A 60948-nucleotide genomic window follows, 5' to 3' on the forward strand; every position below is an offset into this window, starting at 1 on the left:
GATATCTACTTTGTCCGAGAAAAGGTCGCCAAGGGTGAAGTCCGTGTTCTACATGTACCATCACGATACCAAATAGCCGACATCTTTACCAAAGGATTGCCAAAGGTTCTATTCGATGATTTTCGCACCAGTCTCAACATCTGTGATCCTCCCATTTCGAGTGCGGGGGAATATTAGAATAAAGCTAAATCATAGCAATTGATTTGTATCTCATTATTGTAAATAATTAACTAGAGCTTAATTAGAGGAAGACCATTAACTAGAGGAGACATTCTAGGAAGACCATTGACTTGTAAATGATTATATATATATCTTGTAAATAATTGAATGAATCAGACAAGAAATTACAAAGTCTAACAGGTGGGTTGCCCGAAGAAGAAATACCGAATGTTCCTTCGCCATCATTTATCATTTACCGACTCAATCTCTCGTGTTAGCTTTGTAAGTAAATCAGTGGTTAACTCACCACCATGTTGTCAGCATATTAGTTTAATGAGTAAATTACAAGTTTTGTCCTTTATGTTTGTATCAAATTGCAGGCGGTATCCTTTGCCTTTAAATTTGACGAGTTTTGTCCTTAACGTTTCAAAATCCTGCACGTTATTTCCTTTAGCCCTAACTCAGTCAGATTTTTTTTGTTAAATATGGTCATTTACCTTGCACATAAGAGCATTCTTGTCACTTCACATTTCCTACAGATTAATCTGACTGAGTTAGAGTTAAAGGAAATAACGTGCAGGATTTGAAAACGTTAAAGACAAAACTCGTCAAATTTAAAGGCAAAAGATATCGCCTGCAATTTGGTACAAACATAAAGGACAAAACTTGTAATTTACTCTAGTTTTACTGTAGTTGGGCAAAGTGCAAAATCATTGATGATAATGATAATAATAATAATAATAATAATAATAATAATAATAATAATAATAATAATAATAATAATAATAATAATAATAATAATAATAATAATAATAATAATAATAATAATAATAGTACCTACTTAGTAGTGGTGGTGGTGGTAAACCTTGACTTTTAAGGTCAAACTTACATCTTGCTACAGATTAATCATCCATGTTCTTCTAAAATACACTTACTCCATTCCTATAACAAGAGTTAGCCACATTTCCTGGTCAAATTTGTTAATCCTTAATATTCATATTCAATTGACCTCTTTTAACTAACTTAGCACCAATATTAATACATTCTGAGATCGAAATTACTCTTTCTAGCATGCAAATGTAAAATGGACACATCATGCATCAATAAGATATGAATAATGAATTTTTCAATGGAGATCTAGAAGAAGAGGTGTATATGGATATACGATTATAGAAGTCGCTCTACATGGTAAAAGAGTCACCTATAGCATGGTTCGGGAAGCTAATCAAGTAGTAAAGCAATATATGATTGTTCTTAATGTCAAACTGATCATACCACCATGTTCATAAAGAGTAACTCTACTTTCACACCTTCTAGTAACTATAGGAACCGTTCGCGTAAATAAATAAAATAAACAAATTTTTATTACAGATTACAAAACAAAGAAATAAAGAAAGCAAAATCACAGTACAATTACAACTGAAATAAAATAAAATACAAAAACATAGATGAAGAAGAAGGCTGAGGCACGTGTTCAACACGCTTCCCTTAAAACAAATTCCGAGTCTCCCAAGAGTACTCATTTTGTTTCCCAGGGTACAACAGCCAGAGCAGAACTACTGCCGGAGTTCGCCTACAACCCGAAGGTTACCTTGAGAGCAGCAAGAAAAAGATCAGAAAACTCTAGAGAGAAAGTAGAGTAGCTGTTGTGTAGCTGGTATCCGTTCGTCTTTCTGCAGTGGGTATGGAGTTGTATTTATACAGCTCCTAAGTCGAAACAGCCAAAACGGAATTAAAGAGAGGTTTAAATTGCATTAAACGTCTTCAATGCAATTTAATACGTCATTTAATTCACAGTCAAAGACCATTAACTCGTCAGTTTCGAAACTGAACTGTAACTGCCCAGTTATTCAATGCTGGAAGCCTCTGTGTGTGCGCGCGCGCAAGTATTACTGGTGCGCGCACGCCCAGGTCTTCACGCTCATGCGCGGTGCGTCCTCTTGGCTCACTACCATACGCGCATGCGCCACACTTGCTCAGGTCCACGCGCGCGTGCCCCACGTCACCTGTGAGCCTCTACGATCACGCCACACAGTCGCACCGTTTTGGCTCACTCTGGTGCGCCGCGCACGTCTCATCAGGGCCCATGCACCATGCGCAACCGCGCGCCTTCGTACCACATGTACCCGCGCGCGGACTGCCACATGACGCGCGTCGAACCCGCACGCTACTTGGTCCTTGCAGCCCCTATGATCAACCACGCGCACGTGGTCAAAAATACAAAGGCGACTCTCAAGCGGCTCGCGGCGATTCGAAGTGCAAAGTGCGCCATCAAAGCGCCACATTGCGCCTCATCGTCAACGCCACGCGAGCGCGCGCGCAAGCCTGTGGGAGTGCGAGTGCGAGTGCGAGTTAGGGTGCTCCGCACCCTTCGCGAGGACACTAGTGTGTGCTTCCATGAAACAATAAGGATGGAGAGTTCCACCTTAAATACCCATTTAAGTTCCATATCTCCTCCGATGTGGGACAAGGTGCGACTTTCCCTTTAGTTTCAGCATTGAATGTTCCAAACACCCAACTTTGAGCATCGATATTTCATTCATCTTAGATCCGTTTTGGACGTGGTGTAGTTCGTTGCGAGGCTCTTGCAACATAGAACACAAACCCATAAATAAATATATAAAACCCGCTCATTTTATTATATTTATTTCTAGTCCAAAATAGGAAAAAATCATTTTCCTATATTTGTGAAAAATGCTATTTTCACCTATTTTTCCAACAATAACTAATCTCTTCACGGACGGTTAGTAATGTATATCTCAAAAACATTACGGATACAAAGTTTACTTTTTTTTAATGATTTTATGAATCAATAATGTGACAAACGGCAAAATTCCGGTAATTCCGTACAACTTGAACAACTATTTCGACTATTATTTTCGCATATTTGACTTAATTTTAACTAATTAAAGTCTTGAGAGTCTAGGAATTACAAAAATCATAGTGAATTATGATAACAAATCTGTTGCGATTAGAAACAATATCCTAGACTAACAATAGGAACACGAATAAACGATACTTGTCAGTACTAGTGGCGATACTTGTCAGTACTAGTCGCGATACAGTCTGACACAATGAAAACAAGACATACACTTATGTCTACACAAATATTCTATAAAAAAACATTGTCCAAAAATAATATGTGCCTTATTATTTACAAAATTCCAATTAAAAACCAAATTGTCCAAGTCCGTAGAAAAATACAGCAATCCTGCGGAAATATACAACATTCCACAAAACAAAACAGTAACAGTCCGAAAACCCAAAAATAAATATTGTTTAACATAAATAATATAATGGGTATTAAAAACGACACAAAATCCGCAATCAAATCTTATCGCGTTAAGCTGCACGGCTAGTTCAGTAAACTGCCAGTCATCAAAGCCGGTACCGGAACCGTGTCAAAAATAATAAAATTTTTAGTCCAAAAAGTTGGATTAATTATTTGTATAATAAAACAAGTGCAAAAATATTTTTTTTATGTATTTATCCAAATAAAACACGGTGTCAGTATTTTACCCGGTATAGGACCCAAACCAACTTTTTCACCCGAATTACAAACTAAAAATTTTGAGGAACTAGATTTACCTAGTATCACACTACTTTAAAATATTAGATCTTAAAACCTTGTAAATATTTTTATAAAAAATGTCAAAGTTCTAAAAATGCTTAAAGATTATAAATTAAACAAGATTTTAATAAAAAAAATAAAGCAAAAATCCCCCCTTTTTGCTTACTTTCGTTCATGTAGGACCCCCCTCTAATCCCATTCATCTCAAATGGTGCGTTTTTTTTGAAAGGTAATATTTCATTCACAATAACGACGACCCAAGTCGGGCCGACGAAACAAACAAACTACAAACAAATTACATATTTACAAAAGAGTACCAGTCCTTCCAAACTATCCCTTTATATTTCGATCTTTTAGAAAACCATAAGAAACTTAAAGCCTTTATTTTACTTAAAATAGCTTCTATCTTGAACGGGACATTCAAAAACTTGAGCTTATTCCTGGCACGCCACAGACTCCAACATGAAACGATAATAATACCTTGAACCGCCTCCTTCTTTTTCTCCAATACATCCAAACCGGAATAAATATTGAGCAGATATTGGAGAGAAAACGCGAAAATTTGTGGAATCTTACACCACAAACTGACTCCATTCCATACCGTAGACGCAATATAACAAGCGATGAACAAGTGGTCCGCAGACTCTGCTTCAGAACTGCATAGCGGACATGACGGATCATTTATAGCAATATTGTGGAACATCAGAGCCTCAGCCGTAGGAATCTTATTCAATTCCATCCTCTAAACATGGATATTAACTTTGGAAGGAAGCCATTTACTCCATTTCACTACATGCCTACTATTCGCAGCGGTATCCATCTTCAGCAGCCTTTTAACGCTTTTCACCGAAAAACATCCATCCGTTTCAGCAGTCCACTTCCAAACATCCTTACCAGTTGTGATCTGAATACCTGAAATCGCGCCTAACAACCAATTAAAACTGTTGTCCAGGCCTTCCACTGAAAGATCCGAATTCCAGCTCCAATTAAACGAGATTTCGCCCTGAAACACTTTAATTATGTCAGCAACATAACATCTCTTATCAGATTCAAATCTAAAGAGATCCGGGAAAACAGTTTTAAGAGGTTCGTTCATCAACCAGCAGTCGAGCCAGAAAGCTGTGTCTTCACCATTACCAACGTTTCCTTTCAAATAATTTCTAATAGGATGAGTAGCCACCTTGGTGTTGATAAAATTCTTTGCTATGTTATTCCAAACTCCGGATAGAGATTTTTTAAAAGAAATGCATTCCCATCCCTTCCTATTAAAGTTAATCGATCCTATGACTTTTTTTCCAAAGGTTAATGCCTTCCGATTTGAATCTCCATCCTCATTTAGATAAAAGAGCCGTATTCACCAATTCAAGCTTATTTAAACCCAAACCACCATCTTTTATATGACGAGTTACCGTATCCCATGCAAACCAATGCATCTTTTTTTCTTCCGATGACCCTCCCCACAAAAATCTTTTTATCATCGATTCCAAATCTAAGATAATCTTCTTAGGAGCTTTATATAGAGAAAAGTAATACGTGGGAAGGCTCTCCAATACGGACTTAATTAGGGCCACCCTTCCCCCAATAGAGAGAAGATGCGACTTCCATTTAGACAACCGCGCCCAGAAGATCTCTAACACCGGTTGCCAATTAAAAATCCGATTCATATTAGCTCCGACTTTAAGACCAAGATATTTGAAAGGAAAACTATCCGGCTTACATCCAATCACATTAGCCATATCCCCAGTTTCTTCCAGTCCAACCCCAATACCATAAATATTTGACTTATCAAGATTAATTTTAAGACCTGAGCAGATATGGAAAACACGCAAAATTATCACTATGTTAGATAATTCAGCTCTAGACCATTCTCCCATGTCACACCCCTATCTCCACGTGTATCACCGGTGGGCCCGGTGGGGGTTACCGTGACGTAGTTGGCAACAATATAGTCAAACCACAATGAATGCACAGCGGAAGCATAAAGATAATCATATTCCAACCATTGTTTGTAATATCAAATGTATTACGAATAGTCGAAAGGTATCCACAGGGGATCAAAAATATTAAAAGTATTGTTCAACAGACAAAAGGCATCGTAAGCTTGCGAGACTCTTTAAGATGCTAAGGAGCTATAGCCAGCCGATTACGTTTAGTACCTGAATTTAATCTTTTTGGGAAAATACATCAGTTTACACTGGTAAATACATTCAACCAACACTTTTGAAAAATGTTTAATAAAATTGATTTGGATGCACAAGGCATAAACTCTTTTATAACTTGGGAGAATTATTTAAATATATAATTTTGTGAACGAATTACATGTTACTTGTGCGTTCAGTAGCCCGGATCTTGTCCGGGTTAAAGATCAATAGACACACCACAATATAGAGTTATACACTGACAGGTGTACGCCCACACCCCGTGCTCAGGTCGTGGCCATCTCATAAGATGATGCCAACGATATCCGGGACATGGTCATTAACCCCCCAAAGGCTTTAAGTAAACAAGACTGTTTAAACGAGCCGATCAAATTATTCAACTACCCACTCAACGATGGAGATTTGATGCTCGATCAAGCGGTACGCTATGTACCGTAACCCAAGCCCGTATAACGGAAAATAAGTTAAAAGTATTTACCTTTGCAAGTATAATTCCTTAATTCGAAATAAATTGCAGATAGTTTTTACTGGTCTCCTATTCTGGAATGGTGGTTTAAAAATAACCTATTAGAATCCTAACGGGTCTTTAATTTAGCCGTAGCTTAGACCGGTCAGTTTCAAAGGATAGTTACGGTTTAATCGCGTGAAAGGCGAAAACCGTGAATGGAATGTGATTGTGACCCAACAAGTTTGAAGACTTGTTTTATATGGGTATAATAATCACACTCTGGAAATTTGGGGTCAAAACAATATGGTTTGACCCGTTTCGGCTAACTTATGTAAACTAGTTACATAAGTCGTACCGTGCGCGCAAAAGGCGTAACGGGTAACCGTAAGAGTCTTACACAGGTTTCCTAAGTCAATATGCTTTAAAGAGGTTGTGTTATCAGTAGGATACCTTCCATGATGCCCGTAACGAGTTTAAATCCATTTTATGCCCCGTAGGGGTTTTTTGGTCGTTTTAAAGATTTATAAAGAGGTTTCTGAGTTCTACAGGAAATCTGAGTTTCCCGAACAGTTTATAAAGTCCAAAATACTTTATTTATTATTTAAAATTAGTAGCAACTGGAATCGGGTCAAAAGACCTTGTAGAACTCAAGTTATGGCCGAAAAAGGTATATTCGGTATTTACCGAACAGTTGCCATAACCGTAGGTTATGAGCAGGTTAAAAATAATTAAAAATCTTTAAAAGTTCCAAAATATTATTTTACATCAGCGTGTCAAAGGTTTGGTGTCGAAATCTTGGGTTAGGTAGGCGTTACGCTAATTGCGCCATTTAATTACTAAAGTTTCCGTAATTTGTGCTATTTAGCATAACTCCTATTCTAGACCTCGGATTGACGTGAAATTTTAGGGACATGCTTAGAAATCAGTAACTAAGGTTATGGTTCTCTCACATGTCCAAAATTCTCGTTTTAATTTAGAAAGGGCGTTACGGTCAACTTTTAGGCATTTAACGGAAATGTGTAAAAGACTCGGACAAACGACGAACCGGTCACAGAGGGTTATACCATCATGTAACCTGGTCCTAAGAGAGTCCTAAGGCATAACTAAATCATACTTTAACGGGTCAGAACTAAAGTCAATGCACAAGTCAAAGCTTTTGCGACTTTCGGCTCCGAACCGGGTCAAAACGGTAAATGGTCGGATCAAACAAGCTTAGACTTGTTAATATACTTATTATCATGTTTTATAGGTGTTTAAACAGGTTACATATCAACTACATTACTGATTATGCAAGAAACCGCAAAATGGCACTTCTGTTGACTTTTTCTAAGCACGTTTGACTCGACATTCGGACTAGTTAGAGTGGGAATCAGAGGGAGCCCTTTTAGGGGTTTAAAGCCCACATGATTACCAACATATAACTATCTTTGATTCGACAAACCACTGGACCATTTGTGATTTATCGCAAAGTCAATCGTTAATTACGACGGATTGACTTTTAAGCTAAACTAAGCATAAACTAAGCCACAAAAGGGTAGACACACTTACAGAAGCTTGGTGCACGACTAAGGATGTTAGAAGAGTGCTTGAGAGCTCCAGAGATGATCAAGAGAGCAGGTTTTGAGGTGTGTTTCACTTATGCACAATGCCTTGCCTTTTATAGTGAAAAATGGGGCTTAGGATCATTACACATCAACCTACAAGGCATCATGGATGTTCAGAAGGTGGCCCTGGGTGCTAGGGGGCATGTAGAGGGCGCCCATGCTTCATTAATTGCTCAAATGATCGTTCACAAGCTCAAACAGCAAGTCTGTCCAAGAATTCTGCATCTGGGAGTCCCACGAGGCCCGCATGAGAGATCATGCAACTTGTACGCGGGCCGCCTGAATCTTCATGTCAGGAAACGGATTAACAGGTGGCTCGCGGCCCGCATAAACTTGCTTGTTGCCTTCACGCGGCCCGCCTGAGGGCTGGTTTCAAAGATTTTCAAATCTTTTGTAATGATTAACCTGACCTTTCGGTTTCGAATGGGTAACTTTGCGATTTGGCCCTCGATTATTTACCGATAAGGGCCTCGAGGCTTTTACCCGCGTTGTTAAGCCCCCCGGTTAGTTTAATTACTATCCGAAAAGCCTTAACTTTTATGATTGACGCTTTTAACCCCTCGCCTACGAATTTGATCATAACTTTCTCGTTTTAAAACGGTACTTCGCGGAATTTATATAGTATATTCTAGTGAGCGTATTTTACTGTTACAAAGCCTCGGGTTCGTCGAAGGGTCACTCAGAGGTATAAATTAAACATGTTGACACAATTAACCCCTGTAGCTCGTAATCCCTAACTTTCTCCCGCGTTTCGCTCCGTACTATCCATGATTTATTCGTAATGAGGTACGAGCATCATTTCGGGTTACTATACAGTATATTTACCCTTCGTTGCCATTTATAACCCTCGAATTTACATACCTTCAAGGTTTGTCAACTTTAGTCCTTTATTTAGTATTTAATACCACGTGTAAACTCATGACACGTGTCAACACATTATTGGACACAAAATTTCGAGGTGTTACATCCTCACCCCCTTAAAATAAATCTCGACCCGAGATTTACTGAAATAAATAAGGGTATTTCTATTTCATCGTGGATTCAACCTCCCACGTGAATTCGGGACCTCTACGGGCATCCCACTTGACCTTTACTATAGGCACATGCTTCCTTCGAAGCTTCTTTACCTGTCGATCTTCAATCGACAAAGGTTTTTCCACAAATTTTAAGCTTTCATCTATATGCACATCCGTATGTGGTATCACCAATGCTTCATCAGCGAAGCACTTCTTTAGATTGCAGATGTGGAACACATTGTGAATTCCGCTGAGCTCCTCCGGTAAGTTTAACTTGTAGGCAACCGATCCGACACGTTCGATAACCTCGAAAGGTCCTATGTATCTCGGGCTTAGTTTGCCTTTCTTACCGAAACGCATCACCCCATTCCAGGGTGATACTTTAAGTAACACTTTATCACCTACTTCGAAGTGAAAATCTTTACGCTTCGGATCTGCGTAACTTTTCTGCCTATCTCGGGCAGGTTTGAGACGGTCTCGGATCTGGACAATCTTGTCCGTCGTTTCGAAGACTATCTCCGGTCCTGATAATTGGACATCTCCAACTTCCGCCCAACAAACAGGCGATCTACACTTTCTACCGTATAATGCCTCAAAAGGCGCAGCCTTAATGCTGGTATGGTAGCTATTGTTGTAGGAGAATTCGATTAGTGGTAGGTTCTTATCCCAATTACCACCCAAATCGGTCGCACATGCACGTAGCATGTCTTCCAATGTTTGAATAGTACGCTTACTCTGACCGTCTGTCTGAGGATGGTAAGCCATACTAAAATTCAAACGGGTGCCCAAAGATTGCTGGAAACTTTTCCAAAAATGCGACGTGTATCTAGTATCTCTGTCAGGGATAATAGACACAGGTATGCCATGCAAGGCTACAATCTTATCAACGTATAACTGGGCTAACATGTCAGAGCTATAAGTCTCCTTGATGGGTAAGAAATGTGCTGATTTAGTCAGCCTATTGACTATAACCCATATTGTATCATTTCCTTTCCTCGTCTTGGGTAACATGGTAATAAAATCCATAGTTACACATTCCCACTTCCACTCGGGAAGTTCAGGCTGTTGAAGCAAGCCTGACGGCTTTTGATGCTCAGCTTTGACTTGCGCACAAGTCAAGCATTTGGCTACATGAGTGGCTACAGACTTCTTCAAGCCTATCCACCAATAATTCGCCTTTAGATCCTGATACATCTTATCAGCTCCCGGGTGAACGGAATATTTGGAACTATGGGCTTCCTGGAGGATAACATCTCGTAGTCCTCCGTAAATTGGAACCCATATTCGTCCATTCAATCTTAAAATTCCATCCTTGCCAAGAGTTAACCGCTCTTCAGTTACTCCTAGCTTCTCGTTAGGATAGTTAGTTTCCAACACAGCTTCTCTCTGTGCAGCTAACAACCTTTCCATCAAATTATTCTTCACTTCAATGCTTTTGGCATTGATTCGGATGGGTTTCACCCTTTCCTTTCAACTCAAGGCATCAGCGACTACATTCGCCTTGCCGGGATGATATCTGATTTCACAATCATAATCATTTAAAGTCTCCATCCATCGGCGTTGCCTCATATTCAGCTCCTTCTGATTAAACAAATGTTGAAGGCTCTTATGATCAGAATAGATTACAAACTTGATACCATATAGATAATGCCTCCACAGTTTTAGTGCGAACACAACAGCACCCAACTCCAAGTCATGGGTGGTGTAATTCTTTTCATGCACCTTTAACTGTCTTGAAGCATAGGCAATAACTTTGCCTTTCTGCATAAGCACACATCCCATGCCGGTGTGTGATGCATCGCAGTAAACTACGAACTCTTCGGTACCTTCTGGTAGCGTTAGAACAGGAGCATTGCTCAACTTTTGCTTCAGTATATCAAAGGACTCTTGCTGCTTAGGGCCCCAGACGAATTTTTCCTTCTTCCTGGTCAAGGAAGTCAAAGGCGCAGCAATCCTTGAAAAGTTTTCAATGAAACGCCTGTAATATCCTGCTAACCCCAGGAAACTACGAATCTCAGTAGGCGTCTTTGGCTCTTGCCAATTCATGACAGCTTCTACTTTAGCGGGATCCACTTGGATACCATGTTTGCTGACAACATGTCCAAGGAATTGGACTTCTCGGAGCCAGAATTCGCACTTAGAGAATTTGGCATAGAGTTTCTCATGATGCAGGAGTTTGAGAATACAGCGAGTGTTTCTCATGGTCAGCTTGGTTCTTAGAGTAGATAAGAATGTCGTCGATGAAGACGATAACGAATTTGTCTAAGTACGGCTTGCAAACGCGATTCATGAGATCCATGAACGCAGCCGGTGCATTAGTGAGCCCAAAAGGCATCACTAGGAACTCGTAGTGACCATAACGAGTCCTAAATGCGGTTTTATGTACGTCTCCGTCTCTAACCTTCAGTTGATGGTAGCCTGACCTCAAGTTAATCTTCGAGAAATAACTTGCCCCTTGTAACTGATCGAACAAATCGTCGATCCTCGGCAAAGGATATCTATTCTTTATCGTGACTTTGTTAAGCTCGCGATAATCGATGCACAGACGCATCGATCCATCCTTCTTTTTCACAAACAGGACAGGTGCTCCCCAAGGAGACGAACTAGGTTTAATGAAACCTTTAGCTAGCAGTTCATCCAGTTGGGTCCTCAACTCCTTCATTTCGGTTGGTGCTAACCTGTAAGGTGCTCTAGCAATAGCTGCTACTCCAAGAATGATATCGATCCTGAATTCCACTTGCCTATCTGGTGGTAAACCAGGTAGATCTTCAGGGAAAACTTCTGGATATTCAGAAATGACAGGAATGTCTTCTATCTTCGGTTTAGGCTCATCGATAATCACTTGTGCCATGTAGATGACACAACCTTTCTTTAAACACTTTGACGCTTTGAGCATAGTCACATGCTCAGGCAATCCATACTGGGTATCTCCCCGAATGGTAAGCGATTCACCAGACGGAGTTTTTATCACCACTTGCTTTCGGTTGCAAACGATTTGGGCCTGGTTGTGAGATAACCAGTCCCTACCCAGAACTATGTCTAAACCAGCCAATTTAAAGGGAAGTAGAGATAGGGGAAAAGAGTGGTTCCTAATGGAGATCACACATCCATCTAATACAGTGGAGACGGTTTCTATGGTGCCATCTGCTAACTCTACCTCATAATTCACATTTAAGGTTTTGACAGGCATATTCAGCAATTTGCAAAATTTATGATCTACGAAAGACTTATCAGCGCCTGAATCAAAAAGTACTCTTGCAAAGATATCATTTACGAGAAAAGTACCGGTGATCACGTTATCGTCTAGCACTGCTTCTTTCGCATCCATTCTGAAGACTCTCGCATTGGTCTTCTTGGCCTCTTCAGGCTTCTTGGCATACTTAGGGCAATTGGTTTTAATGTGCCCCTTCTCGTTGCAACTGTAGCAAGTTGCATCCTTTATCTTCTTGCACTCCACGGTCTTGTGGTCTCTGGATTTGCATAACCCACAAGCAAATGACTTCGACTGAGTCTGCGAGTTAGATTCGAGTCTGCACTTTCCAAAGTGATATCTCTTGCAATTCTTGCACTTGGGCTTCTCACCAGATTGTTGCCCATCCTTCCTTGACTCAGACCCCTTCTTGTTGTCACCGTTTCCACGGTGCTTCTTGCCCGACTTTCGTGAAGTATCATCCTCACGCTTTCTTTTCTCAGCCTCTTTGTTCCTCAGCGATCTTTGCCTGACCGCATCTTGAGTGAGGGACAAAGATATGTCAGCTACAAATCTGAAGGTCGCTGGCCGAGAGGCCTTCACGCTTGCCTTTATTTCGGGGGCTCAACCACCGATAAAACGAGCTATTCTTTTCGGTTCCGGGGTTACCAGATACGGAACTAACCGGGACATGGTGTTGAAGCTCGTGAGGTAAGCTTGACAGTCAAGGTTCGTCATAACCAATGATAGAAAATCAGATTCTATCCTTTCAACCTCATGTTGGGGACAGTAATTCTCCTTGATGAGAGAATTGAATTCCTCCCATGTCATGCTGTATAAAACAGTCTTTCCTGAGGCCTGAACCAGAGCTCTCCACCACGCAAGGGCTTCGCCCTTGAACGATTGCGAAACAAACTTCACTATATCCTTCTCCGCGCAACCACTGATGTCCACCACGGTTTCCATCTCGTCTAGCCATGTCATACAATCTACCGCGCCTTTCTCCCTAGTGAAGTCTCGGGGTTTACAAGATACAAAATACTTGTAGGTGCAGCCCCTGGCGCGAGATGCATCCGTAAACACTTTTACTGGACGGACACTGTTCCCATTAGATGAGTGATTATCATCGTTCATTTTAGGCTCAGACGGTGGTTTGTCGTGAGATTTTGAGTGGGTTCTTGGTTTTGAGTGGGGTTTAGATGTGGTTCTGCTCCGGGATTCAGTATACTCTTCGTATTGTCGATCCAGGGCTGCCTTAACAGCACTGTCGACAAGGGCTTTTAATTCAGCGCCCGTCAAATGAACCTAGGCGTTATCGTATTCATCTTCTTTCGAGTGGCTATTCCCTCCATTTGGCTCAGCCATCATAACTTGAATCTGCTACAGAAGATAACGAAAAAGTTTTATTTAGGAGTTTATTTTAGAATTGTCTTTTATGGCAATTCATTAACCATGGTAAACAGAGACCATATCTGGTTAATTTAACACTCACTTAAAATTTAGGATTTGAGCATACTTATCCTAATTACAACAATATTGTTAGTGGCATAAAAGCCTAGTCACGAGGACGTTTTTATAATATTAGCCGGGATTACAGAGAATCAAGGCATGAAGGTTTGAACCATGGTCCTTTTACCTTTTTCTGACAGGGAGTCATAGACTACCACTGCCTTTTGTCTTATATGACAATGAGTATGGCCCGTAGGCACTACATCACTAATGGATTTTTAGAATTTGGCCCGTAGGCACTACATCGATAATGGATGTTTAATAAGTGATCATCTTTCTTGATGACTTAACCCATGATTTACAAATCATTAGTTTGGGCCTTGGAACCCTTAAAAGGATCCTTATATAAGAATGACGCGTGCGATTTTAACGAATCACATCTGTCACGAACATTAACATGTTTACAGAGGTTAACTGGAAATCTGAATCTTTTAATCAGGTCTTACCATCTTGGCCGGGTCTTATAATGACACCTGGCTAGGTTTCACTCTTTAAGATTCTTTATATATATTTGGCAGATCAATTGAAAGGGAATGTATTTCGATTTATTTCATACATAATAACAAAGATGAAATTCATAACATAACATTCCATTACTTATAGTGATGGTTACATGCTGCCCTGAACGGGACTTTTTAAACAAGTACATACCTATATAGAGGTTAATAAAAGACAAGTCCATGCAGGGACCAATACAAGATAGGTGTCCACGTAGGGACTAAAGGATAAGTCCACGCAGGGACTGAAATACGATAAATGTCCACGCAGGGACTTATTTTAAAATAGAAATTACATTAGAATATATATAGACTAATGGTTATGTTTCTTCTTCTTTCCCTTTAACAGGTTCGCTAGACCTTTGAGGAATCCTCGGTTGTTCTTATGTTCTTCCTCGAAATCTCGTTCCACACGAGTTAAACGGTGGAGGATTTCTTCTTGTTCGGGTGGAGAAAAACGTGGTTGTTGCGACGGTTGTGGAACTGGAGGTCTAGGAGGTGCTGGATACCCATGAGCTGAGTAATCTGGTATCCCAAGGTTTCCATAAGCTCCGTCGGGATAGCGGGCATTGTACTTAGCCGCTACCACATATGGGTCGCGTTCATAGTTATAATTATAGTGCGTGTGAGACGGCTGATCAAACGGGTTGTACGCTGAGGGACCCGTGTATGCCGGTATCGGGTTGTCATACCCGAATGGTGGCGAAGATGGTGCAACTGGTGCAGAGTTCGCCTCTTGTACTGGACTGGAAGGTCCTTCTTCTTGTAGTGGCGGATAGTGACTGCCACTAGAGTGTCGAGGGGTGCTGAATTGGAATTCCCCTCTCCGGGTGGACATACGTGCACCCGATCTCCTACGCCTTGGCGGATCAGGAATTACTGGTTGAACCGGTGGCGGAGGCGGTGGCGTAACTGCCACGAATCGTGGATCCTTGGAGGGATCTTGCTGCTGCTGCTGCTGGTGTTGTGATGTCTGATGGGAGGACGTAAAGTACCACTCATGTTGGTTGAACAACGCCTGGAAGCTATCTGGGCCCTGATAAGGTGTCCCATGAAAAGAAGATCCATCAGAGATCTCGATTGGGTGTGTGGGAGTACCACGTGCAGGTTCTATGGGATCTGTATCTTCGTCCATGTCTTCTGCATTATCTTCGGAGAAGTGATCTCCTGGTCCCAACGGGTTAAAGCCCGCGGGTTCTTGAATATAATCTGCCGGGTTAAATTGGCTTTGGAAATAAGGAGTAGGATCGCCAAAGGCACGGTGCGATACCGATCGCTGGAGAGGTATATAGGAAGGTTGAGGGTTATTGGGATCATTCTCAGAATTTGGTCCAAACGAGTGTCGGTATGAAGGTGTCGAGCTATGCGAAGTAGAATGTCATGCAGGCTCAAAGAGGTTCCTTCTTTGTCTTTGAGGTTCTTCGCTCCTTGTGCTAGAAGGAGTTCGCATGTTCGATGGTCCGGCCTCGTGATCATTGTGGGTAGTGACCGGCCCTTTGCCTCGTCCTCCTCTTCCTCGTCTAATTGCTGGTGGCATATTTCCTGCTTAACCAACCTTTAAATCATAATAAACAATAAAAGCCAAAATGGAATAACAATTCGAATTTTGTCTATGTTCTTGTCTAGACTCAAGTATGTGCAATTGTGTCATTGAGATTAAACACAAAAGGCTAGTGTTTAATTCACTCAACGTTGGCTCTGATACCAACCTGTCACACCCCTATCTCCACGTGTATCACCGGTGGGCCCGGTGGGGGATTACCGTGACGTAGTTGGCAACAATATAGTCAAACCACAATGAATGCACAGCGGAAGCATAAAGATAATCATATTCCAACCATTGTTTGTAATATCAAATGTATTACGAATAGTCGAAAGGTATCCACAGGGGATCAAAAATATTAAAAGTATTGTTCAACAGACAAAAGGCATCGTAAGCTTGCGAGACTCTTTAAGATGCTAAGGAGCTATAGCCAGCTGATTACGTTTAGTACCTGCATTTAATCTTTTTGGGAAAATACGTCAGTTTACACTGGTAAATACATTCAACCGACACTTTTGAAAAATGTTTAATAAAATTGATTTGGATGCACAAGGCACAAACTCTTTTATAACTTGGGAGAATTATTTAAATATATAATCTTGTGAACGAATTACATGTTACTTGTGCGTTCAGTAGCCCGGATCTTGTCCGGGTTAAAGATCAATAGACACACCACAATATAGAGTTATACACTGACAGGTGTACGCCTACACCCCGTGCTCAGGTCGTGGCCATCTCATAAGATGATGCCAAGAATATCCGGGACATGGTCATTAACCCCCCAAAGGCTTTAAGTAAACAAGACTGTTTAAACGAGCCGATCAAATTATTCAACTACCCACTCAACGATGGAGATTTGATGCTCGATCAAGCGGTACGCTATGTACCGTAACCCAAGCCCGTATAACGGAAAATAAGTTAAAAGTATTTACCTTTGCAAGTATAATTTCTTAATTCGAAATAAATTGCATATAGCTTTTACTGGTCTCCTATTCTGGAACGGAGGTTTAAAAATAACCTATTAGAATCCTAACGGGTCTTTAATTTAGCCGTAGCTTAGACCGGTCAGTTTCAAATGATAGTTACGGTTTAATCGCGTGAAAGGCGAAAACCGTGAATGGAATGTGATTGTGACCCAACAAGTTTGAAGACTTGTTTTATATGGGCATAATAATCACACTCTGGAAATTTGGGGTCAAAACAATATGGTTTGACCCGTTTCGGCTAACTTATGTAAATTAGTTACATAAGTCGTACCGTGCGCGCAAAAGGCGTAACGGGTAACCGTAAGAGTCTTACATAGGTTTCCTAAGTCAATATGCTTTAAAGTGGTTGTGGTATCAGTAGGATACCTTCCATGATGCCCGTAACGAGTTTAAATCCATTTTATGCCCCGTAGGGGTTTTTCGGTTGTTTTAAAGATTTATAAAGAGGTTTCTGAGTTCTACAGGAAATCTGAGTTTCCCGAATAGTTCATAAAGTCCAAAATACTTTATTTATTATTTAAAATTAGTAGCAACTGGAATCGGGTCAAAAGACCTTGTAGAACTCAAGTTATGACCCAAAAGGGTATATTCGGTATTTACCGAATCGTTGCCATAACCGCAGGTTATGAGCAGGTTAAAAATAATTAAAAATCTTTAGAATTTCCAAAATATTATTTTACATCAGCGTGTAAAAGGTTTGGTGTCGAAATCTTGGGTTAGATAGGCGTTACGCTAATTGCGCCATTTAATTATTAAAGTTTCCGTAATTTGCGCTATTTAGCATAACTCCTATTCTAGACCTCGGATTGACGTGAAATTTTAGGAACATGCTTAGAAATCAGTAACTAAGGTTATGGTTCTCTCACATGTCCAAAATTCTCGTTTTAATTTAGAAAGGGCGTTACGGTCAACTTTTAGGCATTTAACGGAAATGTGTAAAAGACTCGGACAAACGACGAACCGGTCACAGAGGGTTATACCATCATGTAACCTGGTCCTAAGAGAGTCCTAAGGCATAACTAAATCATACTTTAACGGGTCAGAACTAAAGTCAATGCACAAGTCAAAGCTTTTGCGACTTTCGGCTCCGAACCGGGTCAAAACGGTAAATGGTCGGATCAAACAAGCTTAGACTTGTTAATATACTTATTATCATGTTTTATAGGTGTTTAAACAGGTTACATATCAACTACATTACTGATTATGCAAGAAACCGCAAAATGGCACTTCTGTTGACTTTTTCTAAGCACGTTTGACTCGACATTCGGACTAGTTAGAGTGGGAATCAGAGGGAGCCCTTTTAGGGGTTTAAAGCCCACATGATTACCAACATATAACTATCTTTGATTCGACAAACCACTGGACCATTTGTGATTTATCGCAAAGTCAATCGTTAATTACGACGGATTGACTTTTAAGCTAAACTAAGCATAAACTAAGCCACAAAAGGGTAGACACACTTACAGAAGCTTGGTGCACGACTAAGGATGTTAGAAGAGTGCTTGAGAGCTCCAGAGATGATCAAGAGAGCAGGTTTTGAGGTGTGTTTCACTTATGCACAATGCCTTGCCTTTTATAGTGAAAAATGGGGCTTAGAACACCATTTATTATGAAAACCCATTTGTTGGAGAATACTCACAACAAACTCCCAACTTACATTGTCATATGCTTTCTCGAAGTCGAATTTTAAGAAAAACGCCTTAGGTTTCTTCTTTTTGGTCCAGGAGATTAATTCATTAATAATCAGCGGACCATCCAAAATGTATCTTCCTTTGAGAAAAGCTGACTAGGTGTCGGAAATAACTTCATCATGAACTAACCTCAAACGGTTAGCTAAGACCTTCGAAATCACCTTACTGATCGCTCCCACTAAATTTATTGGCCTGAAATTGTTTAGGGAAACCGGATCATTGACTTTAGGGATTAAGGCGATAAAAGAGGCCCCACTTCCTAAGTTATTACCACCCGAGTTATAAAACATGTCAAAAATCTTCACAAAATCCTCTTTAAAAATGTTCCAAAAGTGTTTAATGAATCAGAAATTCATCCCGTCAGGCCCCGGGGCCTTATCGTCCCCACATTCAAAAGCAGCCTCTTTTATTACACGTTCGCTAAACGACTCGATCAGGAAGTTCTTGTTTGCCTCAGAAATCCTTTTGATATTCTGACACACCAACTTCGGTCTATTGGGAACACTCTCTTTAAACTTGTCTCGGAAGAACGTGAGAACTTGTTTCTTTATTATCTAAGGTTTGGTGCACCATTCACCATTAATGGTAAGACCGTGAATCGAGTTAACGGCTTTTCTATAATTCACCATAGCATGAAAAAATTTGGAATTTTCATCCCTATCTAAAGCCCACTTCAGACGCGATCTATGTCTAAGATCGACATTCTTCCTCAAATCTACTTCTTTAATAACTTTCTTATTCTCAAATGGTGTGTTGGAACAAGAAATGCATGATTAGTGTTCATACAAAATCCAAGTAATCTTCCTTTATACTCCATCCTTTATACCATTTTCCAAAAACCATCAAAACCATCCAACTTCTTATCTCTCTCTCTCTCTCTCTAAAATCGTTCAAACCAAAACACCCTACAACACTTTCATTTCAATCTTCAAAAACTCAAGAATTCATACACTTATGGAGGTCCATGGATGAAACAAGCTACAAGGGTGTTTAGAAAAGCTATTAGGAGCCTTTTTGGTAGAACTTGAAGCTTTGGATCAACAAGATTTCTTACCATCATCTTTATATCTTGCAAAATTTGTAAGAACATCATACTAGCTTCACTTTTATTTTTTATTTCTTTTACAAGTTCATCATAAACCCACATGAAAAACAACAAGAAACAACTAAAAATCATTATTTTTAACTGTCATTTTTCTATGATTATGAGATGAACTTGGAGAAATCTAGTCTAATAAACATGAATCTTGGTTATTTTTACTCAAAAATATGATCTACATACATGCATGTAAGATCAACCAAGATTCATCAACAAAGTGATGAACATGATTTTTTGATAAACATGCATGCTAGTAAAATGTGAAAAAACATTTAAAATCAAGAAAATAAATTTTTGAAGAATTTCTTGAATAAAGTTTCCATTTCTGGAAAGAATCAAAAGCAAGAAATATGTTAGTAGTAAACATTTTGAACACATATTTATGCTTCAAATGACCTTGTAAGACATCTAAAACAAGAGTTTTTCATAAAATCTTGTTCTATAAATTTTTGACAAAAATAAGGAATAAAGTTTCCTTTTTGGGAAATTAAGAACAACATCATGTCCATGCTACTTTTGTTGACAAATTCGGATAGATATTGATACTTGATGATGTTTTGTATTGAAATAAATTGAAAACAAGTTTTGTATAACCTTGGGGAAAAATCCATATTTCAAACAAAACTATGGCAAAATTTTTATAAATTTTGTTATGTTCTAAAAGTTGTTAAACAAAGAAGTATGTAACTAAAACAACTACTTGAGCTCTTTGAACATGGTTAAACAAATTTTGGACAAGGACATAAATCCATGTTTTATAAAAAGATTTCTAAATAAAAATGACAAGTATATATTTTTGGATAAAATGTGTACTTACAAAAATATTCATCAAGTATCATAAGTATATATATATATTTTTGATGTGTACATCATATTTTATTTCAAGTAAGAACAAATGCAAAAATTGATACACATCCATAAAAATTACAAAAAAAATATATATGAAAAATGAAATAAAAAGTCCATCGTTGGACACAAAAACACAAATGGACAAATTCGGACACTAATGGACAATATGGACTCTTGGACAAACTAAAATGGCACAAACGAAACAAATGGTTAAAACGAGATGGACGACACAAACGGGACAAACAATATGAATAAATCAAACCGACAAGTAGTAAACGACTATAACAAAATACGAGCCGTCATACAAGTTTATGCACTAAAAAGATTCAACTATGGCATAAGTAATGATTTTTATAAAAATCAGATTTTTATAAAAATACAAGTATTGCTATTATTATTTTTTACTAGCCCAAAATTTCATATTTTAATAGTAGTCCATAAATTAAAATTGGGCTAATGCCCATTTCTCATAAATAAAAATTTGGGCTAGGCCCACTTTTACAAAACAATGGACTAAATATATATTTTTAGTAAAATTTGGGCTAAAGCCCACTTTACAAAATACTTGGGCTAAAAACCCAATCTTTACAAATTATCATGGAAGAGATATTTTTGTAGAAAACAATTTGTGCTAGGCCCATTCTTACACAAATTATTTGGCCTAAGTCCACAACTATAAACTAAACTGGGCTAGACCCACTTTTATAAAATGTTTTCGGGCTAAGGCCCACTCCTACAAATTAATTTGGGCTTGACCCATTTTAAACAAAGTTATTTGGGCTAAGCCCATATGCACCAAATACTAGACTTAAACTCTAAAATTTAAATTAAGCCCATTCAAACACAAATCAAATACAATAAATATATATACAAGGAAGTTATATATATACGAAAACACAAAAAATTACAAGATAAAATATTTGTATGATACACAAAAACAAACCTAAGTGTCTAACGAGATTAGAGCACTTGTAGGTCAAGAAACTAACGACGAACAAGGAATCGAATAGGGATTTGCACAGAACGCAAATCTGTGAGTTCATGTTTCCCCTTTTACTTTGATTGTTTATGGGTTTAAACTTTCGGGGATGTATACATGTTACGAATAGTATGATGATACGATAAAACAATTTTGATCACATGCGGATAGGTGTTTAAAATAAAGGGGCCATGAATGAATAAACAAGTACCGAGGAACAATCGGATAGATCTATTTGGGTTTTGGCAAGCCCCACTCTTAACGACAACGATAACCACGATCGTTAAGAGTGTCTTTGTGTCCAAACTAGTGTCGTTGACACACACGATAATTTGTCAAGGTTTGGTTGCCTCCTATTCTGGTATACATATTAGTGTCCTTGCAACACACTAATGATCATACAATTTTTTTTTATCATACTATACAAAAACGAATTTTATTACTTCAAATGTTTTGGAGACTCTTTTGATGCAAAAAACAAAATAACATGAATTCACTCAACTTTTGTTGACGTTTTCAAAATTAACATGTATTACAGGAGATTAGTGGACGGCTTTGAAAAAATATGTTCAAGTGGTTATCAAGAACGCAAGCTTTTGTGATGTCATCCGTCTTCGGTTATTACGTATTGAACTTTGAATAATGTAGTTAAAGTTGTTGTTATTTCAAATTTCAATCAAGACATATGTAATGTAAATTATGGTTTCGAATCAAATGTATGGATGAACATTGATGTGTGTAAAATGCAACATATAAATTACATCAAATAAGGCATAAAACTAACCCTTTTTAAGTACTAATGTTGGAAAAAGTGTGCTTTTGTCTTCCTTTTGTATTTTCAGGGTTAAAAGAGCTTAAATGAACAAAAGAAGCAAAAATGCAGCCAAATCCAACATAAATACAAAGAAAAGGAAGAAACGTGGCATGCCCGACTCCTCGACAGCATCTCCCAAAGCAAAAACAAGAAGAAAGCTGAGCATGGGGCTGTGCCCAGCTGAACACGGGGTGTGCCCAGCTCAGAACGGGGCGTGTCCAGCTCAACACGGGGCGTGTCCAGCTCAACACGGGGCCGTGTCAAGGATGGTCAGCCCTGGCACAAAAGAGAAAGTGGTAAACGCTTCTATTGCCCACCACGGGGCCGTGCCCAGCGGACACGGGGCCGTGGTCAGCTTCCTGCAGGCGCATGTATTGTAATTGTGAATTACAATTAATGAAGAGAGAGAGTGTCAGACGGACATGGGCCGTGCCCAGGCTTCTGTTTAGCCTATAAATAGAAGTGCTTGGAGCCATTTCAACTGATCCCTTGGCACACCACCTCTCTCACACTTTATCCACCACCCACCACCATCACAACACCATCATCCACCACCATCCATTGTCCATCATAGAGTGTGTGAGTCGTCTCGGGATCCAAGATTGATCGTAAGAGTTCTTGACAATCAAGGTCATGTTTGCCTAAGTCTCTTACATCACTTGGTGAAGACAAGTGTTTAGTATAATACTTTTTATTTTTAATCTTTTGCACTTCTTAATTGGTTTTGTATTAATGACTTTATTAACTAGTTTCTTATGTTGAAGGTGATTCTTCCTTATCGTTTGTCCGTGGTGTCTTGGCATTATTTTACTGTCTATATAAAATAAAAGATTTTCACCATTCATATCTCCACGGTCTATATGGAGGTATGTTGGCTACCTGGTCGGGGGTTAAGGGAACGGTTTGGTAAGAGTCTTGCCCTTGTTCAGCGTTTAGAGGTCCTGCAAGGGACCTGGGTCAAATTTAGTAGGACCTCCTTCAATACCCAAAGGTATTGGATGGCGGGGGTCCAAACTCTTTGATCCCCTCATAAGTTAAACTACAATTAATACTATAACCCGGCTATTTAGGACTGTATCCCTGCTGACTCAGACTACTTAGTCGAGGGTAACGTCACCTCCAAAAGAGGGGCCTACTATAATTTGCATTAATAACTTAATTAATTATCTTTCAATAATCCGACCCTTTAGGATTGTATCCTTGCTGACTCAAACTACTGGGTCGAGGGTAACGTCGCCTTCAAAAGAGGGGCCTACTACAATAACTAAGATAATCTCTTAAACAAGTGCAAAAGTGCGAAAATAATCAAAGGTTATACTAATACACGAGTCGGATCCAAGTGATTCATCTTGTCTATCTGTTTTTATTTTATTTTTATTTTTCAGCATTTAGTTAGTTTTATTTTCTTAGTTTAAAACATTTTTCTAACATTTTGATTTGATTAGACGTTGAGGATAAACCGGTACTAAAAGCTCTTGTGTCCTTGGACGACCTCGGTATCTAACCAACACTATACTACGTCCACGATGGGTGCACTTACCCATATGTGTGTTTAGTGTTAGTAAATATCGTGTTTTATAAATTTAAAATTTGGCTAAAGAAAGTGTAAAAAGGGCTTAAAATATATACCTAAAACATTTTACACTATACACGCATCAGGTTTTTGGCGCAGTTGCCTGGGACACAAGGATTTTAAGAAAGCTTAAAATCGACAGCCTAATCTATTTTTCAAAACCTTTTTAAAAATGCGCGCACATTTTTTTTGCATTTTAGTTTAGTTTGCATTTACAGTAGTCTGAACACGGGGCCGTGCTCACTGAACACGCCCCCGTGCTGCATATTTTTAGTTAGATACCCAGATACAGAGTCTGAACACAGGGCCGTGCTCACTGAACACGCCCCCATGCTCAACGAGACCAGTGACCTTAATTAAAACGCCCAGATACAGACCCTGAACACGGGGCCGTGTCCACTGAACACGGGGCCGTGTCCAGCCTCTGTTTCCGTCTTTATTTTTGTTTTCTGGTCTCGAGACTCTGTTGTGGTCTGTTGAGTGATCCCTATGGATCAATACTCAGGAGGCTACAACTACACCTATGAGGAGGATGATTACATGGGAAACTATTGCACTAATTTTGGTAACCCGCACTCGGTACAATATTGTAACTTATTTCAACCATCCACTTCATACAATTATTATGAGGAACCCAGGTACGAGCCATCGACTTCATACACGTCCTATGAAGACCAAAGGTATGAACCTTCTCCCTCATACTCATATTTTGAGGAACCAAGGTATGAGCCTTCATACTCATACTTTGTGAACTCAAGATATGAGCCACCACCTTCATATACTTATTATGAGGAACTATGGCGTGAACAACCCACCTCATATGAGTACTATGAAGAACAAAATTACGACCCTTATCCATCATATACTTACAATGAAGAACAATGGTATGAACCATCTACTTCATATGGGTACTATGAGGAGCCAATGATCGAACAACCGGATTCAAGCTTTGAGGATCCCGATCCTTACTCTATCACTGACATAGCCGATAGGATAATAGAAAAACTTAAAACTATCGAACGTTACATAAAAGAATCTCGCGCAAGGGAAGAGGAGTCCCGCGCAAGAAAAGAATTAAATAAAGAAACGATAGTTGAAGAGTTAAAAATGGAAGAACAAATAAGTGAAAAACCGACACATGAGCTAAACAACAAAAAAGGTGAGGCCGATAATGTTAAAATCCAAGAAGAGTCTAATTTTGAAGAAATTAATCTCTTGTTTAGTACCAACTCATGCTAAGTTTTTAAAAGAGCTAAACACTAACACTAAAATCGAAGAAATGGTTAGTGTTAAGTTAACTAATGATCAAACTTCGCTAATAAAAGAAGACCCTTTTGAAATTAACATTACACCGGTTCCATGTTTCTTTCAAAATTCCTTTATTAGTAATATCACCATTGATAAAGATCTTTGTGTTAACATAATGCCTAATTACATTTTCGAAAAATTAAGTATTAGTGATTTTTCTCCACTTCAAATACCCATTTTTCTATCTAATCGGAAAATAATAAAATCAATCGGTATAGTTGAGGATGTCTTGGTCCAAACAAATCAAATGGTAATCCCAACAGACTTTGTCATCCTTGATGACGCTCCTCTAGTGTCGGGACGATCTTTTGTAAAAACACACGAAGCTTTGAAAAACCGGAAGTACAATAATCTATCCATTCAATTAGGGGCCTTCAAAAGATGTGTCGACCTTGAACGATCAATGAAATACCCAATCGGCAATGACGACCCCCTAATTGAAGATGAGCCAGAACCACCCGATAAGGAGGGTCTAGCCAAGGACCCTTATAAACATGGCGCACCACGGAGGCATTCCGCGGAACTATCCTTAGTTTTAGTTTAGATTAACTTTTATGTTTTCTAGTTTAATTTAACTTTTCAAAAATAAAACACACTCGGGATGGTGAAGGATACTAAGGGAAGCTTGAACCAATACCCCATGCACAAAAACAGAGCCTCTCGACAATTTTTCTTCATTACAGCAAGTTCAGCGCGGGGCCGTGCTCACCCAACACGCCCCGTGCCCAAGGTTCTGCAGAAAATGCCCAGTTCAGGTAACTGGACACGGGGCCGTGCTCACTGAACACGTCCCCGTGCCCAGCTTTTTGTTTACTCTTGGTACTGGCAGTCTGGACACGGGGCCGTGCTCAGCCAACACCACCCCGTGTTCAGCTACCCAGTACCATAAAATCTTGTTTTTAACCCACTTTTACACATTTTAATCAACCAAAAAAACTTATTTTTGGGACACATTGAGGACAATGTGTAATTTAAGTGTGTGTGTGTGGGGGGGGGGGTTGCTAAAACCTTGAATTTTGCAAGTCCTATTAACAAGCCTTACAAAAACTCTATTGGAACCGCTAATCACCCCAAATTTTTTCAAAACTTTTCATTTTTTTTACTTGTCTTGGTTTAATTTGGGAATAACAAGTTCTAAAAAGGTTATATTTTTACAAATTTACAAACGATAGCGTCGTGATAAAAAGAACCAACATAAGAAAATTATGAAAAGGCATGACAAATCTAGTTAAAATTTAATTATATATACTTGATCACATTATAAACCCATTCCCACAATAAGTGAGTTTTGAGCCTTTATTGAGCATACAACTACACATCTTTAGATTAAATGGTCATTTTTCGTTTCTTGTGTGAATAGCCGCTTGGTTTCTTACAACTCTAGAACTTGCCACGACGATACATTCCCGGTCCTTACCAACTTAAACCCGAGTAAGTAAATGATGGAGGCATTAGGACTAACCCCTCAATTATTTTTCTTTTTTTTTACCACCTACCCAAAATCCCCTTAGTTAACCCCTTTGAGCCTAAACCTTTTCATTTCTTAACCCAAAACAAACACCCTTTTTCCCACCAAAACCCCTTTTTCATTTTAAACCCTTTATTTTAGTAACAAAGCACGGTTTTTCTTATAAAAAAAGAGAGAAAAATGATGATAATAATGAAGCCAAAAGAAATAAACAAACAAGGTTATCAAAAAGAACTTTGTTTGAAAAATTGTTTCATTAAAATAAAAAGTCAAAAAAAAAGTCTTACGAAAACCGACGCTTTTTTCGCTTTTCGCCCTTTTACTAACCACTAACCCAACCACCCGCCTTTAGCCCAAGCCTAACCCTTCACCCAAAAAAAAGTTCTCTTAAATATTTACAAAGGTATATAGTTAAAAAGGATGAGGATTGATTGCTTGGCAAGCCTATGGTAGGAGTAAGTTCCATGCTGCTCTCGAGTGATTCACTAAAAATACACCTTCGGCCGAGTGTTGAGTGATCCCCCGTGAGGTATGTGAACTTGTATATAAATGAAATTTTAAAAAAGCATGTTATGCGCTAATAAGTAATTTATCATATGAAACGTTCTAAATAAATCATAATGAATATGATTGTAAATAGTATAAAAATAAAACCCAATAAAGATCTTGGATTCCCGACACTCAAGACAAGCCCAAAACCTTCTCTTCTACCCATTCCATTTGGGAGTGTAAGCCACATATTAAAGAGTTTTGCTTGAGGACAAGCAAAGATTCAAGTGTGGGGGTATTTGATGTGTGTAAAATGCAACATATAAATTACATCAAATGAGGCATAAAACTAACCCTTTTTAAGTACTAATGTTGGAAAAAGTGTGCTTTTGTCTTCCTTTTGTATTTTCAGGGTTAAAAGAGCTTAAATGAACAAAAGAAGCAAAAATGCAACCAAATCCAACATAAATACAAAGAAAAGGAAGAGACGTGGCATGCCCAACTCCTCGACAGCATCTCCCAAAGCAAAAACAAGAAGAAAGCTGAGCATGGGGCTGTGCCCAGCTGAACACGGGGTGTGCCCAGCTCAGCACGGGGCGTGTCCAGCTCAACACGGTGCGTGTCCAGCTCAACACGGGGCCGTGTCCAGGATGGTCAGCCCTGGCACAAAAGACAAAGTGGTAGAAGCTTCTATTGCCCACCACGGGGCCGTGCCCAGCGGACACGGGGCCGTGCCCAGCGGACACGGGGCCGTGCCCAGCGGACACGGGGCCGTGCCCAGCGGACACGGGGCCGTGCCCAGCCGACACGGGGCCGTGCCCAGCGGACACGGGGCCGTGGTCAGCTTCCTGCAGGTGCATGTATTGTAATTGCGAATTACAATTAATGAAGAGAGAGAGTGTCAGACGGACACGGGGCCGTGCCCAGCCGAATTACAATTATGATGGTAACGTCGCCTTCAAAAGAGGGGTCAACTACAATAACTAAGATAATCTCTTAAACAAGTGCAAAAGTGCGAAAATAATCAAAGGTTATACTAATACACGAGTCGGATCCAAGTGATTCATCTTGTCTATCTGTTTTTATTTTATTTTTATTTTTCACCATTTAGTTGGTTTTATTTTCTTAGTTTAAAACCTTTTTCTAACATTTTGATTTGATTAGACGTTGAGGATAAACCGGTACTAAAAGCTCTTGTGTCCTTGGACGACCTCGGTATCTTACCAACACTATACTACGTCCACGATGGGTGCACTTGCCCATATGTGTGTTTAGTGTTAGTAAATATCGTGTTTTTTATAAATTTAAAATTCGGCTAAAGAAAGTGTAAAAAGGGCTTAAAATATATACCTAAAACATATTACACTATACACGCATCAAACATCTTTTATGTTTCAAATATATGTTTACTCGATTGATTGTAACGATTTCCGCTCTCGTCACATCTCGCCATACGCTTCCGCATAAACCGAAAATCGGGGTGTGACAAATAATGTCATGAAAATAAACCTTGAACCTTAAACATGATCCTTTAACTTCCTTTGTCACTTTGTGGTACCAAACATATGACCATCAAGTTTAAAAAATTCTCATTCCATCTATGTTTAATTGTCCAAGAGAGAGAGAAAGGGTGAGGTCCGTTCATCTTCCTCTTGTTTTTTCCGGCGAATCCTGTGAGATAGGAACCCTAATCAGGCTTTGTCCATTCCGGTAAAACAATCTGAGATTGTCAGGAGGCTTCCTTGCTTCCCACATATCGAGTTTGTTAGCTGGAATCGGGCGTGTCTATTTTAGGCGTGTGGCGGAATCCTAATCAGTCTCTTTCCGTTCCGGTATAACAGCCTGAGATTGTGCGGAGACTTCTTTGCTTCCCACATAACGAGTTTTGTTAGCTGAGATTGGTTTTGCCTGTTTTAGGTGTGTTTTCGTGCTTGGTCTTAGTGAAAGTAAAGTGGGAGGGGCATTCTATCGTGGAGAAGGCTGGGGACAGGAAATATAAAGGGACCGGCGAAGGAATGGGGAATCAAGGAAAGTTTAGACGTGGTAGAGGAGACCCATGGGGGGATTACTTCGATAACATTGAAGACCTATGGAGACAAAAACAGAAAGAACAAGAGAAGATTGCTAAGAATGGTTACTGGGATGACGGTCCGTGGGGAGAGTATAAATTCGAAAGGCAGAAGAAGTTAGATGCAAAGAGAAGACTCTGAGAGGAAGATCTTAGAAGAAAAACCACTTTCTATATCTCAAACCTGCCGTCTGGCTGTGACTTCGACTGGCTATGGGATGCGTTTTGTATCTTTCACAACCTTGCCAATGCATATGTTCCTTTTAAAAAGGATGGATATAGGAATAGGTTCGGATTCATTCGCCTCAGAAACATTGTCAAGACACGTGATTGGTTGCTGGAGCTGGCTAAAGTTAGGATTGACGGAGCTGTGTTGGGTGTTAATGTAGCTAAATTTCAGAAAGATGGTTCTAAATCCAGATCTATGGAGTACAAAGAGGTGGAGGTTCAACGCCCTAAACAAGTAGAGAATGGGATTAGGCCAGACAAGCTGGCTGGTCCATATGCGAGTGGGGCTAACATGGCTCCATTTAAGGATGCTCTCTTGGGTATCAAGAGAGATCGACCTGTTGATATGAAATCGGTGCATGTGGATCTGGAGAATTGTATGATTGTAAACCAATGGGGAAGGAAATCTTTGGTGGGTGAGGCTTTCAACGTGGCAGCTCTTAACTCCCTTGTTAAGGAAAAGCTGCATGGGAAGTTAGGGGGTGCAGAGGTCCGTTACATGGGAGGCGTGAGGGTACTTCTATCGTTCCAATCGGATGAGGCAGCTTCGAAGTACTTGCTTGAGTTCAAGGACACCTGGTCTAGGTGGTTTGGTTCGCTTGTGGTGTGGGATGGACGAGATCTAGCTTTCCAAAGGATTGCTTGGTTATCTATCTCGGGGGGTCCCTATCCAATTCTAGAATGCTAAGGTTTTCAATGAGATTGACAATAGTTTCGGCAGGGTGGTGAATGAGTCTGTTGCTTCATGTCTAGATGGGACACTTGCATCCGATAGGGTGGGTGTTCTTGTTCATTCGGGTTCGTTGATTTCAGAGGGGATTAGTGTGTCATGTGGAAAGGTCTCATTCAAAGTCTGGATTCAAGAGTTGGTGGAAGACTCGGTCCCGGATTTTGTCCATATCTATGATGAGGTGGAAGAGATTCCGGCGGAATCGATGGCCGGAGACGGTCCGACGTTGGCCCCAGATTGTCGGAATACAAAAGGTCTCAAGGAAGGTGAAGAGGTTAGTGAGGCTCCCAATAGTCTCGTAGTTCCTCCGACCATGCAACAGGAGGGTGGCAGAGAAAATGACTGTCCAATTCACGAGGAGAATATTCTCTGTCCCAGGACATCCATTAATGGTAGTGGGCCAAAAGAAGTCTTTTTCTTTTCGGCGGTCCAGGGTAAAGAAAATAGGAGGCCCAATAAGGTAAAAGGCCCACCAGTATCCATAAAGGGGCAAAAGGTAGTAGAGGCGGTAGAGGTGGGCCCGGATTATAATAGTGACCCTTTTAACTTAATTGAGATTATTAGAGAAAATTCTAGACAGACGTTAAAAAAGAGGAAGAAAGGAACTTCTCCTACGTTTATCCCCTCTAATTGCCTTTCTTCCAAGAAACAGAGATTAAGACCAGATGAAACCTCAGGGCCGATAGGGAAGAGGATGAAGGATTTCGATTTAAATTTGGCGTTTAAAGAAGTGGCGGAGTCTCACGAGGATTCATATTTGGTCGATTGCAGAAAGGAGACAGCCGCTACATTGGAAATCGGTAAGAAACTGGGTATTTGCTTGGATAATTTTCAGAGACAGGTGAGATCTCTGGTAGAGGGTGAATCGGGTTCAAACAAACTTCCATGAATTATTTAGCCATTAATATCAGGGGGGCCGACGGGTTGGATAAAGCCAACTGGGTCAATAAAAGGGTAAGAGACCATAGGGTTTCTTTCCTTTGCCTACAGGAAACTCAGAAGTCTGATTTAGGAGAGACAGGCGTCCGCCGATTTTGGGGGAACAGACCTGCGGGTAATGTTTGTGTCAACGCTCTTGGGAGATCCGGGGGGTTACTGTCGGTTTGGAATCCGTCTGAACTCCTGGTGAATAACATCATCAAACACGACTCAGTAATTGTGGTTTCTGGCCGGCATGTGGCATCGGGGATCACCTTAAATGTTGCAAATGTGTATGCGTTCAACGACCAATCTAAAAAAAGAGACATCTGGAGGGTTTTGCTCGAGCTTAGAAATAATCTTAACGGGGCATGGATCTTCATCGGGGACTTAAACGAGGTCTGGGATATAGACGACCGCCTATATTCCAGATTTGATCATAAAGGGGCTTCTGTCTTTAATGATTTTATCAATCAGGCAGGCCTAAATGAGTACCCTATGGGGGGTTGCAGATTTACGTTCATGCCGGAAGATGGCTCCAGCCTGAGCAAGATCGATAGGGCACTCGTATGCGACGTATTTATGGAGAATTGGCCGTATGCCAGGTTTGTTGCTTTATCTAGATATCTGTCTGATCATGCTCCTTTGCTCTTATCTTGCTCTCAGATAGATTTTGGAGCAACACCTTTCTGATTTTTCAATAGTTGGCTAGATAAGGAGGGTCTAGGGGGAATAGTTTTGAAGTCTGTGATGGCAAATTCTTCGAATACAGATTGCTTCACGGCATTGTCAGATTTGTTTAGGTCTCTCAAAAATAACATTAAAAAATGGAGATTGTAGGGGAAAATTCAGGAGCAAAAGATCAGTAGAGAAACAAACAGAGAAGCAAAGGAACTAGAAAATATTGCGGTTGTCAGGCCCTTTTGCAAGGAGGAAAAAGTAAAAAGAGCTAACTGTCGTCTTCAGATTAAGCGTTATGAGAAAAATAAGGTGGCAGATCTGATTCAGAAGGCAAGGTTCAATTGGGTTAAGCTTGGCGACGAGAACTCCACATTTTTTTCACAAGTTCGTAAACATTAAGGTGGCCAATAATCGGATTAATTCTTTTGAGATAGATGGGGTCGTTAGAATGGATCCCACGTTAATTAAGAAGAAAATTATGCCGTTCTTCAAGAAACAGTTTGCTGAAAAATGTGCTAAAAGGCTGTATATTTCCAATGCCGAGTTCAAGAAGCTTTCAGATTCCCAAAGTGCACGTCTGGTTACGAGATTCTCAGCGGAGGAGGTGAAGAGAGCGGTATGGGATTGTGGTGGCGACAAAGCCCCGGGTCCGGACGGGTTCACTTTTCGATTCATAAAGCGTTTCTGGCACATTCTGGAACCGTTTTTTGTCAACATGCTGGATCAGTTTTTTCAGTATCATTCTATTCCTCCGGGATGCAACTCCTCTTTTATTTCTCTCATCTGAAAGATTAGAGACCCTCGTCAAATCAAAGACTTCCGTCCAATTTCATTGATCAGAGCTATGTACAAGGTCATTGCGAAAGTATTGGCTAGTCGGCTCAAACCGATAGTGGGGGATTTGGTCTCTTGTTCTCAGTCAGCTTTCATTGAAGGTCGTTCGATTTTTGATGGCCCGCTAATCGTAAGTGAAATCATTTCCTGGGCTAAAAAATCAAACAAGAAAACTTTTATTTTTAAGGTTGATTTTGAGAAGGCCTACGACTGGCTCTGTTGGAATTTCCTCCTTTCCAACCTTAAAGATATGAATTTTCCGGAGCTGTGGAGAAAATGGATAAAGACGTGTCTTAAATCGGGCCGAGCGTCGGTTCTAGTCAATGGATCGCCGACAAAGGAATTCCAACTTTACAGGGGTCTACGTCAAGGAGATCCCATGTCTCCGTTCCTTTTTTTATTGGTAATGGAGGCTCTTATTGTAATCATGAGGAAAACGGTCAACACCGGGATCTTCAAGGGCATCTTATTACCAAACGAGGGCCCTAGTGTTTCTCATCTTTGTTACGCAGACGACGTAATATTCTTGGGGAATGGTCCGAGGAAAACATCAAGAATTTAAACCGAATTCTTAGATGTTTTTACTTGTGTTCGGGTCTAAAGGTGAATTTGGAAAAAAGCTCTCTTTTTGGGGTTGGCACTGATGTGGATGAATTGAATGTGATGGCCAAAAATATCAACTGTCAAGTGGGTTCCTTCCCCTTTACTTTTTTGGGTTTGCCAGTCGGAGCAAAAATGAAGTTGTCAAGACATTGGAAGGCCGTAATCAACAAGTTCAACTCCAGATTGTCCAGGTGGAAAGCAAATTGTTTATCTTTTGCAGGGAGAGTGACACTGGCGAAAGCCGTTTTGGGAGCCCTTCCCAACTATTATTTGTCTTTATTCAAAATTCCTTCAAAAGTGGCAAATACGCTTGAGGGCATTCATAGGAGGTTTGTTTGGGGCTTTAAGGGTGGGAAGAAAAAAATAAGTGGATTGCGTGGAAGAAAATAACCGCTCCCAAGCGACATGGGGGTCTTGGGGTCGGGGATATTAGCACAACAAATTTAGCTCTTCTCACCAAGTGGTGGTGGAAATTTAAAGAACACCCGACGACCTTTTGGGTTAAGGTCATTAGATCTATTCATGAGAATAAAGTGGTTAGGCAATCTTTCCCGCTAAAACCGAAGTTTGCTGGGATATGGAAGGATATTTTGGCTATTAAGTCAGCTCTTTTGAACATGAACATATCGGTTGAAGACAATCTAATAGGAAAGGTGGGGTGTGGACATAACATTCTGTTCTGGCAAGATAATTGGATGGAAGGCGACGCGTTTCGTTACAGGTTTCCCAAACTATATGCTTTATCAAGGAATAAAGGGGCGATGGTGCAACAGTGCTATTCAAATCAAGATGGAGCGATCAGTAGGAACTAGGAACTGGAAATGGTATCGAGAACCACGTGATGACGAAGAGAAAGACCAATATGCGACGCTTCTGGAACTCTTATCCAGTATTAATGTGGGGATGGGTCGGGACGGGTGGGTGTGGAAAACGGCTAAGAACGGTCCCTTTTCTGTCGTGGAAGTCAGATTACAGATCGCTGAAGCTACAAGGGTGGATGATGCAGAAGATTGGAAGCACTGGAGTACCGCCGTATTACCGAAAGTAAACCTCTTTTGTTGGAGAGCGGTTCAAGATAAAATTCCAACAAAACGAGCATTAAGAAATTGGGGAGTACCGAGAATTGATCAAACCTGCAGCAGATGCGGTATAATGAAGAAGACGCAAACCATGTAATCGTTCGATGTTTATTCTCGAGGTCCATATGGTGGCATATATGCAGATGGTTAAAAATCCTTTTCCCTGAAGATGGTTTGTCTATATATGGAATGCTCAACATGGTAAAAGAAGCGAAAGGATCGAGAGGATGGAAAAGAATCGTAGAGGCGGTGGTCATGACAACCATGTGGGAGATATGGAAAACAAGAAACGAAAAGATTTTCAACAACCGATCGATCACTATCACAAGAACGGTGGAACAAATCAAGGAGAATTCATTCATATGGATAAGGTGTAGAACAAAATTGTGTAATCTAGATTGGGATAGGTGGTGTGATTTTAATGTTCGGGACATAATCATGTAATGGGTTTTAGTTTCTTGCTGACCCAAATTTTGCCTTTTCTATAAATTTTATAGAAGTTTTGCCGTTAAAAAAAGATCAAGTTTAAAACGAAGAATTTTAATGTATTATATTTCCGCCATACTTAGAGACTGTTTGGTAGTCTCTTAATAACCATTCAGATGCTACCTCTTAATGGTTTAAAACCTCTGAATGAATAAGAGGTAACCTGAAGTCTGAATGGTTAAACCTCTGAATGGTAAATCATCACATGTCATATTCTTCTACCTTCTTATTGGTAAAATTATTAATGGTTCCATTAAGAGGTAGCCTCTTAATGACCATTCAGAGGCTAACAAACAGCCCCTAATAATTAATGAATACTTTATATTCGGAAACTTGTTAAAATTGAATAAAACTAGAGTTAAATCATTTTACTATTTTGAACGTAAGCAACAAAATAGTAAAATATACATCACTACTTCTCTCATAAGACAAAAAAATTATTGTATTTTGTATAATTTTAGAGTAGACACACTTTCAATATTTTAATTTGTTTTTTTTTAATTTAAAAAATGCTGGTCACATATTTTTATATAAGCATTTAGCTCCCCAACTGCTTTTGTACAAGAAAAATCTAACAATTTGGACTCTACCTTTTTTTTAATGGATAATTTCTTTAATCTCTTGTTATGTCTGTGTAATTTGAACAATTGAATCCAAGACTTTCCTCTTCCCAACCTAGGTGTTTTTAAAAACTTTGCCTTTACCAATGTACCACCCACCTTCGTAAGGTCAACGTTTAACATCCTCACTATTATTAAATTACTCATCCAAAAAAATTATCATTCATCATTATGCGACTAAATATATATCCTCACTATTACTACATAATTAAAAATAAAAATGTGACACGCTGTAAAATAAAAATAAACTAAAAAATTATAAAAAAATATAGATAAACTATTCTAATTCCGACTCCTGAAGGTAGGGTAAATCTAGAGATGCAATGTGTTCCACAAGATTATACCAAATGTATGTCTTCATCATGCAACTCCACAATGACGTTTTCTTCAAAAACTGGCTCGATGGGTGGATCTTTTATGTGGACCGATGATATTGCATGGCCCTCATCCTTCGAGATCATGTTGTGTAACATCAAGCACAGATACACGACACTCCTATTCTTATTTACGGTCATAGCCCGCAATGATCGATTGAATATAACCTTTTTTTCCTTAAGTACTCCAAACGAGCGCACCACATCCTTTCTTCTCGACTCTTGTGCCTTCTTGAATTTCCTTTCCTTCAGATCCGTTGGATAGCGAAATGCCTACACAAACATTAACCAACTAGGATAGATCCCATCAGTAGGCTAATACCCACGTTTGTATAAGTGTCCGTTCCACTTCATTGGTTGGTTAAAATTGGAGATTGTTGGTGAATATTGATGTAGTTTAGTGGTAGGCAGACAAAAAAAAAAAACATGCGAAAACCAAAAATGTTGTGATGCAACCGCTTCTAGCGTGATTGTATGGTATTAGTAACGTGTCATATATTGTCCTCGACTCCTCGTAACTCTTTAGGACACATAAGGTACACACCAAAAGTATACTGTTTTTCAACTTTAATACTGAATTGTTACAAAAAAATATATACAATGGGCAAAGACCACGTGAAGGCTGAACAACACACAGTATCTTCCAGCAATATCACACAACATTACTGTAGGATCTAATCAACACGTTTTCGTCTCCAAGTTATATGCGGTAAACTTGGGGCAAAAATTTTGTTGTGATCCTCATCAGCTATGGAAAACGGGTTTCAGATGATCCTTCTACTCCACGCCGTCATCAATGTTCCAACAGTAGCAGATGAATCAGAGAAGACTCAATAGCAGCAATTCAATCATTATTATCATACAATCCCCAGAAAATTCTCCCCAAACAAACATTCTCGTTTAAAGAAAAATATAAGCTCAAGGAGACCATACGCAAGAAGACGGTGGCAGAAAACGATTATTGTCCTGCACGAATGGTTGTTTCAATAGGTAGACGCTGCACGGACGGTTTTCTCAATAGGTAGACCAACTTTGAAACATAGAAAAACATTATATGGAGAACTTATGCCCTCCTCTTGTCAGGAATGAAACAGATCTAATGGAAGCACAACCCTCAATGCCGAGAGTGTTGGTGCACTTGTGTCTGTACTTTGTCTGTATTCGGTCTGTATATAAACGATGTCCTCGGTAGTCTGTAAGTTGACCAAGTCAACCATCCTCCGGATTGACTTGGCCAACAGTTAACATATGTTTGATATGTTAGTCTGTCTCGAAGGATAGCCTCGAAGGATAGACTCGAAGGATACTCTTGATCCTTCGAGATGGTCGATAGATATGGTTCGACTGTTAGACCTCGAAGGATCATCCTTCGAGGTCCCTGCTCATCCTTCGAATGGCTTGTCCTCGATAGATGATCCTTCGGACCATCTATCGGATCCTTCGGGATAGACAACCTGGGCTGGGTATATATACCCATGCAGTGTGTTGTGTTTCAGGGAGACACTCCCACAAAGAATGCACACAGACAAGAGATAGAGAGCTTGAGAGCATTCTGCTGGAAACACACACACACACTTGAGAGTTTACATCTTTGGTTTTGTAAACATTGTGCTTGTAACCGGAACCTTCATACGTATTAATACAGTGGTGTTAATCGGTGAAATCTTGTGTGCTTGTTTCTCTACTTGCTTCATCCCGGTTTGCCTACTAGCTTGGATTCCGCACTTGCTAGTGGGTTAGTATAACAAGGTTTAGGTTCGTTATCCTCCGCGAAAAGGGACCTACAAGTGGTATCAGAGCTTGGCTCTTTACCTTGTTTAAAACCGGTTTGTTCGAGTTCTTTGGTGTGTTTGGACACTTGGTTTAGCACTCGTTTTTGGTAGTTTCCTTGCATTTTGAAACTGAAAAACGGCTACTAAACCTATCGGGAGTGTTCGGGGTCGGTTTGGGTAACATAAAAATCGTTTTTGTGAAACTTTGAACTTTCCGGCCATACTTCCGGTTTGTCTCCGGTGACTGAACTTGAGGATAAGGTTGCCATTTTGGGAAAATTTTTGAAAGTCAAATTGTTTGGTGAAAAGTAGTTGGCAGACCATCCTTTCTGCCGAAAGTTGGTACACCAACCTGTCACTTTTCTCACCAACCCATCAGTACTTTTGTCAGTGTGTCAGCCGTCGAAAGATAACTTTCGAGCTCGAAGGATCATCCTTCGATCAAGGAGATTCGAAAGATAACCATCCTTCGAACATCTTTCGAAGTCAGTGTGTTATCCTTCGAGTCAAGGAATCTTTTCGATAGATACATCCTTCGAGTTACTGTTCATTACGAAAGATAAGGATCCTTCGTGTTAGGTGAATCTTTCAAGGTTATCTTTCGAGGTTATTGTTCGAGCCGTCAACAGTGATCCTTCGAACACTGTTGATTCTTCGAACAATTGTCATCTTTCGAGGCCTGTGTTCGAAACATAAGGAGAATCTTTCGAAGTCATCCTTCGAAAGATAAGGACCCTTCGTATAGTCAATCTTTCGAAGTCAATCCTTCGAAGTCTTTGTTCGAAACTCAACAAGGATCTTTCGAACCTTGTTGATCATTCGAACAAGCATTGATCTTTCGAACAGGTTGTATCTTTCAGTTCATATCTGTTTTTGCACTTAACAGTTTGTGGTGTGTAGGTTTGGTATTTATATTTGATCAAAATGAGTTGTACTAGCCCTTGGGATTGGAGTACGGATCCACAACCAGATCTGAAACAGATGTCGATGGCTGAATATATGACGAGTGCCATACCTAAACAACAACAGTCAATAAGTTCATGTCAATGGGCTTTGGTATCCAATCAAAGTCAAAGTCTTCAGAATCTTCTGATTAGTGAGAGTGAAACAGGCAGTAACAATCGTCCACCAAAGCTGAACCACATGAACGACTTTCCGTCATGGAAAGGCCGCTTTCACACATATGTTCAAGGACAAAGCACCGACCTTTGGATGTGTTTTGTCAATGCATTCAATGAAAGTCTTGAAAGTAGAGCATCCACTTCAGAAGGTTACGCCAACATGCTTGAAAATGACAAGAAGGCTTATGAATTGGAGAAAAAGGCCTATGCCACACTTACTCAAGCACTCAACAAAGACATCTACCATCAGTTTTCATATTGCAAGACCACGAAAGCATTGTGGGATGCCTTAGTTGCTAGAGGAGAAGGAAATGCAGCTGCTCGAAAGTCTCGGCACGATTTGTTGAAGAAAGAATTTGAATCTTTTCAGTTTTTGGAAAATGAAACTCTAAATGATATGATAACTCGTTTCTATCATTTGTTAAGCGAAATGTGTGCTTATGGGGTGGCAGCTACTCAACAAGATATGGTTAATAGGTTTGCTGACGCCCTACCCCCAAAATGGAGTTCGTTTATTGAGTTGTTGAAGCATACTAAAGCTCTAGATGAAGTCAACATCTACGAATTCATTCAGAAGCTGGAACATAAAAATGATGAAGAAATTAGGAAAGCAAGGCGTGCTCCAGCTCCTCAGAATACAGAAATGTATCTTCCAGGATTCGATGCTTTGGCAAGATCCGCTGCAGCTCAGCAACAGCAACCTAAGCTGCAGACTGCATTTGTGTCCAATACAAGTTCAAGTTCCTTTCCATTTCCTCAATCAACAGCTGCTCCACCACAACCTCAATTCGATCCGAGGTCTTACATTCCTGTTCCACCACAGCCACAACCACAACCTCAACAACAACAACAGCAAGCTCACTATACAAGCAATCCTCAACCTCAACCCCAAAATCATCACACAATCCGAGTCGACAACTCAAATCTTTCACACCTTAGTATTGAAGTTGCTAAGGAACATATGGAAATCATCAACACCATGGTCAGTGCATACTGTGGTTTGGTAGCTGGTCAGCTTGGAAACATCAATATGACCAATGAAGATTATGATCAGATCGACAAGGAAGAAATGGAGTTGATGGATATTAAATGGGCTTTTGCTAGTGCGGTTAGAAGGGCAAAAGATTTCATGGCTAGAACTGGAAGAACTTCGTTGGAAGGAAAGAAAAACACGAAGTATGGGTTTGATATTAATGCCGTCACGTGCTTTAACTGTGGCGAGAAAGGGCACTTTAAACGTGAGTGCACTCGACCAACAAAACACGGCAATCACAACCCTTTCAGAAACCAGACAAATGTGAATGCCCAACAAGAAAACCGTGAACGGAGGATGGTGGCAGTGAATAACAATCAGGGATAGCCTGGATCTATCAATCACAATCGGGCTTTGGCTGTTCAAGCTGATGAAGGATGTGACTGGTCAGTTCAGTTTGGTGAAGGTGATCAGGGAAGTGGAACTGCATTGTATGCTAAGGTCATCGAGCATGTTCATAAAGAAGAATCTTCTGGGAGCGATGACAGTTCTGGTTATTCTGGCAGTTCGGATGAAGAAGACTCTGTTTCTGGGGATAATCACTCAGAGCCGGATGAGGAGGAAGAAGGTGAAGATATTCAGGATCTTCTGAATGAAGCTGATGAGCTTAAATGTCAGAAATCAATTCTGATTAGGAAGGCTGCTGCTACATCAACGGAAATGGAAAAGTTTTTTTCTGAAGATGGAGCTTTTTCTTTTCAAACTGCCTTTATGGCAAATGGTTCAGCCTCTACTAGTCAGGTAAATTCTGAACCTCCTGTCCCTAGTATTTGTAACTCATGTGCAGAGATGAAGCTTGAATCAGAAAAGCTTCATAGTCATAACCAGAATTTGGTTATTGAACTGTCGAAATGCCAAGAGGCAAACATGGCTTTAACCCGGAATGAAAAAGAATTTAAATCTGTAATAGAAACATTAAAGAAAAATGTGTCCGAGGTTAACAAAGTAGTTTACCACAAACAAGTAAGTATAAACGAATACATTAACCTTGTGGAAGAAACTAAGAAGCAATTAGCCATTGCCCAATGCGAGCATGATGCGATCAAACAGAAATTGGATAGTTATTCTAACTCCCGATTTGTGCTTGATCACATAATTGACGTTCAACAACTGAAAGGGAATGTGAAAGGAGTTGGGTATAAGGCATGTCCACCTCCTTTGATGAGCAACTATACCAAGATGCCTGATGAAGAAGAAATGCCTCGGTATGAACCCAGTGTGCCTTTGAACTTTGAGGAATTTTCTACTGGCCTAGGGTTCAAACCGGACAATTCTTCAAACACAGCCTCTAAGGAACAAGAAACTTCACCATCCATGAAGCAAAGTCCTCCAATTATCGAGGACTATGAGACATCGGATGATGAATCAGAAGTGGCTGTAAGTGATCAGGATAAATCACTTAGCAAGATGAAAGGAGTAGATATTCCACGAGAGAATCACATCCTTTGTGATCCTGATACTCCTGAGGTTTCATCTGTCAAAAAGCAAGTGATTGATCCTGTCAAAGTCGATAAGAAAGATGTGTCTACTGTTAAAAGCAGTAATGTGTTGTACACTTTGGTTGGAGATAATGAAATCTACTCAGATCATGTTTTTCCAATTAAAAATGTAAATAAGTCCTTGATTGATAAAGTCTTTGAAGACAATACGAACAAATTTTTGGGAAAAACACTTCCGGGAATTGTGGTAACACAATGTGATCCAATTCCTAAGGCTGAGATTAGGAAACAATTTGGTAATCAAAAATCTCCAACCACTCGACAACCTACTGCTTCTAAGGGTAAACAACCACAACGAGCTCCAAAGCCAAAGGCTAAAGTTGAATCAAAAGGAGCTCGTTACATGAAGAAAGGAAAAGATGTTAAGTTTGTAGCATCAAAAGGTACAGATAAAATTGAGACTTTTGAAAACAAATCAAACACTGATTTTGTACAACAAGTCAAGATTTTGAAACGTAACAGTGATAACAATTACACCCAACACACAAACGGGTGTGATGAAAGAGCAAGTACCTCAGGTTCTACAGGCTCAACATCTGGTAGTCGATCAAGTTCTCCTAAGTCTGTTGAAAGGAGAACTTGTTTCAAATGTGGAGAAATTGGGCACATTATCAGAAACTGCCCAAATGCTCCAAAGAAGAAATTTGTTGAGAAAACTCCACCTGAAACAGTTCACCCTCAACGTCGGTCAGTCTCACCTAAACAAGATAAACGAACTGTAAAAGAACAAGAAACTAAACAACTACGTAAGAACATAAAAACTGTTGAAAAAGCTTTAAAATCTGAAGTTAAAACAGTTCAGAAGGAACCAAGTATGTCACAACCTGCAAAACCAGAATCTTCAAAATCTGGTAGGCAAAAACAACCTTGGTTACCTAAAAAGGGTGACAATTCAGGGGGAGCAGTTGTTTTGAAAAACCATCAAGAGATTGATATCACGTTTCGTGATGCTCAGGGACGACCCAAGACCACTAAGGCTTGGGTCCCCATTCTCAACTGATGTTTTACTTGACATGTGCAGGATGTTCTAGGAGGAACTATTAATAGTCATTGGATTGTTGATAGTGGGGCATCCAGGCACATGACTGGCGACTTACGGCTCCTATACGACGTGAGAAATATTAGAGGAGGGTATGTTGCTTTTGCAGGTGATAAAGGTGGCTACATCACTGGAGAAGGAAGTATCTCCAATGGTATCGTGTGCTTTGATAAGATCAATTATGTGAAGCAAATTGATCACAATCTTCTGAGTGTGTCGCAAATCTGCGATAAAAAGTTCTCAGTGATTTTTGATGACGCTGGCTGTTATGTGCTGAAGCCTGGATTCAAAATTCCACAAGAATGGATTCTCTTATCGGCTCCGAGAGTTAATGATCTTTATATTCTCGACATGAGCCAAGCGATTACAACATCTGCACAAGTTACTTGTTTTGTCTCAAAAGCCACAGAAAAGGAGTCTATATCTTGGCACAGAAGAATGGGACACATTCACTTGAGAAAGATGAACCATTTGGTGAAGAATAATCTTGTGAATGGTGTGCCTGTAAGAAGTTTTCATTTACAAGATATCTGTGTCTCGTGCCAAAAAGGGAAGCAAACAAAGAAGTCTCACCCTTTGAAGAAAATCAACACTGTCAGCATGCCTCTCGAACGTCTTCATATGGACCTATTTGGACCTATGAAGCACAAGACAACGTTTGGTGATGCTTATTGTTTAGTGGTTACTGATGACTACTCTAGATTTTCTTGGGTATCTTTTATGGCACACAAGAGTGAAACTCCTGGCATCCTCAAGGATCTTCTTACAATGTTAGAAAATCTCTATACGTTGAAAGTGAAAAGGATCCGAAGCGACAATGGAACTGAATTCAAGAATCAAGTTATGGATGAGTTTTGTACTTCTAAAGGCATTCTTCATGAGTACAGTTCTCGTTATACTCCACAACAAAATGGTGTCGCTGAGAGGAAGAATCGGACGATTATAGAAACTGCAAGAACAATGTTAGTAGAGTCGGAACTCCCTATTCAATTCTGGGGAGAGGCTGTATCGGCTGCTTGCTACACGTTGAACAGAGTTCTTACAGTTAAGAGACATGGCAAGACTTGCTTCGAACTCCTTCAGAAAAGGAAACCGGATCTTTCTTACCTTGAACCGTTTGGGGCTCCTTGTACTATGATTGAGCCGGATGGAAAGTTTGGTGCAAGAGCTATCGAGGGTTTCTTCCTTGGATATGCTACTCCGAATTTTCGCGTTTGGAATCTAGCTACCAAAAAGATTGAGCTATGGAGCGAAGTTAGGGTTCAAAGGTACACGAGTCCTGTTAGGGCTCCGGGTGATCCGTGGATGTTCGATTATGATGGGCTATTTGACTCCTTCAATCTGCCAACCTTTGACGAAGAATCAGCAGCGGCTCGAATGTTGTTGGAAAGTGACAACGCTGCTGTCTCGCCATTGGTTAGACCTATTGTTGTTGACCCTCAAGCTTCTACGTCAGTCAACAATATGGTTCAAAATGAGGTTTTTGAAGATGCTGCTGATTATAATGACTCTTCTGAAGATGATGAATATCATGATGCAGCCGAAGGATCTTCAGCTCCAGCTGCTCCTGTTCAAGGTGCCTCTGGTGATACACCTCATACGCAGAATATAGATACTGCTGAAGGGAATGCATCCACTTCTACCCACAGTCCAGGTGTAGAGTTGGTTGTTGATCTTAATCTGAATAATTTGGGTATCAACGCTCGTGTGCCAGATAATCCTGAAATGAGGATTCACGATACCCATCCCCAGCAGAATATCATAGGAGATGTCCATCGCGGTGTGCAGACGCGTAATCAGCTGAGAAACAACCGGAATGCTGGTTTGTATTCAGCTATAAGAGAATCTGGCCAACAAAATGACTGGTCCTTCGCGTGTTACGTGTCACAAGAAGAACCAAAGTCGTGGAAAGAAGCATTGAAAGATAGTGCTTGGGTTGAAGCCATGCAGGAAGAATTACAGCAATTTCACAAGCTTGGTGTTTGGAAGCTTGTTGAAAAACCTGAGAACTACAAGAAGATTGGCACTCGATGGGTCTTCAAATGCAAGAAAGACGACCGTGGAGTGGTTATTCGGAACAAAGCTCGTTTAGTCGTTCAAGGTTTTCGTCAGATTGAGGGGATCGACTACAACGAAGTCTATGCACCAGTTGCACGTCTGGAAGCTATTCGGATCTTTCTGGCTTATGCCTCATTCAAAGGATTCAAAGTTTACCAGATGGACGTCAAAAGTGCATTTCTACATGGTGTGGTTGAAGAAGAGGTATATGTCGAACAGCCTCCAGGTTTTGAAGATCCTGTCCATCCCGATCGGGTTTGGTTGCTCAACAAAGCTCTCTATGGTCTTCATCAAGCGCCACGAGCTTGGTATGCAACCTTATCTACATATCTGCTGGAGAACGGTTTTCGAAGAGGTCTTATCGATTGTACTCTCTTCATCAAAGAACAAGATGGAGATCTTCTTCTGGTACAGGTATATGTTGATGATATTATTTTTGGTTCTACTAATGATGTTTTGTGTAGGAATTTCGAGCGCATCATGCAGGATAAGTTCGAGATGAGTGCTATGGGGGAAATGAACTTCTTTTTGGGCCTACAAGTGCAACAAACGGAGTCTGGGATATTCATCCATCAGACTAAATATGTTGGAGACATCTTGAGCCGGTTCCAGATGTCCGATGCAACGCCCATTGGTACCCCATTGCCAACTAATCACGGAATAACTCCTGACTTGAAGGGTGAACCTGTTAGCCCTTCATACTATCGCGCGATGATCGGATCCCTTATGTACCTCACAGCATCAAGGCCAGATATAATGTACCCAACGTGCCTGCTTGCCAGATATCAAGTTAACCCGAAGGCCTCACATCTTGCAGCTGTCAAAAGGATTTTTCGTTATTTGAAGGCGTACCCTGACACCGGTCTGTGGTACCCTAGGGATAATAACTTTGAATTGGTAGCTTTCAGTGATTCTGATTTTGGCGGATGCAAAATCGACGGTAAATCCACAACGGCTGGATGTCAGTTCTTAGGAAATCGCCTAGTCACATGGCAGTGCAAGAAGCAGACGTGTGTCGCTACATCAACATGCGAAGCTGAATACATTGCTGCCTCAAGTTGTTGCTCACAAGTTCTTTGGATCCAACAACAATTGCGGGACTACGGTTTTGAATTCCTAACTACTCCTATATACGTTGATAATTCTGCTGCTTTAGATATCACTAAAAATCCTGTGCAGCATTCAAAGACCAAACACATCGAAATCAAATATCACTTCATACGTGATTGCTTTGAGAAAAGGCTAATCGATGTTGTTAAGGTCCACACCGATGACCAACGTGCCGACTTATTTACCAAAGGTTTTGACAAATCTAGATTTGACTTCTTATTATTGGTAAATGGCATTAAGGTCAAGCAAGAGTAAACCAACATCGGAAAATCATTTTTGTAAATACCTTTGTGTGTTTTTAAATTTGTCTTAGTTTATTGATTTTAGGGGGAGTAATTCCAAAAAAAATCGGAAAATACAAAAACATCGAAAAATTTCAAAAACACAAAAACAATAGAAAATCAAAAATGAGTTTCCTGGCGAGCAAAAGAGAAAATGATAGTACATCAGTGGTCTATCCAAACCTCTTTAAAACCTTAAATGAAAAACGATAAGCAGCTCTATATAAGATGTATCGGTAGGCTCACAATCATTTTAAAGTGTGCAGGGTGATATAAATCTTAATCGACTGAAGACCAGGTGGGAACCATTCATTGGCATATGGTCTTAGTACCGAAATTTCGTTTGATAGATTGCTGAGGTTCTGAGATATTCGGTCTTTATGCTGCTTATCATCTGGGTATCATGGTTGTATCTTTTACCGAAAAATAACGGGGACGCAAGTCTAGATCTTCCATGATACTATACATACGTGTACATATTACATTCTGCATTCGACCTCAATAAGTGATAAACAATCACATGTCCAAATCAAATAAGTGATAAAATATCACATTTATCCGGGTGTCAAGTTCGTCTCTCTGCTGTACGGAAGTACTGACCTGTTCACGGACTTGCACCTGTGCCCTCATGCATACGAAAATCAAGTTCCTCATCAATAAGTGATTATATCACATAGGGCTTGTTTTCAAATCAAAATAAGTGAGTATCTCACAATTTATACGGTCAAACAGATGATAATCGGTATACTCACCGGTAAGATGAACCCTCGTGCATACCTTGATACGGGAATGTGTCGTGATGTGGATGAACACCGGTCGGTAAGTATAAATCATACATTAACGTATCCTCTAAACATGATTACATCTGATGAGTTGAGCTTAAGTGGACAACAATACCGATAATTGTTATAGGATGCTTATCTTAATGTTAACTAACTGAACAACAAGAGTGTTTTGGCATGACCGTACACTGATATGATTCTCTTACCCTCGAAACTCGCAAAAAGAATGTCTGTATATAGTTATTTACTGCTTAACTTTTATTGTTTTTCTTTTAAACAGTTTCGTCGTTTGGTGCATATCAGCACGACATTAGCGGTGATGTCGTTTGATAACACTCAAAGGATATTAAAATTGTTTCCTTTTTAATTCATTCAAAAATACCAAAAAGATTTTAGGAGTGTTTTAATATAAACTTTATAAAAGCCAAAAAGATTTTCTTTCTACTTTATTTTCGATCGTACGATGTTGGAACTCGAGTCTTCGTTACCTGAAACCTGAACGAAAACCGAACTGACTAAATCTTCATAAACGGTCGAAATTTGCAAGTTTTGAAAGTTAAACTAAAATTGACAAATTTATTAAACTTTCAAACTGTCGGACGGTGTTTGATTGTAACATGGTCATTCGTGTGTCATTTGTTTATACTATATTCCAAGCAGTTGTTCTCATTACGCGTTTAGATTTCTTGCATGTGCAGATTCTAAAGGCTAGGAGAACATGGTCGATGACAAACTTTGGAATGAAGACACGACGAGAAGGCGCTCAACTGATGAAGATGATCGAGTTGCCGCTGGCCATCATCAACACCACAAGGATCTCACTTCATAAAGTTAAAGTATTTCACGAGCATAGCCCAAGGGGGAGCTTATGTTAAGGGGGAGTTTGTCAACACACTTCCTACATGATACGGGTAGTTTGTTGATACACTCTCTGCTTTCAAGACGTGAAGACTTTGAAGATCCTCCGACATTGAAGACTTGAAAGGACATCAGAGTTTTGGTAACTCGAAGACCAAAGACCGTCGAAGTTCGAGACGAGTCTACAACTATAGAAGATAAAGACAAAGCTACAGCCAAGGGGGAGTTTGTTGGTGCACTTGTGTCTGTACTTTGTCTGTATTCGGTCTGTATATAAACGATGTCCTCGGTAGTCTGTAAGTTGACCAAGTCAACCATCCTCCGGATTGACTTGGCCAACAGTTAACATATGTTTGATATGTTAGTCTGTCTCGAAGGATAGCCTCGAAGGATAGACTCGAAGGATACTCTTGATCCTTCGAGATGGTCGATAGATATGGTTCAACTGTTAGACCTCGAAGGATCATCCTTCGAGGTCCCTGCTCATCCTTCGAATGGCTTGTCCTCGATAGATGATCCTTCGGACCATCTATCGGATCCTTCGGGATAGACAACCTGGGCTGGGTATATATACCCATGCAGTGTGTTGTTTTTCAGGGAGACACTCCCACAAAGAATGCACACAGACAAGAGATAGAGAGCTTGAGAGCATTCTGCTGGAAACACACACACACACTTGAGAGTTTACATCTTTGGTTTTGTAAACATTGTGCTTGTAACCGGAACCTTCATACGTATTAATACAGTGGTGTTAATCGGTGAAATCTTGTGTGCTTGTTTCTCTACTTGCTTCATCCCGGTTTGCCTACTAGCTTGGATTCCGCACTTGCTAGTGGGTTAGTATAACAAGGTTTAGGTTCGTTATCCTCCGCGAAAAGGGACCTACAGAGAGTCTCTATGTTATTTGGACACCTACAATGCTTCATACTATCACAATCTTCTGATTATACCAAAACAAGTGAGCACAGCCCTGCAAATTTAAAATTACAGAACTTATTTAACAAATACTTGAATCTGGATAACATTTTCGTCATAATATAGAGCACAAATACTTGAAACAGGTTAGAATTGTACGGAAACGACACAACTTCTGCTTGAAAAGGCTTAGTTGGAAAACGGCACAACTTACGTTGTAACGGCACATGTTCAAATGAACCAGCTTAGCTTGTACGGAAATAACTTTTGCTGAAATGACTTAGGTTAGGTTGAACCGGCTTCGCTTGTACGGAAACGACTCAACTTATGCTGAAACGGCTTGCGCTTTGAGCCAAATGAAACGCCTTGAGTTTTGTGAAAAGTTCTCAGCTGAGATCTTTCAACCGGCTCCGGAAGACAAGCCATCCACTGAACCAGCTCAACGGACAAGCCAATTGAAACGGCTTGGCTGAGAACTTTCAAACGAATGACCGCGTCTGAAACGGCTCAGAGCCGTTTCAGGTATTGTCGGATACGTGGAAATCAGGGATGATTGGTGGGACTTGAAAGGATTTGCTTAAGCCGTTTCACAAATTTTGAAAAAAAATGTTTGGTCAAAGGCTATTTTCGATATTTTCAAAAAAAAAAAAAAAAAAAGAAAAAACTGAAAAGGTCAACTCAATTTGTTTATGCAATCTTATATATATTAGACGTGTGGTGTGGCGTTCATTTGTTGAGTGTTAGTCAACAAAATCAACTAAATTGAGATATGAGTTCAGAGCTTTCTGAATTCCTTCAATTTTTTTCTCCAAACTCTCTTCATCACTGGGAACCTAAATCTCGTAGGAATCCATGGGTTTTTTGGAGCGAATCTGAAGGATGTGAAAATAATTCATCTTCAGGTCACTTGCTGGCTTTTTATTTATTTATTTTTTTATTTTTGGTAATTATTTTTGTATATTACACAGCGGATGTTGGCACTCCTCTTAATATGGTTCACTAGATGATAAAATTTGCATTTTCTATGATCAATAATAATGACGTTCTGTTTTCGGTGTTTTACGCAGCTGATCTTAGCACTCTGTTGATTCATGACAAGATCAGATATGCACTTTCTAATATTAGACTATCCTGGGGGTACTTTGCTCAGTTCTGGGCACCTGTAAAATTAGGCGGTAGATGGGTGCTTTCAACTTCAGGTCAACCATTTGCGGTCGATCATCCTCGCCACGAGTTCGCTGAGTATAGACTATATTCTGTGAGGTATAAATTCAATATCGATCTGGATAAACATGACAATGGAAACGACCCAATGATCATACGTGGTGGAGCAGGAACTGCATTCTTGAATTGTCTGACAAATGTGAATAAACTCCCGGACTTTCTACCAGTGTGGTGGGATGAAGAAAAATTAAACACTAGAGTTATGGTTCCTATTTGTTTCCCTTCTCAAGGAAATTGTCTTGGTGTTCTAGAGTTTACTTTAGACGAGTCTAAAAATTGGTTGGGGGTTGTCCTTTTAGATACAGTTAAGGCACTAAAGGTACGTGTTTGTGAGATTCAACAAAACCATATCAAAGGAATTGCCTTTTCCAGTACTTCTATATTTTAAAACCTACGACTCCATCCATATGATAATTTTCTCGTTCGCTACTTCTATTTACAGAAAGTTGGTCTGGATGTGTTTTATGTACAAGATCTTATACCATATGTTATTGATGAGAATGATTCGCATACCTCAAACAGGAGGATGCAGACCTTAAATAGATAATAAAGTTACAAACTGGTACAAAAGAATAGAACAAATTACAAAAATAAACACAATACTTTATACATTAACATCCCCCCTCAAGCGAAATGGTGGTGGACGAATGCCCAGTTTGTCACGAAAGAACTCAAATTGGTGACGTGAGAGACTTTTAGTAAAGATGTCCGCAACCTGGAGCTTGGTTGGAATAAAGCAAGTATTCAACTTGCCTGATGTAACAAGTTCTCTGATGAAGTGATAATCAAGATCAATGTATTTGGAACGTTTATTGGAGACCGGATTTTGACCGAGGAAAAGAGCACTTTTATTGTCACATAAAAGGGTTGGCCGATCAGGCGGTAGAGCATTAAGCTCTCGTAAAAGGTGAGATATCCAAACTAGTTCAGCAGCGGTGCTAGCCATCGCACGATACTCCGATTCACAGCTGGAGCGAGAGACAGTGGATTGCTTTTTAGCGCTCCATGATACAAGATTGCCTCCCAAAAAAATAGAGTACCCAAACGTGGAGCGGCGAGTGTCAATACACCTGGCCCAATCAGCATCCGAGTAGCCAATAATGTTTGTGCGATGCGGGCGAGTGAATGAAAGACCAAACGCAGCTGTCCCTTTAACGTACCTCAGTATGCGTTTGACATTTGTGAAATGCTCAATAGTGGGGTTTTGCAAAAACTGACTGACCTGGTTAACAGCATACGAGAGATCTGGTCTGGTGATAGTCAAGTACTGAAGTGCACCAACAAGAGATCGATATGTAGTTGGGTCTTTGAGCTGGACCCCGTCTTTGGTAAACGATGTATTGGGAGATAGAGGAGTGTGAGAAGGCTTGCAATCAAGTAGACCCGCACGTTGTAGAATATCATGAGCATATTTAGTTTGACTTAAGAACAACCCATTAGGCGTGTAGACAACTTCAAGCCCCAAAAAGTAGTTTAACTGGCCAAGATTCTTGATAGCAAACTCCTTGTGAAGGCTAGCCATGAAGTCGGAGAGGACTGAGATTTGATTCCCTGTAAGTATCAAGTCATCAACATACACTAGTAGATACATAATGCATGCATCACGTTTGAAAATAAACAACGAAGTGTCGGCTCGACTACAAGTAAATCCATTGTGAAGAAGAAAGGTGCTTAGCCTATGGAACCAGGCTCGAGGTGCTTGTTTAAGGCCATAAAGGGCCTTATTGAGCCGACAAACATGATTGGGGAATCGAGGATCAATGAACCCAGGCGGTTGCTCCATAAGTATAGTCTCATTGATGTGGCCATGCAGAAAGGCGTTATTGACATCCAACTGATGCAGGGGCCAATTGTTTATGACAACAAGGGATAACACAATACGAATTGTGGATGCTTTAACAACCGGACTAAATGTATGATGAAAGTCCAAACCCGGAATCTGGCTAAAACCTTGAGCAACAAGACGCGCCTTGTAGCGATCTATACTTCCATCCGCTTTATGTTTGATCCGAAATAACCATTTAGACCCAACAACATTTTGATGGGTAGGTCTGGGAACTAGAGACCAGGTATTGTTTTTGGCGAGAGCCGCTAATTCATCATTCATAGCATCGTGCCAGAGCTTGTGTTTGAGGGCACTTTTATAGGTTTTGGGAGTGTCTTCAGAAAAAAGTGTGGAGTAAAGGGGGTGTGATTGAGTGTGGGCTAGGTAATTCCGATGTTTGGGTTTAAATATACCCGACTTTGATCTGGTTGTCATAGGGTGAGAGGAGGTAGTTTGGTGAGGATCAAGCGGAGTGGTGGTGTTGGGCTAAGGTGGAACGGATGGAGCCTGATCTGAGCCAGGGTGATGGGCTGATTGCAAAGTGGTGGAAGGGGCAGATTGTGCTGCTGGGGTTTGGGCCGAAGGAGTAGGGTTGGTGGCAGGTGGGGTGGGTTGAGGATTTTGTGTTGTTTGAGAGTTTTGGGTAGCTACAGTGGGTTCTTCACATAGGCCACATGGAGGGTTTTTAGGTAGGGTAGGTGTAGTATTGGAAGTAACAATAGGTGTGTCACTGGTGAAAGTGTACCAAGGTAGAGTGTCAACATTATTTGAGGTTGAGCCAGCTTTAAATGGGAAAGCTTGTTCATCAAATCGTGCGTGCCGAGTAATGAACGTGCGAGAGGTGGTTGGTTCAAGACATTTATAGCCTTTATATCGAGTGTCGTAGCCTAAGAAAATACAAGGTAAACTTCTTGGAGATAGTTTGTTTTCAGAATAGTCACGAAGATAGGGATAGACACGACACCCAAACGGTCGAAAATTTTCATATGTCGGAAGCATGTTGAATAATTGTTCAAATGGGGATCGGCCATTCAATACACTAGTAGGAAGCCGATTAATAATGTATATGGCAGTGCAAAAGGCATCAACCCAAAAGGATGGTGAGATGTTGCTGTTAAATAGAAGCGCCAGTCCGGTCTCGACCACATGTCTATGCTTTCTTTCGGCACGCCCATTTTGAGGGGGCGTATAAGGACAAGATAGCCGATGGAGAGTGCCATTATCTTCCAATAATTTTTTAACACGGTTATTTGTAAATTCCGTGCCCCCGTCGCTTTGAAATATTTTGATTTTTCTAGAGAATTGAGTTTGCACAAAATTGATAAACACCATAAATATGGGGGCAAAGTCAGCCTTGCTTTTTAATGGATATAGCCATGTAAAACGTGACGAATCGTCAACAAATATGACGTAGTAGCGATAGCCGTCAACGGACATTATGGGTGACGGTCCCCAAAGGTCACAATGGACCAAGTCAAGAGGATTAGTAGCACGTTTTTCATTTAACTGGTAGGGCATGCGCTTACTTTTAGCCATTTCACAAGATGAGCAAATAACAGGTTTTGGTAAGATAGATGTAAGACTTAAACACCCTTTTTTATTAAGAAGCAAAATTGTATCTAATGATACATGGCCCAAACGAAGATGCCATAGTTCAAAGGATGCTTTTAAAGGAGAACTTGAAGCAGCAATAAAAGACTTCGGTCCATTATTCAACACATAAAGGCCATCTTCACACCGACCTTGGGCGAGCACCCTTTTCGTCACCCGATCCTGAATATAAAAGTTGGGTTGAGAAAACAAAACATCCACATTATTGTCAGTCGTAAGTTTACTTATAGAAAGAAGGTTGCGAACCAGATTCGGTACAACCAAAACATTATTTAGATGAATATTAGGTGTAATGGTGCTATGACCTTTAAGGGTGACGGGAAGAGATTTACCGTTTCCGAATGTAACATTGGTGCCGTGAGGAACTGGAGTGGCATTGCTTAAGTTGTTGGAATTTTTATTAAGGTGATCAGTTGCACCGGTGTCAGCTGTCCAATCCGGTATACCCGGAATGACATTACATTGGGCATGAAAGGCGCGAGCAAGATCATCATTAAGATTATGGTTCATGCTCTGTGAAGCAAACGTGGCCAAGTTCGGGCAACGATTGGCAAAATGACCATCGACACGGCATAGTTGACAATGCGGGCCCCTTCTTGCACGACCACGGTTCGAACCCGAAGAAGATGTTGACCCACGGGAGCGACCCCCTCGACCCCGAGAAGGAGTGAAGCGATTAGTTTGGGATTGGTATGCAACAGTAGGGGTGTTCGACGCGCCGTGGATGGACCGAAGAAAGAGCTCATGGCTTTCGGCCTGAGCAAGCAAATCACGAAACTGGGGTGCAGGTTTGGAAGCCCTGACAGCAGTGGAAAACGTCTCAAACGTAGACCCGAGACCGCACAAAAACCAGTGTAGTTTGTCGGATTCCTGGACCGGGTGACCCACAGCCGATAATTGGTCACACAAAAGTTTGAATTTTCGACCAAACTCAGCAACAGAAGAAGATCCTTTGCTGATTTGGCGGAGTTGGTCCTTCAGATTCTGAACCCGTTCGATTGAAGTGTTACTGTAGGCATTTTCGAGGGCCATCCAAATGGCATGTGCAGTGGAGAGTCCAAGAACTTCAGCAAGAGCTTCTTCAGAAAGGCTAGGCTGGCATGAAGAATCAGAATTGCTTTCTTATCATTAGAGCACCACTTTGCAAGATCAGGGTTGGGAGTAGGTTTGTTTTCAACCAGAATTTCGGAAGCAGGAGGGGAGGACCCATCGATGTGTGCCAAGAGGTCTTGGCAGGCCAGAATCGGCTCCATATGATGCTTCCAGATGAGATAATTAGCAGAGGTTAATTTGATTGTGAGCATATGGAAGATTGTATTGAGGGAAACCGGTGCATCGGAGGAGGATGAGGAGGCCATAGTCTCACCGGAAAGGGGAAGAGACAAAGAGCAGAAGGGAAGACGAAGAGGAAGAGGGAGGGGAAGGATCAATTGGCGTATGATACCATGTTATTGATGAGAATGATTCGCATACCTCAAACAGGAGGATGCAGACCTTAAATAGATAATAAAGTTACAAACTGGTACAAAAGAATAGAACAAATTACAAAAATAAACACAATACTTTATACATTAACACCATACAAGGTAACCCTTCCAATTTAATTATAAAAAAATGATCATTTGTGCTTCAACAGAATTTAATACCAACAATAAATTTAATCTTCCTGTAACTAGTGATGATCTTCTTCATTCTATGTGGTACTGTTTAAAATTTGATGTTTACCATTCTAAGACAGGCTATAAGTGGCCTAGAAGTTACCAAGGACGAGATTGAAGAGGCACTAAAGGTCGTATGTGAAACACATAACTTAGCTCTAGCTCAAGTTTGGATCCCTTATGAGGATACAAATAATGCGCCTTTTCCATATTCTTTGGAGGACAGTAAAACAAAGCGATTGTTAGCGATCAAATTGACTGGATATCTTTATGCTGTGACAGAAGATGAATGTAATGATCTTGAGCCATACTTTAGATTTGGTGATATAACCCCTCGCGCGATCGAACATCATTTGCTGACACTTCAGGATTATAAAGCACGCTATATTTCTAAGCTTGGTCATGTTAAGTTCATAGATTGGGATGATGACTTTTTTAGTTCAACTAGTGCTCTTGCAATATGCTTGAGGAGTAATGACAGCGGTGATTTTAATTACGCTTTTGAATTCATGTGGACCCAACATTCAAACTATGTTATCCATTTGGAGGCCCTACTCTTAACCTTAAAAAGGTGTTTGCCCGGATTCAAGTTTGCCTCTGGTGCAGAATTAGGTGACGAATTAGATGTTATTGTTGTTAAGAGTTCTACAAACGATGAAACTCAAAAGCTCAAGATTTGTCAAGAAAAAAGTTCATCACCAATGTCGAAAGTACCCGAAAGAGGAAAGAAACCAACGGATGGGGACTTCATAGCACCTTCCAAGGTGACGTGCAAGACAACTCCAAAAGTATTACCTCGAGAAGTCATTGAGAAACAATTTGGAAAAACCATGAAAGATGCTGCAAAAGATCTAAATGGTAATCAATGATAATCTTATATATTAAAATCTTTTACTACACTTTGATCTATGGAACATTAAGAAATCTTTTTTCTTGATATTGTGCTACAGTTTCTTTATCTACACTCAAACGCAAAGTTAAAGAACTTAAGATCCCAGAGTGGCCCGGACCAAATGTTGTGAAGAGAAACCGAAATGATTCATCCATTATTCAAGTCAACACAAATGAAGAAGAAAGTGGGGCAATTGAGGACACATCAACAGTCAACCTAAACAAAAATGAGCTGACCATAAAAGCACAGTATGAAGATGATATGATCAAATTCAATCTCCCTATCTCGCAAGTAACCTTTGTAAATATTAAGAAAGAAATTGGTAAGAAGTTAGAGTTAAGTGACAAGACTTATAAGCTCAAATACCTCGATGAAGATGGTGACTGGATAACTTTAAAATCCGATGAAGAAATGGCTGATTGTATCAAAAGTTCAAGAAAATCAGGTCGAATTGTAGTTCGAATGCGTGTGGTACCATCTCCACAACCAATATAAGGTCCTAACTAGTGATTTCTTAGGAACCTTTCACTACTAGAAAAATTAAAATTTCTGACACCATTTTCCGTAGGAAATGCGTCACAACTCGCGATTTTCTACGAATTTGTGACGAAATGCGTATGTAGGAAAACCACTCGTAGGAAACTGGTTTCTTATGCATTTTCTACGCATTTTCCTACCCATTTCTGACAGAAAAGGGTTATCACAAATTGCTACACATTTTCTACGCATTTTTCTACCCATTTAACGGAAGTTAATTTTTAATTTTTGCTACACAATTGTCACGAAATTTAATTTTCTACGAATTTGTGACGAAATGCATATGTAGTTAAACCACTCGTAGGAAACTAGTTTCTTTACACATTTTCTACGCATTTTCCTACCCATTTCTGACAGAAAAGGGCTGTAAGAAATTGCTACACATTTTTCTACGTATTTTCCTACCCATTTAACGGAAGTTAATTTTTTTATTTTTGCTACACAATTGTCACGAAATTTTTAATGTTTTTTCTAGTTTTATTCTATTTATAAAACATCCGAGAGATCGAATACAAAAGCAAATAAAACTAAAAACTATAAAATTTCAATAACATTAATCATAAATTTATACAAATTTACAAACAAAAAATGTATAAAATCAACTAACATAAAGAAAAGAAAATAAAATTACATATTCCTTTAACAAATTCAATAACATTAACCCACACCTATCTCATTTTTCAGCTCTGGAGAATCGAAACCAACATCGAACACTTTCCGAGCAACTCAGCAACTCAACATCAGCAACCGACACAACATCATCAACTAAAGTGGTGAGAAAAGAATTCCATTTCATTCAGGCAAATCATCGAACACCTTCCGAGCATTAAAAAACATCAAGTTAGAATGACCATTTGTGGAACCGAAATGACCATTTACATTCACAGACAAATTATAATAACCATTTACATTCACAGACAAATTAGAATGACCATTTGTGGGACCGAAACTCTGAAGGCACTTTAGAATGACCATTTACATTCACAGAGAAATTCACTTCTTCTTTAGACATATCAAGACAAAATCAAGAAAGAGAGGATGATAAGAGAAAAGCAAGAAGGACAAGACAAAAGCAAGAAAGAGAGGATGATAATAATTTATATGAATGCTTAAATGCGTAGAGATGAATCAATCATGTGTATGAAATACTACAAGACTTTACTATCCCTGGTATCGGTACTCTCCACCACGCCACCGTAACCTCGTATCGCCGGAACCTGGTATCGCCGGAACCTTGTATCGCCGGTAGTTGAACTGAAGCAAAAAGGGTGGGGGCAGGGATCTTGGGGTGTGCGTGAATTTGAGAGGTTGTTTTGTATTCAAGGATTTTGTGTTTCAAGATGTTATTTTAAACCGTTGGATTGAAAATTAGGTGAGCAATGGACCGTAGGATGGTGATCCGTGTGAAGTTTAACTAAAGATTTTGATTGGCTCAATTAAGTGTTTATATTTGAAAGTGATTTATTCCATTTCATTAAGTGCTTATATTGTATTTACTTTTTAACCAACCGTAATAAAATTCTTTTTCTTAACGCCTTTTATTTTATTTACTTTTTAAACAAGACATGTGTTCATGTTTACATTAATTGAATGAAATAAATGTTGTTCGTGACTATTATAAAATAAGTTGATAATAAAAAATAATAATAAGTATCGAGTTGGCCAATAAAATTATGAACCAATCAATCTACGTAAATATTTTGCCCACTGATTGTTAAAAAAATTTATGTAACTTTAGGAAACACTATATTATGGGTTTTCATTTGAATTGATAATCAACTACACGGACAATAGTAAATGAAAAATTACTCTCAAAAAATTAAATTAAAACAGTAAAGGAGAGTTATCAGCATTTAAAAATAAAATGAATCCAACGATCTCAGTTTATTTTAACATGGGTTTCATTATAAAAAAAGAAAAAATATAATAATTAATAAGTTAGTTAAAAAATCTATATAATGATTTAGATGGAAGAAAAGAATACAAATATGATAGGTTGATTATATAAAAATAGAATAGGTTGATAATTAATAAGTTAGTTAAAAAATCTATTTATATTTTGTATGTTGTGAAGTATATATGCATGTGAGTGTATAAGTATTATATACTTATTATTAATTTATGATAAAACTTATATGTATGTAATGTACATTTTTAATTTATAATAGTTGTTGTATAAATAAAATAATATAATAATTACAATAGTAAAAAAATGTATTTAGAAATCCGAACGTATATCTTTTAACAAACTAATGGGTAAACCCGATACCCGTGAGTATACCCGATACCCGACGGGTAATTACCCGACAAATACCCGACAGGTATTGGGTCAGGTATGGAACGTGATTTTATAACCGGGTATGGGTATGGGATTACCAATACCCGACCCGAACCCGACCCATTGCCATCCCTAAAATAGAAGAACTATAATATATTAGTTAAAAATAAAGAAATATAGAAAAACACCCATTTTAGTAATTATTTTTTAAATCACCCATTTTGGTAAATAACTTTTCCACCAACACCGTTTTGGGAAAAAACTCTTAAGAGATGTATAGTAATAATAAAATATGGTAATAAATTTTCCATCACAAATGCGTAGCAAGTTGCTACACATTTCCGACGCAATAAATTTTCCATCACAAATGCGTAGCAAGTTGCTACACATTTCCTACGCAATAAATTTCCATCACAAATGCGTAGCAAGTTGCTACACATTTCCTACGCAATAAATTTTCCATCACAAATACGTAGCAAATTGCTACACATTTTCTACGCAATAATTAATAATAATGTTGATTAAACATTAAAATATAATCCAAGTATAATAAGAAATATTTCGTCATAAATGCGTAGCAAGTTGCTACGCATTTCTGACGCAACAATTAATATTTAAATGAATTTAACATATAAATCTAATTCTAACAAATAAATGATAGTTCCGTCGGAAATGCGTAGCAAGTTACTACGCATTTCCGACGCAATAGTTAATAATAATAATAATAATTAAACATTTAAATATAATTCAAATACAAATATAATTCATCCGTCATAAATGCGTAGCAAGTTGCTACGCATTTCCGACACAATACTTAGAATTAGTATTTTTGTCACTATTGTGTCGCAAATTGGCCAAAAAAATCAAGGTCTTTTTTCCGTAGGAAATGCGTAGTAAATGTGTCAAAAGTTGCGACACATTTTTTTGCGTAGGAAATTTTCGTAGCAAAATGACCACTTTTCTAGTAGTGTTTTGTGTTTTACAAATGTGTTTGTTTCCTTTATTTCAGTACAATTGTCAAGACTTCAAATGCCTTATTTTTCTGTGATGCTTTTATATTTTATTCAAATAAAATAGATAAGGTTATGTGTTTTGTGTTTAAATGTAATGTAATGGATACTTCTGTATTGATCATGTTAACTTGATAATTTTTTATGCACACACTCTGTTTGATAAAATGCTTGACCGGAAACCCCCTTCAAATGTGTTATTTTATATTTTAACGCACATCAATGGTATTGTTTTCAACCAGTTCTAGATAAGCAAAATTTCAACTAAGCAAGCATGTAAAATAAGGTCTAGAGTCTGTAGCAGAAAGTTTATACTTTATCTTGAGACTTGGTTAGTTGATAATTTTGATCAGTTGTACATGGATCTGGTGGGTGGGAATATCATGGGTAACAGGTGGAATAAGGAAATTGAAAGCTATGTGGTAGTCACTAGGGATGAGCAAATGGTACCCGATACCGGTACCAAATTTGCCGAACCGGGTACCGAACTCATCCCTAGTAGTCACATTACTAAAATGCTAAACCTTAGACTCACTGATCTGTTTCTTTTCTTTTGGCTTTTAGGAAATTTGTACCCATTTGTACTTTTGTGGCCAATCGATCCAGTTCATTAACCCTTTTGGCCACTGTTGCGGTTGGAATTGGGGATTTAGGTTTTTATATACTTGTGGGAAGCATCACCATCCGAGACACAAGGCTAGACCATGTTTTGATCTTGAGTCCAATGAGTCTAACCAATTTGGAATTCATTGTCAGATGGGATATAATATCCATGTTCGTGTTTTTTTTTTTTTTTTTTTTGTTAAATGGCAAAGCTTTCTTTCTCCTTTTTTTTTTTAAAGCCAACAAATCATTTATTAGAAACCTGGTCAACAACCGTGTTAACAGAAATCGTACAGAGTTCACCAAAAGAAACCATACAATTACATCACACCCTCATACTCCGGTCGTTCGACGTTAAAGCACTGCATCTTGCCTTGTTTTTTATCCATAGAAAACCAAACGTTTTAATTACTTCCTTTAGTCCTATGAGATTTGTTTGCTTTTGATTAAAAACGACGTCGTTTCTGTTTTTCCATATCATCCAAAGTGTGATCTGAATGACTGGAAGCACGACCCGCTTCCATTTTCGAGTTCCCCAATAGTGTTGATGCAGACCCACGAAGTCTTTTAGATCTAGCACAAATAACGACCCCAACCTGCAACGGTCCGCAATAAAGTCCCATAGACTCTAGGCCAATCTACATGACGACGAGGGTCCCCGCTTGGGCTCCTCGTCCGGGCTCACCGCCCTAGATTGGTGGCTGGGCTTGAGCCCACTTGTGTCTTTCTCGGTATGTTTAGTTGGTTTGAGTGGGCCATGTCCTGATAAGCCCACTCTTGGACCAGCCCATTAGGGTTATGGCCCAAATGTTTTGTTATAAAAGGAAGCCTCCATCCTCCAAAGAAAGGGCAGATTACATCTCCCACCACTTGAGGTTACTACTTCCTCCTCTTCTCTCATATTACTCATGTCCCTCTATTCCCTCTATATAAATTATACTTGCACTTATAACATCTTTACCACACAAGATACTGACTTGAGCGTCGGAGTGCCCACGGGGTGAACCCCCTCGGGCCCTCTAACTAGAGTTTCATGTGGATGCAGCCTGGGATCCGACACTCCGCAAGAGGAACTGTCACCGTGACAAAAGAGATGACGAACCTGAACCGGAGCTCACCGAATCTAAGGTTAGTACCGCCAAACTCTCTGAACCACCTCAGGGATTTGGGGATTCGACATTGGCGCCATCCGTGGGACCGGATGCAAGCATGTCTTGGTCTCTTCACACAAACGGCTGGACTTGCCCTCTCCGCGACGGTCAGGTCTGC

At 39.7% G+C, this 60948-nt stretch overlaps 3 protein-coding genes and 1 long non-coding RNA gene across 4 annotated transcripts; 3 read left to right on the plus strand and 1 right to left on the minus strand.

The window, feature by feature from the left end:
* Positions 1-4025: 4025 nt before the first annotated feature.
* On the minus strand, positions 4026-4469 carry LOC110895005. The gene has a single exon (XM_022142264.1). The coding sequence runs from the start codon at positions 4467-4469 to the stop codon at positions 4026-4028; it is 444 nt and encodes a 147-aa protein (XP_021997956.1).
* Positions 4470-19215: 14746 nt separating this feature from the next.
* LOC110905155 lies at positions 19216-22019 on the plus strand. Its single transcript, XR_002572935.2, has 3 exons — positions 19216-19453; positions 21297-21354; positions 21839-22019. It is a non-coding gene; the product is annotated as an uncharacterized LOC110905155 (long non-coding RNA).
* An 8844-nt stretch (positions 22020-30863) lies between these two features.
* Positions 30864-32364, plus strand: LOC110894988. Its single transcript, XM_022142252.1, has 4 exons — positions 30864-31501; positions 31601-31679; positions 31737-31907; positions 31978-32364. Exons 1-4 carry the CDS (start codon positions 30864-30866, stop codon positions 32362-32364), a joined length of 1275 nt encoding a protein of 424 aa, XP_021997944.1.
* Positions 32365-48745: 16381 nt separating this feature from the next.
* LOC110894955 (protein NLP7-like) lies at positions 48746-59163 on the plus strand. Its single transcript, XM_022142217.2, has 6 exons — positions 48746-48943; positions 49109-49584; positions 49708-49752; positions 54436-55217; positions 55310-55777; positions 59040-59163. The coding sequence occupies exons 3-5, from the start codon at positions 49721-49723 to the stop codon at positions 55744-55746; spliced, it is 1251 nt and encodes a 416-aa protein (XP_021997909.2). The 5' UTR covers positions 48746-48943; positions 49109-49584; positions 49708-49720; the 3' UTR covers positions 55747-55777; positions 59040-59163.
* Positions 59164-60948: the final 1785 nt, after the last annotated feature.

The sequence above is a fragment of the Helianthus annuus genome, chromosome 2 (genome assembly GCF_002127325.2).
Source record: "Helianthus annuus cultivar XRQ/B chromosome 2, HanXRQr2.0-SUNRISE, whole genome shotgun sequence".
Taxonomy (NCBI): Eukaryota; Viridiplantae; Streptophyta; class Magnoliopsida; order Asterales; family Asteraceae; genus Helianthus; species Helianthus annuus.

Coding starts and splice junctions, on each gene's coding strand:
- LOC110895005 (XM_022142264.1), bottom strand. CDS start 4,469: ATGGAATTGAATAAGATTCCTACGGCTGAGGCTCTGATGTTCCACAAT.
- LOC110894988 (XM_022142252.1), top strand. CDS start 30,864: ATGAATTATTTAGCCATTAATATCAGGGGGGCCGACGGGTTGGATAAA. Junction 31,502..31,600: donor GAGAATTGGCCGTATGCCAG/GTTTGTTGCTTT, acceptor ATTTTTCAATAG/TTGGCTAGATAAGGAGGGTC. Junction 31,680..31,736: donor CGAATACAGATTGCTTCACG/GCATTGTCAGAT, acceptor TGGAGATTGTAG/GGGAAAATTCAGGAGCAAAA.
- LOC110894955 (XM_022142217.2), top strand. CDS start 49,721: ATGTGTTTTATGTACAAGATCTTATACCATAT. Junction 49,753..54,435: donor TACAAGATCTTATACCATAT/GTTATTGATGAG, acceptor TACCATTCTAAG/ACAGGCTATAAGTGGCCTAG. Junction 55,218..55,309: donor TGCTGCAAAAGATCTAAATG/GTAATCAATGAT, acceptor ATTGTGCTACAG/TTTCTTTATCTACACTCAAA.